This window comes from Myzus persicae, unplaced genomic scaffold, assembly GCF_001856785.1.
Source record: "Myzus persicae strain clone G006 unplaced genomic scaffold, MPER_G0061.0, whole genome shotgun sequence".
Classification (NCBI taxonomy): Eukaryota; Metazoa; Arthropoda; class Insecta; order Hemiptera; family Aphididae; genus Myzus; species Myzus persicae.
In genome coordinates, this window is record NW_019104012.1 from 32,385 (window position 1) to 89,017 (window position 56,633).

The window sequence follows — 56,633 nt, forward strand, 5'->3', positions numbered from 1 at the left end:
GGCATCGCAGAGACCGTAAAAAAAGTTTTGAATCCGCGCCTGTCTTAAAATTGATATTTATTTCAATTCACGCAAATATACTTAAATCTAATCTAGTTGAGTAAACAGTAAACACGCACACGCGTTTTCTAATTCGGTTTGATGCCGTCGGATCGGCTAGCCACGCGTGTAATATTCTTATGGCGAGTTTTATTCTCCAAGTATCGCTAAACCGGTTCGGCTGCTGCGCGCGATGATAATATTTTACGTACTGTTTCGTATATAATATGTATAATTATTTTATATACTCGCAATCTAGGTTTGGCCAAAACACATTTTTTGCTTTTACCCACACTCTTCTTGGGACGGACGAAAAATTCAAACGCGCGAGCTGTGTGAGGTTAAACACGCATTATTATAATATTATGTTCGTATATTATTATAATGCTTGTATTGTAAAAAGCATCTACCCATGCTCTTTGGATAATCTCAATTTCCGAAACATTTGAGTATATACACGAGTATAGTGTAAACAGACTCTGGTTATGAAAATTTTGAGTCCAGAGACTTGGATATAAAAGGTTTCACAAGAAATCGTAAATTATCTTATACAAAAGAAAATCAAAATGTTAAAAAAATATAGGCTCTCAAATTTAGAGACTAAGGACTTAAGTACTCTCCTAAACTAGGCTCTGGTCGTACGTAATTCTATTTTGAAGTTACAGTCATCATTACGACGTTTTACCTCGGGAATTACAGAAAGCAGCTTAGGTCGACGTATGTAATGAATAGAACCATAAAAACAATTAAAATGCCGCAAATACCCGCTTCGTAGTCGTTCTGAAACTATTTTGCATATTAAACGCAAATACATACGTATACAAATAGTCGCATTTATTATTTGAAAATATCTTTAATGATATTTACATAAAATCGTTTTATTTTCCATTTAGATTAGAACTGGACAGAGGTTATTGAGCTAGTTATTGGTTTTGCATTTTTTTCTTTTTGTTATACGAATCGGTTACCCTCACATGACATCGCCAGTCGCAGACTATAGGCACGCAAAGCATTGATGGTTTTGTTGTATAAACGCACTAATGGGAATGACCATCGTTGACCCATTGTATTCCTTTATACTACAAAATCTCATTTTCTTTTTGGTTTTTAGTGTACTATTAGTTAGTAAATATATTTTCCGTCTATTGAGAAAATTATTTTCGAAAACGACCTCGACAATATATTCTCAAGCCACTTTATGTTTTAATCGTACGATGTTTATTTCCTGTGTGCGGTTGTTGGCAACAAATTTATAATATTTCAAAAATTAGTTATGCGTGATTAATGTGGAAGGGCCTGGGAATTGTGCAACGGCAATTACATTACAGTTAGAGTATAAATAACATAATACTATAATATAAAATATGGGTGTACACATACACACACCTGTAAGTGGTCACTTGTATATTATGACGAAAGACGATTTCGGTACAGAGCTTATTAATATATATATTATTATTAACATTCAAGGGCGTATTACCAGTGAAAAAACCGAGTGCACGTAGTCGCTAACACAAACAGTAAAACAGTACGAAATGTGGACCAAATGAAACGGTGTAAATTCAATCGTCCACGCACACGGCGGGTTATATTTATAATATATATGTGTGCATGTATATCTATAACTATCGCCGGCGTATGGGTGCATAATATACAGTTTTTCTAATATTATAATTGAATACTTCATTACGGACGCCTACGCTGCAGTAATAGCACCACTACCAGCAGCAGCAGATAGGACGTATTTATATATTATATAGTATACGCAACATCAGTCCACATTCCGCGCTCGCAGAGCCGATAGGTATATAATAATATAATAATATTATTATTATATAGCAGGTAGCAGCCATAGTTCCCTCCGCGAGAGGTGTGCCTCGCCTCGTGTTATATACGATGGCCCCCCGAGCTACGACCCGCCGCTATACGAGTATATATACGTACTATACGTCTTGTCTTCTCCAGAATAATTAAAAATTCGACCTGCCAGCCATCAAGGACGCGTATTTTAGCGATTAAATCCATAATATATAATATATAAATGTGTGTGTGTGTGTTGCGTATGAAATACCCGTCTATATATAATGTACATCTGTATATGCATAATAATGCTGTGGGCACGAGACTCGGATAAGTTATTAACCCACTGTCAGATTCCCTGCAAAGCATCAATATGACGTGCTCAGTTAGGTTTGATTTTTATTCGCAACGTGCGTGCAATTCGTTAAATCTATTTAATTCGCGAATATCGTTCGACAAATCGCTGCTGGCCGGACAGGCTGCACACGATTTACCTAATAGATTTCCATCGCCCGACATGTCTTCCGGGCCCACGCCGATGATAATATAGTCTATAAATGTATCCCACTCGCTCAATATAACGAGATCGGTTCCCCCTATGCGCAATGTTACATTTTCCGATCAGCCCAAAACCTTCGTGCAGTATAATATAAGAATAATAATAATGTCCATATGACGTATCGGTACCTTAACCATCATATTATAATATATCTACGCAGATGTTATAATATAATATTGTCGACCGATAAATCGCAGCCAGATATATCTTGCCCCAAGGGATGTTTGCACAAGACTTTTGACCGGTATCGGTGAGCGTATCCTACAGCATTAAGTAATGTATATACCTATTTACGTATATATACGCATATTTACACATATGGCCGGATTAAATGCACATTTCTTTATTTTTACGATAGTTATCAGCTATCGTACCGATACCGCTATTAAAATATACAGTGTTTGTGTGTGTGGTGTGGTGTGTGAGTGTGTGAATGTGTGTGGCGACTTCCACTCGTTTATTATTACGTTTTGATTTTACCCGTCGTCGTCGTCGTCGTCGCCGTCGCATATATTTGCATTGCAGGAACCAGTAATCTTTGGAAACCCGTAATTATCGGCTCGCTATGCAATATATAATACGAGGCTCGTCACTAGTATATGTGTAGAAAAAAAAGTGTGCACGTATAAGTTTGTGTGTAGTACGTGTGTGAGCGCGCGCGCAGCAAATCGTCGTGGAAAAAAATAAAATTCTCGCGGCCCACGGGGTAAACATTATATGATGAACGGACCTAATAGATTCGGCTAATACGTTTCAAAAACCGTGAGATTGTATTATTAATATTAATATTATTATTATACATTAATATTATATACCTACTGGATCAGCTGCATCCGTCGGGGGGATCCGCCGTAGCGTTGTTCACGGTTTGGTCTTCGGCGGCGCGTTGTTGAATAATTTCGTGTGTACGGAGATTACCTGGTATTCTCGTAATATTCGGGCCAAGTTCATTGAAAATGCGCACACACACGATTATTCCGTCCACAAATCACGTATACGTTTTATAACCGTACACAAAATATTATAATTTATTTTGTATTTTTTTGTAAACAAAACGCCTTCAGTATATATATTATAATATTATACAGATATATTCGAGTCGTTCGACAATGAGTATAGTCCATTGTCACATATAAACAACTTCCACACACCGCCGTGTTATATTCTTTATTATTGCGGTGGAGGCCTAGAGACAAGTCCGTATAATATTATCACACATGTACACTATACCTCTGTAATATTCTAATAAAGATACGTTCAATATTTTCGTCGACTTAATTTTTTACACAATACCTACTGTTACTACGATTATTTAATACCAGAGCGTGTACTTTGTTTTCATGAATTATTACTTATTATTACCCTTTTTTATACTCCCGCCTGTTATGATTTTTTTTTAAATAATCTATAGTATGTAATTAGAAAAATTATTGAAAGATACACTATTTGAAAAATAATTATATAATATTATTTCTGTTGAGATAAAACGGTTAGCAAACAACATAATAATTATAAAATAAATTTATTACCTACCAGGGAATATCAACTAGTAACAGTAAACACTATTACACATTAAATATTATAGCTCATTGTGTATGCTTACATCTATTGGACAGTATATTTTATGACTAGATGATTTTGTTGGCAAACTACAAGCCTATGGCGTACATGTACATTTCGGTTCTCGGCTTATCTAACTCTATATACATAAAAAAAGTGAACAAATAAATAAATAGGCGGCACCGGTTTGCAAACAACTGATGATTATCTAAGTTCACTTCAGTTTGATAATCAATAGACTACGAAATGAATTGCGAACTAAATCGCAGAGTACCTATCACTTGCATAGTATTAATTATAATGTAAGACATAAGTATCATATTATTTAGGTACAAACATACCTTATATTAAAAATATTCGTTCAAGAAAGTTAAAAACAGACGCAATCGTGTAAATTCTGAACACCAAACAGTTTTAGTATAGGTCCGAATATTCAATATATTTAATACAAGCTGTCTTGTCACGGTTTTCCCCTATTGTTATATGTAACTACATAAAAAAAACCCTTTTACCCCCTAGAGGTCGAATTTTGAAAAATCCTTTCTTAGTGCACCCCTATATTGCTTAAAGAACCTCTGTACAAAATTTCAAGTCTCTAGACCCAACGGTTTGGTCTTGGCGTTGATGAGTGAACAGGGGCGGTCGCCTATATGTATATAGATTATATAAAATTCAGTCTGTGACGCAGCTGTAAGATATATACAACAAATGAAACGCTCGTGATTTTGGTCGAATAAAATTAATTCCAACACTCCTCCTATACCTCGACACAAGTACACAACAGTAAGCGAATACTAGATAAGTCATATGATACTTACTTAGAAAAAAAATTAATTAAACGAAAAATCGTGTACGACGTAATTCAATCCGCGTCTCCGATATTAAAATATAATATTATTATAACGCATTAACACTATCGTTACAGTAGAATATTCAAACACAACCTACAACATAATATTATAATATCCTGGCGTGCGTGTGCGAATATGAGTCATTTGGCGTGAATCGCCGTGTAACGCGTTTTTTCCTCGTATACTTTACCTCTGCTGTCCTGCAGATACAGACGGTCTTATTCCGCAGCAGAAGAGGAAACGTGTCTTGAGCAGTCGAGCGCGGTGTGCAAAAACTGCAGCACAACGACAACAACAATAATATTATGACAATATAATAATTGTACGTCGTATGTAATTTGTGTCCGTGAGTTTTACCTGTAAACACAGCGATTTTTCGTATTTTTTCGGCAAGCCAATAAAAAAGCAAGTGGCCTGGCGCTCGTTTAAAGTGGGCGTTCAATTTTTTTTTTAAATATTATGTTTTAAAATACATAATATATAATATACTTGTAACGTACTAACGTCATTCAACGTGGTATGTTAAGCTTATGGTGTTTAACTTCGTATTTAAATTGAGTGAATACTATTTACACTGTGTACAAAACTACGTAAAAGCACTTTAAATAGAAAACTGTTTTTACGTTCTCAAGATATTCAGATAAAGCTGTTTACATTGTTAACAATATTACTAGTAAACTAAGTTTTACAACTTACATTTGTTCAGGTGTAAAAATATACCCCAATTAACTTGGGCTAAATCTTTGAATCAAAGAATTTAAAAATCGACTATATTTAAGCTGAGTTTTACAATTTAAGATTTGTCCGGTGGACAAAGTGTGGAGGGGGCGAGCCAACTTCACACACGCACATCGTTGGGGCTTGGTCTCGGCCGGTCTTCGTCTTAAACATATTGATATTTTACATACGGGCGCTCTTTTATAATGTGCAATAAATTGTTGTACACACTTTGGCCGATTTATAACTGTAAACGATTATTATGTATAATCAACGTCGCTGTCTTATTATTATAAGCTGTGTTCGCAACTATACACGGATTGTTCTGCATCAAGCCGCGTTGTTGTGTGTCAAGGAATCGTGTGTAGAGAGGGCGAATATTAAAAAAAAATAATAATACCAACCCGGCAGTCGGCACCAACTTGTTTCCTCTACCTCGCAAAAAAAAACTAGATTATTCCGCCGCCGCCCGAGGGCTTTCCGAAGATAGGAATATATCTATATGGTAATATTATTATTATACAGAACCCCCTCGGTAATCGGTCAATTTTACGAGTTGCATAATAATAGATGACGGCGATGACTATGTTTTTATTATTACCTACCATTATTAGTACCTATTATTACTATTATTATTATGCACGTAAAAAGCGGTGAGCAAAACGGACGATTTTCGCACATTCGTCTTGGTCATAGTAGTATGTGTGTGCGCTGTATATTGTATATACGTGTGCACACAAACGCACAATATAATATATTATTACACGAATTATGTTAATATTTTGAAGTGTAATAAAAATGCGTCGAAATACAAGATGCGTTTGCCCGGTCTGGCCGATAGATGGCGCTGGCGCCGAGGACATCGCGCGGTACAACGAGGAAGCGGCTGGAGTGTGCTGGACTGCACGGCCGGCCAGTTCAAGTTCGAGTGCCATCCGTCTCGTGTCGTTCGTATTTCGCGTCATCTGTACGTCGCGATTTTTTGCGGAGTGTATACTTGTGTGTTTTAATTTGCTTTTCACCCCGTGTGCGTGTTGTTATTCGTAATATTATTAAACGATGTAATCGATTATCGGTGTATTTCTGCTGTGCCGCAGTCATTCAACGACAATGTATTTCGAATGGTTTTCGTAACGAATTCGGTATGTTTTAAAATGTCTGTAGATTAATTTTAGATTATTCTATCTATTTCTCTCTGCGCATATTATATTGGATTATATTACTATCCCATATTGTGTGTGTCTTGTTTGGTATGTCTTCGTTTTTGACTAATCGTTTATAAATATCATTAAATCGATAAACTCACACACTAGCATTTGGGTAAACAATAAATTGAGTATAATATAATTATACCATGAAAATAATTGAGTACTAGGAAACACATGTATCTGACATATTTTGTTTTCGACCATTACACCACCTCCTTGACCGTTGTAGATGATTTCCAAATAACATGGCCCCAAGTCATCCATTCCTCGAACATATCTGCCAGGTGGGATCACAATAATTAGCTAATTTTCAAAACATACCGACATTTCGAATTTCAAGTAACCAGCAATTACAGCGACGACTTAAAATATGTTTATCGATCATTATCTCCGATAATCGCCATTCGTCGAATACCAAAATACCAAATCATAATGGTCGTTTTACGATAGGGTCTAATTGAGCATTTAGGCAATCGTCCCTGAATTTGATTTTTATCTTTTTATCAACTCGAACCAATTTATGGCACCAAAGAATTAATTGGTTATAATTTATAAGTTATAACCTATACGCCTCACAAATTGTCGACCAAAGAACATGATTTGTGGCAATGCGATTCTAACATTTGCAACGCCTTGACTCTTATTTTTGTATTTTAAAAAACTAATTTATCAATAAATATAATTATATGTATACTTTTATAAAGGATCTTTTATATTATACTCAATAGTATTCAATATCCATATTATCTGCTTTTTGCAGCTGTATGAAATTCAATGTCAAACCCGAGTATTGCATTTGTTTTTATATAGTCGAATGTGATTTTTTTAGCCTGTTAAGTAGGTGGATCATCTACCAATTTAAATTAATACATTAGGTATAAATTTATGATTGTATAATAATATTCTATATTACGAACAGTATGATATTGAAATACCTAGTCATTTGGTGTAATAAAACTTGCAACATTATTATTATTTGTAAATTAATCATTTATAACTTTTAAGTAGGTAATAATAATATCAATACAGTGATCATATATACTAGCACACCAATTAGGTATAAGCAAGGGCCGAGAGTATAAGTAATTAAGTAACTATTCAAGTCTAAAAGAGGGGTGTTACTTAGGAACAAACACAGTACATTTACCAATGTGTCAGTAAACCATACCGATTCTTTGTCGTCAACAGTCAGCTGGAAAATGGTTAGGGTCTTTTCTTTGTAGCAGGTTCCAAGATTAAAAACACTTGTTTTTTGAAGGACAAACGTACAAGCTGACGAGGGTAGAATACTTCACAAAAACCTTTTTTATGAGTTCATCAATAAAATCCAACTACTCAATATTTTTTTTTTTTTTTTGTAGGAAATTTTGGTAAACATTTGAATTACGGTAGACATAAGACTCAATGTATACATACATGGTACATCTAAACCGCTATGTTATTTGGTAATCTGAAGTTGAAAAGACACTTCAAGGATATCACAAAATAAATTAGTATGTCCGATAATAAGTAATTATATGCTTACATAAGACTAAATTTGAAACCCAATCATACGCCAAATCATTTGAAAATTAAATAATAATGAGTAATGAGTAATTTAATATATTATTTAATTATTTTGAAACGATTTTATGCTCTTTATAAATCCGCTTACACTTGCATTAGGTAGGTACACCAAAAATTAGTCCCAATTCACACAGTCACACGGTCTGCCAGTCATATGTTTCAAATAAAAACTTCCTGTTCGTGTATGTGATAACTGATAATAATATTTATACCTATGTTTGTGTTAAGATGCGTAGCTGCCGGCATAAAAACCGGTATATGACAAAGTATTTTGGCGATTAAACAAAATGTTGTTACATAATTTCCGACTTATAACCACGTTTGGCAATCGGTCGATTCTACTTTCCATCGGAGACCATTCAGAAAAGCCTGGAGCTACATTAAAAATGGCATATTATTTACAATTCCGTTAAATGAATGAAAACTCAATAGTTACATACTAGTATACTACACATTACCTAAAACTTCCATCTCACAATGAACCTTGACCTCGCCCTAGTGTTAGAATTTACAATCAAATGTTAACCATTTACTATTTGTCCAGTGATCATCAGTGCTACGTAAACAATACGCTCGTATTTTTTAATGAGGCAACCGGAAAATGATCAACGAACATGTTACCAAATCTCATGATAAAAACAATTAACACGTGTTTTTATACGGATGCACAGTGAAACATTTACACCTTATATAGGTAGAATTAACCGACCTTGAAATTTCTGTTAGACAATTGATTACACTTTTATGTTGTTATATATTATACAATTTGTAGGTAGGCCTATTAACCACCGATCTCTATAAAAAAAAACAAATACTCTAAATCCTAAAAGAATCCAGTACCTACCTAATTTCTACGAACGTTTTCAAAAAAAATATTAGCGAACCTCAAATAAGATCTCAAAACACCATCAACGATTCAACGTGTATATGGTGTATTGCTTGACTATAAAATGTTATTATTTCTTACGGATATTTTAATGAATAGCCCGCGGTAACATTTACATAACAGGTCGCAAGAAAATTCACTTCCGAAATTATTTTGTTCACTGGACGCCCATCATGACGCAATTTAATTATTTAGATACGCATTGATTTTTTTGGAATTTCAGAAACAAGTTATTAAAAAAAATATTGGATGAAGATGTCCAAACACAAACTAAAAGCCCACGCACGTTTTTTGCCAAATTATACATGGGTACGATGTCGGGTGTGTCATCTGTTCGAAGAAAAATGCTAGTGCACATTCAGTGACGTCAATAATAACGACTGTTGAAGTCTCTACCGAGTACCGACAGGTTTCCATAATCATACTCCGACTCTATATTAGAAAAACGAGCAGTCGAAACTGTAACACAAATAATAAACTTGCGACAACACTTTAAAAGCAACAAGAAATTATTTGAAATAAAGAATTTCGAAAATTGATAAAATGAATAATATTTTGTAAATTTGCCAACAAAGATATTATTTGTGCATACACTTAAATAAAAATTATATTATTTATTCAAATATATGTAATATAATATGTTGGTAAGTAATAATTTTAAAATGCCAAAATACAATGTTGATTCAACGTTATTTTATTATATCATCTATCTATATACTGCCTATTATTAAATCAACGATTATATCAATAATAGTATTATAGAAAAGTTCTATAAATAATTATCACAAAATAATAATGTTCCTAAATAACATTGTTAAAGGAAAGAAAAGTCAACTCATTCAAATGACTGATTCGCAATAATAAAAATTCTTGGGAAATAAAAATGTACCCATATATCGCGAGCTATTAACCTGCCGGGACAAAGAATACATTGGAATTTTCTTTATTGTCAACGACAGCTCACCTGCGACCTGCAACAATTATTCAGTACTACAATTCGTTGATGTAACAAAATTGAACTGAGTACATAAATCGATACGCCTACCCTGAGAACAAGTTTTAGAATAGGTATAGTTAAATTGGTAACAATAATATGTCAAAATCCAATAGCCAATATTATGTCGTAAACTTAAAATCTAAACTGGACGCTGAAGTTTCAACTCTTTTCATCCCAAATTCGGTAAAAAAAAAGATTCATTATTTGCATAATAATTCTACCGAATAAATATTTTATTTAGAAAACACAACTGATATTACGTATTGCGGTTGACCACGCGTTTTTGTTTATGCATTTGTATAATAATATATGAAATGTACCTACTTTGTTTCCTTTTTATCTTGATATTAAAGTAATTTAAACTGAAAATCCGATTTAAACCACACTGCTATATAGTGAAGTGTAATTGATTTCAACTAGACCTCAAGTGGGGACACGCGGACGAACAGACCGTAATAACTATACTGCGGTTGGTATGCCTATATCCCTATATGCCTAATGCAAAAACGTAGTCGGTTACGGTTGCTTATAATTAAACAAACTACAAACAGCCCGATCAGCGTCCGTTTTTCTTACATTATCATATTTCCCGCAGCGCCGTAAGTAACTTGTAGTACCTGCGTGCCTGCTTGCCTATAGGTATTCGTATTTCGTTTGTAAAAATATTTACAGATGGGTTGGTCTGCAGCGAACTATAATAATATTATTATCGTCTTCATTTTGACGTGATGAGCCCTCTTTCATCACTCGCGTCGTCACTTTCCGTCCGTGTAAGAGGAGTTCCGGACGACCGGTGACAACGTCGTCCGGATACCCTCAGTGTACAATACATAATATGTATTAGGTACCTATACTGAAAGCCGGACACGCCCAGACAAATTTTACGCTCCATTAACGGCGGCAAACGACGATGATCGTTGTCGTAATAATAATAATAATAATATGTAATAATATCACGCGGGTGTGTGTGTGTGTGTGTGTTTGTGCGAGAAAACGTCATAATATCAACGACCTCGTTTGCTATGTAATATTATTATAGATGAGAGATGTGAGAACTGAAATCGAAAACCTATTGCGTAATGTAGACTTGCATAGTCTATTACTCTATACAGGAATAATTAACGACGAAAACGGCTTCAGGGTAAAAACGAACGCATCCATTGTTCAGGCGCGACGCGGGGGAGTTTTTTTTTCTCTCCAAAGGGTATTGCGTAAATCCCTATTCGTGCTCACTGCCATCGGTGTGTTTACTGCACATAATATATAATATAGGTATATTGGTATAATGTGTGTGTGTGTGTGTGTGTGATATACGTGGGACATAATATAAAAACGACAAAGAACCGACAACTGGAAATAAATCATAACTCATAATACTTTATAATATATATATATATATATTTATGATGAATAGAATAAATAGTTGTAGTGTATTAAAAAAAATAATGTATACGTCGTACATTAATATACGATTTTCTTGTACAGCATTATTATGATGATAATTTTTATTAACCACATATATTCTTAACAGAATTGTAAATTTTGATCTTATTGTATATCGGCTCGTTTACATAATAAAAAAATATATATTGAAACTGCTGATAACTATTTTTTGCTTATAAAAAGTGCGTCATATAATTATCCATAATACACTTGTTTGTATCATTATGTGTGCAGTATAAACATAATATATCGGTCAAAGAAACACCGCCACGGAACCTGGGTCTGTCGTATACATGATAACATTCGAACATTATATGTATAATAATGTGCGAGATAAAAGTTGTTTGATATTTCGCGCGCGCTCCTACAAAATTACAAAGTAAATAATTTCTTGTGCCCAGGGCGAATTAAATTTTTATTCAAACTCAATTATTATATAACGCGTGTAGGTTCGTACAAATGGATATTAATTTATATTATACATCAATGAGAAATGCGGTTATACAATAAATCGGTCGTATATTTAAACTCAAAGTCCCCTCTGAAACGATTTAGGTCATATATCGATGTATATAATATTATAGCCCGCGTGATTTCCCTTTTGCAACGGCCTGGATCGCGAAGCTTCAATAACATATGCGGTCGGACAATATTTTTTTTATGACGACTGGGTATTACGATTTTTTAACGATCATACGATTTTCCAATATTCTATATTATTATATACTTATCAAAAACATAAACAAATATATACGACTGGGATATAATACACCGATACCTTATATATTTTTATTGTGTATTATGTGACGGTGTTGTGCTGTTGTCATAACGTGACTAGCGATCGCATGGGAAGAACAGACTTCCCGGCGACAGGAAGCTTATAACCCCGCGCAGTATTTATACACGCGAGGAACTGCGAAAACGAAAACTACCACAGCATCCATATATCCACCGCAGACGCGACGACGTTGCACGTTCCTTGTGTGTATTTTATAGGACTACATCCGTTTCGCAAACATGGAAACGACTGGTTCCTTTTATGCTTGTGCAGCAGTCTTACCCCGCACACACACACACACACACACACGACACTACACACTCGCATTATACATAGGTTCATGGTACACAGTACACACAAACATACTGTCCGGCCTGCCGTGTTCATGTCCTTTTTACGAGCAGCGTCGCGTTGTAATTAACAGGAAACGCGGGCGAATCGCAAAAAAAAGAAAAGAAAATAGGAATAGAAATAGAAATATACGTATAACAATATAAACGTGCCAGTTGCGTATACTACCTATAATATATATATATATATATATATATATATATATCTATGGCGTTAACCTTGGAGGGTAAATCACGTACCCAAAATATATCTATATATTCTAGTACTTATGTACAGTACGTCTGTACGTATATACTATATATGATGTATATGTAATTATTCGGGCTTACAGCCAGCAGGTGCCTATATAATAATAACGATAAAAATAATAATAATCGCGCCGATACATGTACCTGTATATTATAATCCTTTCGTGATGCGTGCACGCCCGCCGAATAACAAAAAAATATATATAAACACCATTGCACTGCTCTTCCCGACGCCGTCTGAATATTATTAGATACGCAGACGTTTGAAGTTTTTATTCGTTTAACAGTCGATTTATGGCCATTTACGAATACGTAAAATTACCTACTATTATATTATACGCGCGCTGTGTGATATCCTGTCTGTTTTGCGAACGTAACTCGTTTCAAAACATTTTGAATTCTTTATTTTAGAGACTTGTCTGAAACGTATGTTTCATTTTTACCTGCATCCAAAATATTCCAATCGAGAATAATATTGTTTATGTAGTCTTTGAGTGATATAAGGTCCATTTGCTCTTAATACTGATATTGCTATACAGCCAACAACTACTTTCGTTGATAAAATAATTTTAAAAATGAATATGTTGCTTATTCATTTTTTTTTATAATGCTCCTTTATTAATTTAAGTATTATCTAATTATGTATTTTGGTAATTTAATTATTATTTAATTTCATCAATTTCATGGAAATAAACCATAAATTTAATGTATTTTTCTAATGTTATATTCGATACCACATTAAACCCGGTTGGTTGTCATAATAGCGGTAGGTACCGCGCATTTCAAATCGATTTATTTTAAAACTTGAATTATTAGTAGGCGCGAAGTTTAATAACCGTACAGCTATTATAATTATTACACCATTAGTATATAATATTATGTATGTAACATCAGTCTGTGTGTGTGTGTGTTGTATAATAAATACTGTCGAATCGAAAAACACCGACTGGATTTTAATGCGATAATGTTTAGACACGGCCGGTCAGGTTTGAATCGTTCTATCCGCATATTTTTCACTCGTATCATAGCATACGATTTATTTGTCGTGTCGTGGTTCGCGGTGTATAGCAATGGGAGTTTTGATTAAAAAGACCGCATTCGTTAACTATTCTCGACGAGTAAGCCATGTGCATAAACATTTGAAAATATAATGTTTTACCTGTATTTCGGTAAGACGTAAACGGCTGCTGCAGCACTGAGCGGGGGCCACGGTAGTGTCTCTGCGACAACCGAGACGCCACGTCCACGCGAGGCCTATGATGATGATTATTATAACGAAACCATATTACAATAAAATATAGGTACAGTTACCGGGTTACGGTGTTTGAATTAGTCGTCTATTCATATCATCACATTATATAGGTAGATAACCGTGATGCATACCTATATAATATTCACCAGGCAAGCAGGATCCGTAACACACTCACACAAGCGCGCTAACAATAATAACAGCAACAACGCGCGTTCATTAATTTACATGACGTAGGAATCCGCGCGCGTTTTCGACACACGGGTGACCCCGTTTATTATACGTCGCGGCGCCGCTGATAACCTTGTTTTCGAGCCGTGTCGATTTCGGGAACGCGTGCTCATAACGGTGCGGTCACCCCCTGTGCGCGACAGTGGCGACATGTCGTGTTGTAAAATATCAAAATAATATAATATAGATTATAAGTACGTTTTATTATTATGTCGGAAGGACTCGGAGTCGAGACCCTATAGTTGCTCGTACAAACTTAACGGCCGCTGCTCGAATTAAAACGGTTCAGATGTATAATATGTGTGTACTGAGTACAGATGATGATGATGATTATAATGATAATAATAAACGTATATATATTATCGTGTATATACATACATTCCACGAGTGCATCCCGTTGCGGAACGCCACTGAAATAAGCGTTGCGCGGACGGAAAAATCTCGACACAAACTGGTTCGCGACCCACAGGTGTTTCGCGGCTGGTGCTTGCGTATATAATATATATATAGGCATCGATATATAATACTGTAAACCGTTATATACCTCAACGTATTATATGTATTTACAGTATGCAAATATGCGACCTTTCAACGTCATCCCCCAGTCGGCCAAGGCGGCGGTGGCGGGTGGCATAAGTTATATAAAATTACTTCCAGTAACGAAGAAGTTTTTGATTCATGAGGGGAGAAGAGCTCATTATAATTTTATTTTGTCGCCTCCCCCGTAATCAACGATTCTTTTGTTTTTTCTCTGAAGATATATTGGGTTCCAGTCTACCGGTTTATAAACCTAATATATTTTATACTGTCTATAAGGAAACGCCTCCGTGGTTAATTACACAGCCGGGACGATGCGATAATATCCGATGCAATGATTATACATATGAAGTCTTCTATACTTCATCTCCGAGCAGGATATTATCACCCGATACACGCGACACGCGTTATTAACTACGTATCTATAGCTGCAGACTGCAGTGGCGCGTACTGTTGTTAGGACATCTAGGCCACGGCCCACCCCAAAATGTAATTTTCGAATTAAATCGTTAACAATGACTAATAATACAAATTGGAATAATGGTAGGTACATTATTTTTCTTACTCGGGGCGGGGGATCAATGTTTTTAAGTTTTAATCATAGTTGAAACATGATATACCGAGGTTCTCTTTGAACATCTTTGATTTTCTCATTTTATCAGGTGTGCACCCTCAGCTAACCTCCGTCTTCTTTAGCTGTAATTACCTACTACAGTCTGAAACTCTCCTTTCGGTCAATAATTTAGAGTAGCTAACAACGTTTTTTCCAACGTGCTATATAATTAGATACCTAACACGTGTACATATTTTGATATATTAGTTTGTTTACATATTTTGGTATATATTATGTGAATACGAATACAAATCAATGATAGCGTATGCGGCATACAGGTACCAACATTGCAGTCTTGTATTTAAATTATTGAATAATAAATAATAATACCTACCTTGTTGGTTTTTTCATAACTGATAAAACTTGGATAACCGTCAAAATAATATTTAATTTACGGGTGTGTAGGTAAAGAATATAAATTTTTTTATTTAAATGAGTTGTTTAAATGTTTATTTTAAGTATGTAATCGTTTTATTACATTACATAGCATATGTACGTGCATCACAATTCACACTGCACAATGTACATATATGGACGTAATAAAACTATTAAAACATAAAAGTAAAATTTTAAATTATATTTTACATTAAGTATTACTAAACTATTTATGTGTAAGCACTAAAATGTAACGTTTTTCTCGTAGTAATACCTATTACAATTAAATCAACACATTATTTTTATATTCAATCGTGTTAACAAATTTGAATAATGCATGATTATCAATAATTAATTTAATAAACAACTCTTGTACAAGAATATTATGGTTTTATCTTTTGTGACATAATTATATGTATACACCCACTTTTTGTTCAAATACAAATTATAACTTATAACCTCTATAACCAGGTGCATTGTATACAGTACTATACACAACAAAGAATTTCAACGTTAGCTTACATAAATTTCATATAAATTACTGTGATTGCCGTAATTACATTTAGAATGAATATTATTCTTGGGAAAATTTAATACACTGAAGGTATTAAACTTCACGATTAAAACATTGCAATTCCATATTACCCATGTCGGTTATAAGCATAATAATTAATAATAATACTTTGAAGGTTATTATAGATATGTATCACCAAATTGCATTGTTTTTTAGGCGTTCAGTTCGCAATGTAACTTAATGCACTGCAGTTAGCATATTTTATGAAACGATTTAGGTATATAAATATAAAGATCGTTGTAACAAGTCTGTAGACTATAGTTATACTAATCACTTGAAAACAAAACGGTTTAAATGGGTATACTATTTTTTATTTAATAGTTGTCGGGATGATGAAAGAGGATGTATTAAAATAACAAAGGTGGTATATTTTTTCAAACTCGATTCCTATATTTTCCTCTGAAATCTGTTAATTGCGATAATTACAAGTAGTTTTCCCGGCGTGAGCTAGGGAGAGGGTCTAGGAGGATCACCTTGAGAAATTATTAGAAATTTTACGGTGTTGATTACACAAGAAAATATGTTTTAAAAAAAGCGTTATATATGTTCAGCATACGGGTACGGTTCAAGGGCAATAATATATATAATATTTGTTCATGGTATACTCCATGGATTTTGCAATAAATCGTAAATACGGGAAGATATAGAGTTGGTCGGAGTTCAGACTAGGAAAACAACCCTCGATATAGTTGCGATGCTTAAAAAACGATGAAACACAATCGTCGGCCACTCGGGTGAATGTCCATACTTTAATTATTGTTTTCTAGATGTAAACGGTGGTAGACGGTGTAGCAATAAGACGCGATTCGCAAAACAATTGACGAACTAGACACGATTATTATTGTTTTATGTGTATTATAATGTATCGTCGTATTGAAAGTATGGATATATGTTATATATAATAATATTACATTGAATCAAATAATGCCCATCGCGTTGAAAAAAAAATTTACAAGTGTGTTAATAATATATTATGTAATATGTATACCTACTTATAATGTAATAACATTATAACAGTGATAGGGCCATAAGTGTTTCTAATATTATGTTGGGTTAGTAATAATAATGTAAGCGGTGTGTCGAACGATGCCTATACGCAAAGGCCGGGCCAGGAGGTTAAATGAAAATCTTTCGACAGGATGTACCTACACAAAAACCTAGGGACCATTCGAGTGTCACGTTTCTCGACGCGCCCGCCGTGTCCCAGCAGGAAGCTTGTCGGATGTATCGTGTTACTACAAATATGTACACAGTGTCCATTTGTATATTATTCGTACACAGAGGAGGGGAGGTTAGGTATCTCGCAGATTTCCAAGAACGCTCGTGCGAGAATTCTACAGGTTTTTCGGGTATATATACCTAATATGTATATACATTTTATGCGCGATAATGTCTCACGTAAACGATGAGTGGTTTAATATACAACGTGCATGTAATATGCACTCACTCGCAACTAACCGTTTAAGATCAGATAAATGTTTATATTCTGTAACTACGAGATTCTGTATAGATGTACATATATACAAATTATTCGTAAAACTTACACGTTTTCAAAGAAAAAAGAATCTCAGATGAGTAACCGCGTGCAATACAGTGATACTCTTATTATGGGGTGGGGAAGTAATGCTAGTGCAGTTTCCACCCACTACCCCATAACAGTTCATAAGGAAAAGGTGAATCTTTTTATTCCTTTAAGGTATTAAACATTTTTGTTTTATGCAAATGATATCGATTTTAAATATTGATAACGATAATATAAATGTACACTAATATTATGCAATATTAACATTTTCGATTAATTTTATGTTATTTATCGAACATGAATATAATATGTGATTAAATAACTTTAATTCTGAATATTATAAAAATTGAATGTTCAGTTCTTAAACAGAAAATTGCTATACTTCAATATTAAAATTTTAATTAAACAAACAATTTAAACCAGAAACAGGCGATGAATTCCTATTGGAAAATGAGAACATTTTCAGTTTTTAGAATTATTGTACTCCTTATTTATAAGTAATTATTTTCACTCGTGTACGTCGAATGTCGAAATAAAAGGGTTTTTGATATCTTCAAAATGTTGAGTTTAAACTCTAAGGAATATTCAGTACCTGATTAAAGATGAAAAAAAATTATATGTGCTGTATTATCAGAGATTTTTGACTTTGGCCTAACCCCCCGGGGAGCTAATTATATTTCTGCGGGCGTCCTTGTACCCACATTTTTCTTTCGATACATCACAAAACGTCATAACTTACCATTTTCAGGGCCCACTATATCCTATTGTTAAATACTGTAAATAATTAGTATAATGTTAATACTTATTTTCATAATACAAGTAGGTACATAGTCAATACATACTAGTTGTTCATACACCATACACCATACATCATAATACTTTCTTAGCCGCTTTTGTAATCTTATTATATTTACATATATATTTACCTATATACTACCGAAATACCGATTACGATTTAAGTATATTACATGAATACGGTTCTTCTTCGATAATAGAACGATAGTCGTTAACTTGCCAGTACGGCGTACTGAGTATACGCTCTGCCTACTTACTGGCAGCATATATTTACTGCGATGTAATATTATATCGAGCTTGCCACAAACATTCAAAGTAGACAAACACCATCGGTCTAATCGTATGAATTGCATTTTATCGCATTGTGTTAAAATTACTCTCGTCCGTTTGTGAATTATACCAGTTTATAGGGTACGGTAGATTTATTGCTCGTATACATGTGAGAATGGCGCGCGGGTATACGAACACTGTACATACTACCTATAATATAGTATATAATGTGGCTGCAGCTACAGAGGGCCTATAACAACGGTTCAACATAAGGAGAATTAATTGTAAATTGTGTGATTTATCAACGAAAAAATAATAATAATAGTATTATAATAATGTGCAGACGATCTAACCTTCAGAAGTAATTACGATGCCTAGTTCTTGTTTTGCAATATGCAAATGCCTGTGCAGTTTATTATAATATTTCTCCCCGCGTGTTTCACCGTTTTCTTTTGCCGTTTGACACGTCTCCTTAATATATAATTTCCAATTTCCACCATCAATGGACGATATATAGGTATCGACGCTCTGCGCACAATAGTACGACATGTAATAATAATAACACTACGTATAGTTCACGGTCGATATGAGACGATATATCATATTATATAGTTAGTTTGGTTCTCTATGATCACCTACATTATACATATTGTGTACCTACATATATATTAATATAATATCCAACGAAGGTCATCGTCTCTTAATACATTTACATTTTTGTTCAATACAGGTACAGAGACTGACTCAATACGAAACGTATTTCCAAAGTTTATTGGACGAGACCAGACCGGAACATGGAAGAGGCGCCGAGTACCACGATCTGTGCATGGCAAGCAGCGCCGTCAAACAAGTGAGTTTTTATTATTATTATTATTTCGAGTATTTTTTTTCCTATCATTATTTTCATTCAATCGCCCTCGTCCGTAGGCGTAGTCCTGACTACGTTTTCGTCGAATATCGTATACAATCGATGCCGCCAATGAGTAGGTCTTGCTGATAAACAAACTGCATCGGTTATTGTCCACACCGCACTTATTATAATCCGTATATATCATATACGTACGGGGGAGACCCACTTTCTTCGGTCCGTTCAGCATGACACAAAGAAGCATATCACTTTTTCTCTCGCCTACTATATTGTAAATAATAATAAAAATATATATATATATCTTTTTCGGTCGTGTACATAATTGTCGCTCATTGTGTAGACCTTTGAACCGATAATAATATACGCTTGCGTTTCTTTAATAAAAACGACCCACTTGTACCTATTTCATTTTTTCGATATCCACCACAATGGGAGCTGTCTGAAACGGATCTGCTGTGCACCGCGTATAAAATATAACATATCGTTTATTTTTTTAAATCTCCATTGATGAATAGCGGTGGTGTTCGCTGTAGTATAATAGTACCTACGTTATAAACATATATATTAAGTGTGTGTGTCTACATTGAACGTGCATGTATTCCTACGGTTTCGCCATCGCTCCAATTTAAACAATATAATATAATTAATTATCATTAAAACACCGCTCGCTCGCCAAACGATCATAGTTGTATACGACTTTATATAGGTGTGAATGACACCGATTGCCGCGGCCAAAACCACACCCAAAACCGATACGATAAATCGCACTAGACCGGCTGCATATATAATACACTTATGCACACACTCACACACACACACACACACTAATAATATATTAATATATAGTACGTGTAGTACGACCTACCTATGTAACGGATTTGTACGGGGGCTAAATGTGCCAAGGTAGAGACACACCGGTGCGCGTACCGGTCCAGTGAAATGGTAGAATGACCATATTGGTCTTGTGCCCCCGCGCGTGTTTCACCACTTTGCAATTCATATCTGCGAAGAGGCGTTGAGATTAGACTTCAGCGAGAATATAAGCATAATTTTAACGAATTAGCGATTTTTAGAAAATTACTCTTTTGAACACTTTTTTCCCGATTAAAAAACGATTTGCAATCCTGTTTTATCGTTTGCCTCTATTTTAAGATGACATGCCACGCGGGTAAATATTATACGTTTTTTGTATGATAATATTATAACATTGTTCACTATGTATGTGTACAATATTATAATTATCATTTATCTGCACGAATACCATATAATTGCAGATCACACTATTAAAAGTTGTACGGACCGTTTAACTTGCGGTGACAGCTATGTTTATCGTTAGCATAAAATCTATCTTTCGCCTTATCGTAGATGTAGGTAGGTTTAGGTGTATACGAACTATATTAATATTATGTATTTATTGTAACCGCTTTTATTCGCGTCCCATCCAATTCATATTTATCGACACTACGAAATCGCTAAGAAAACACCTCAAGACCGTGTAATATTTCCAATATTATATTACTTGAGTAGTTGAGTGTATATACAAATCATAAGTCATATACTGAATGTATATATATAATTTATATTACACATATAATGTAACATACGTTCGTGTTATTATAATCTTCGTTTATAATATTTATCTTCTTACGCGAAATATCTATGACAAACGGTGTTAATATCTCTACTTACTATTATTTGCATACAATGAATTGCATGTATAAAAAATGTATATATAATGTATGTTATATCAAGTATATGTATTACAGCGATAAAACTTGAACGCAGAGTTGTCAGGTTGTCGCGACGCTCTCAAATTTCTATTTGTACTTAAAACAAAAATATTTCAAATGCGCAATAATAATATAAATATATAGATGTATAGATACCTATGTTTCTTTAAAGTGACGCGTACGCATTTTGAACGGAAAACTATCATCAACACAGGTTATACTTTTCGGCAATAGATATATTATGCCCGTCGGCTTTTAGTCAACTTAAAAAATCGTCAAGCGGGCACCCGTACTGTATATATATTATTACAGTCTATTAATTGTGTTATTTACACTTTTGGATCGCTTTAACACCATTTATGCATATACATATGAAAGTTTGCTCCTGGCGACGAAATATTATGTGTATAGGATTATGTGTATAGGTATATAGTGCTCTATTTAATGGGACTAACAATCGCGATTGAATTCCATTTTGTTAATTTCACTTCTAATTAAATTCGTGTTAAAAATGTCATTGTTTATACACTATGAATCAAATATGCTGTTTGGAATACAAATTTAATAAATATAATATTGCAAATATTTGTCGTTATTTATGAGTATATTTTTTTTTTACAGACAGTAAAACGTACTCACGAGCAAAGCGATTTGGAACGAATTCAAGATGTTTTCCCAAACGATTTCCTCAGATTATACGACAAAGAAGCCCTCACAATGGTAAGCTTAACAATTTTGCAATACAAACGATCGAAATAAGATATTAGATGTGTATACTTATTATAGAACAATGACACTTTTGTAGTTTTGTCAACAACTTTCTATTTGCTGTTTAATATTTAAACTAATGACGATATCAATTGCATCATTATGTAATGTTTGTATCTGATAAGACGTTTTAACTACCAACTGTCATAGATGTACGCTTTATTTTACTTTATATTATTCTAAGTTATAACTCATATTAATTCGGAATTTTTTTTAGTCTACTTAGATAATTGTAATGTTTTTTTCTCGTTGTTTAGAAGATGAAAGGATTGATTCGGAAGAGAGGAGGAACCGGTACAGCTGCTCTAAGGAGAGCTCTGTCGTCGAAATCGCTACGATCGGAGTCGCCCCCTTCGACTCCCAACAAAATCCAAAACGATAGCCCGAGGAAGTTTATAATGGAAACTCCCGTCCAATTCGTTAATGTAAATAATAACAATTATTATATAATATAAAATACATATTGTATTTTATTATAGTCGTATTTATATAATATTATAGTCTAAACTGCATAACACATAAATGCAATACTAAATAATGTTATCCTATTGTGTATTGGTGTAGGGTGTGCATTGTCAGGAACGTCATTTATTTTTATTCAACGACCTGTTGCTGGTGGCCAAAGCGAAATCCGGTAGTAACTTTAAACTTAAGGACAAGGTCAGGATATCGGAGATTTGGCTCAACGAATCGCCGGCGGTAATCGACGAAGTTGCCGAAATTCCCAAGTCTTCGGACACGTCTTTCGTCATCGGATGGCCGACCACAAACTATGTGGCAGTGTTCAGGTTAGTACCTATTTTCGTATGCATCGTATGCGTTATAACTGGTCTCTTCGTCGGGTGTCCATGATTATTTTACTGCTGTGTTTACTTGGGATGTGGTCCCTCAGCGGGGGACGTACTCGGGTCTTTATCATTAGTGCAAGAGGGTCTTTGAACCGACCACATTGTACGACAACGGTCCAAAATATATGTAATCTGTTCTCTTCTATAAGCGCATCGACAAATAATAATCATAATATGCTCATCACCAGAACTCACTGGGACAAACGGTATTGTATATCGGAAAAGGAGGTTCGCTAACGGTACACATACATAATATAGTAAAGTGTATATACACACGTATAGGTTGCCGACATAAACGCAGCTCTTAATTAGACAAAAAACGGCCTATTGTTATACCCACGGGTATATATTATTGTATGCTCATAGCTATATGATCATTATACGATGAACAATAATTTTTATTAAATTGTGTATAGGTCACGGATGACGTCATAATAAAATATCGAGTAGGTGCCTATACCTACCTATATACAGTATATACATCCATATAGTATTATTCCTACTAGTATATACTGACATACTGTATAGTATAGGTAGTACCTACACGTAAATTATACTTAATACTATGTTCATGCTTGCTATTCAATAATGTTACGGTACATAAATTTCATATACTAGCAATTTAAATTTCGTTTGAAACAATATAATGCGTAACATAATAAGTTGTCACCCATCAAAAATCTGCAAACAAAAATGTATGTTTGTATACTACTTGTATACAAATATTTTATGTTTATATACTAATATGTTAATAACAAATACGCCTTTGTTTTCATGGGCAATCATGGTGATAATTTGTCTAAGCCGCTATGCATTCCCAGAATACCTATATAGTTATTGGTTACGATTCTTCATTCAAATTTTTGATAACATGTATCTCAATTACTAGTTCACTATAGTTTCGCCATTAGTTAACTGTGGACATGGTATAGGCAGAAACATCCCTTCACCTCTTATACTAATATTTCATATTGCCAATGTAGCTAATGAAATTGAATAAGTATCTGGTGGTTTATAAAAATTAACCTATCGCGACTATCCGAGTAATCAAGATTTAGCGCAATTTCGTGTTGTTTCCAAATAAAATTGTAATAATTAAGTCGTAATTAAGATCTGATTACAAAATAAAATCTTATTTTATTCTTAAAAAAAATTCTTTTAAAATATCGTAAACTGTCGAATAGTCAACAACAACAAAATTAACACATAAAATAAAATTATCGCCCATGTCGTTTGCATTTCTTGCGTGTTTAATTATACTAAGGTCGCGTCCTTGACAATTGGTCGCAATATATAATAATAATGACATATAATTGTGTGAAATTTTCACAGGGAACAAGCGTATAGGTCGAGCTTTTGAAGTGTACATCACTCATACATGGTTTTTTTAATTGTTCAAAAAAATAATAACAGGAAACGAATAAAAATAATCGTTGTAATTATTATGTTTAGAAACTTTCATCATGTTTTCATTCATTTGACTGCATGTTGTACCATAATAATATTTACGTTTGATATTTTGCAACCGCTTATACTTATATACATTTCCTATACTACTTCCATATAATATTTTATGTATAATAGCCAATAGGTATAGGTAATATTTGTTTTTATAAACTGGCCGCCAACTCATTGATAAGCGGACAGTGTATAATGTATATTATAGGTACTCTTATCTCACCTGGTATCATACATTTAAAAAATAATAATAATTTTCTCCGATCGTGGGAAATCAATAACTTGTTGTGGTCGTTGTCGTTGATACGGAACTAAAATGACCGTTTGCTCGAACGAGTTAAAAGCGGTAATTTGTCACTAACTCGCCCGAGCTTATCGACGACGATCTACGTCTGCGCAGGAATATTAATAATGGTACCTACACACACGCTAGACCGGTTGTCACAAATATTTGGCGAAATAAAATTAGGCGACCTCATAGCTGTTAGTAAGTATGATACTTTAAGGTTAAATTCGTTATGACTTACCACTTACAAATAACGTATAATAAATAGTAATTCGACAAAATCAATATTACCAGACACGTAAAGCATATTATAAGTTATAACTATTGTAGCAGAGGTCAATAAATAAATGATCTCGACGTTGAATTCTTCATAAATCATCCGCTTGTAATGTATTATATTTTATTAAAATATCCCATAACTCAATCTTAATCTACAGTGAAATAATCAATTTTTCGAATTTTCGATTCTTCTATTTTATATCGATTAGCTTGTTTCTATTAATAATACACTAATGTAAATAGAATACTTATTACTGTATAGTGTGTACCTGTTCAATAATTAATTTAATTTATTACGTACCTAGTACCTACATATATTTAGGTATATTATTTTTTTATTAAAACGTTTTTTTCTATAAATTATCAAAAACATAATTACCTGGTAGTCCCCTCTCTTATATCGTTATCTATTATGTACGTTTTGTATGATATGCACATATTGTTTGCTTAAACAATATAGGTACTATATCAGTAGGTATCTAATTTGAAGTTTGAACGCTCAGTGTTCCGAATACGTTCAAAGAAGTTTAACGTACGTGTTTCAATGCATGATTACAATTTTACGAGAAAATATGATAGTCAAATCACATCATCCAACTAATGCATTATACAGACACGGGATAAAAATTATGTTTAGGTACATAAAAAAGTTTTTCGCTTTATTTAATTTTAATTTGAGATATGATGAAAAACTTCGTTTTAAACTTTTAATACCCGGTGTGGAAAGTGGTTGGAATAGTAATGGTAGTTTTAAATACAAAAATCGCTATGGAGAAAATGATTCGTAAGTACATTTTTGTTCATCAAATAACTAATAATTATTATATTTAAACAAATCGTGTATAGTAGGTCAATTAATATTTTTACATTTTATATTAATACAAAATAAATTACTTATTAGAGTTATGATTTATGTCGAAAGAATGTATAATAGCTTTTAAAAAAAAAGTGGAATAATTTGATAAAAATATGCATACGCATTCATTCGTATTGAATTTAATTAGTATACCTATTTTAAATAATTTGATACGATAATAATTTACAATTAATGTATTTATACTTTAAGTAATTATCGTTGTTTTTAAGGCATGCTGAATTTTAGCAAACTGATTTATTTTATATAAATTATTTATTTATGCGAAGATTTAAATTGATAACATTTTCTATTTTAAACAAAAAAAAATGATGATTAAAACAAATTGCAAGAAATAAGCTCTACGTGAGTAATTTGGAAAATTAAACTATTGTCTGCGTGCGCACATAAAATGGTTAATCTCCACTCGTTCTTATCTAACAGAAATAACGTCTATTAGATATGTATAATATAATATATGGTTTAAAAAAAAATATAATATTAGCAATGAAATTATGTGTCTTAAGCGCCAGGCGCCTATACAATTCCAGAAACGCTCGTCGGTGTTGCTTATCGAATTAGGATAAAAATAATAAATATTTGTCGGATTATGTGCTTTACTTTAATATAATACGAGTACCTCCTCATCAATGGAATCTGTTTATGAAATTGTATAGCCATATAGGTAGCTTATTTATAAGTACAAAATATATATTATATAGATCTTGGATCGTTGTCATGTACAATAAATACCGCTTAGGTATATATACTCTCGTCGCATCTAGTAATATATAACTATGATAATAATTTTGTATTGTTTAATGTATTTTAATTAGTACCCAAGCTACCAGAAACTTGTGGTGGTCGAAATTGGCAGAAGAATCGCAAGAAGAAATTCGTAAAGATCCTCCGACAACCAACGTCCAAGTGTTTTACCAAGATCTCAACACTGGCATAGAATACGTGAGTGTCTACTTCCTATGTCCCGTAGCATAATAAATATTTATAAACCCAAAATAATACACACCCGAGTTTTCATTTGTGCATATTACCTTATTACAGTAAATCAGGGTTCACATTTTACTGTGTTGTGTATGGAGTTGATATGTACAATTTGTATAGATGGCGTGTTATCAATGTTTTTTGTTACCTATAATATGTACGATAGCGTTCATGACTCGGGGCAGTATAGTTGAGTAGTTCACTGCAGATTTACACACCGTCTAAACTGATGTAACCACATCTTGGTAACCAGTGGCGATCAAACGATTTTGTCATAAGGATGGATGAGACTGATTTCTTAACATACAAATTAACTAATAAAAACATAATTTAAATATTTTTCATCGATTTGTTGATTAAAAACGGGCCAAAAAGTTAATAATTTTAGCGAAATCGGGTTTTTTTATTAGTTCATCAAATATATATAATATCGTGGGGTTATATTTACAACCCCACGATGAATAGCCATTAAAGCCAAAAACTATTGAGACAACTCTATCATAAAATAATAATTACCTGAACAATTTTTGTTAATCAACATTTGAACATATTTTTTAATTAAATATTTTATCTTAGCCTAAAGCCCATTTTATAAGTACCTGCCTACAGTATTTACTTTCACTAGTTTTTTTTTTATTGATAAAAAAAAAATAATTTTGTTATAAAAAATTTTGAATAAATGTTCATATTTTATCAAATTTAAAAAAAATTATTATTATTCACATTATTTTCTTTATGAAAAAAAAAACAATAATTTGTCGTTTAATTTTTTTATAAATATTGAAATAAAAGATCGCCTACCGGTTTGACCACTCCTATTTGATATCCTAAATATATATTATATTATATTATATATTTATATGTGTTTATATATTTATAGTGCAAGACGTTTGCCATCGGACCGGACGAGAGCGCCAAAGACTGCGTAAAAATTGCATTGGATCACTTGGAGATGAGAGATGCGGACCCTAGCCAGTATCAGCTGTGGGCCAAGACGCCACGCGAAGATCCGCCTTATCCACTGTTTGGTCACGAAAAACCGTATTCCGTCAAGTTGAGTTGCCTGCGGGACGGACTTAGCGCCGAGGAAGGGTTTGACTTGGACCACTGCAACAACGTGCACGACCCGTTGGCCAGGTGTCATTTCATTTTGAGGTATGTCGTCGGAAATACACTACACAACTGACCGATTATTATGTATTTTTAGTTTTATTATTTAGTTTTGTATTATTGGTACATCTGCCCGACTACCCGTAAAATTATCCATCTCTACCGTTATCTATATTATTTTTTTTACCTACCTATGCCTATTATTATTTTATTATCGTCACTTTAAATTACGTAACATGAGAAATCCCTCGATTTTAAAAATAAACAAATATACACCGGCTACACTTATCATAAATTATTATTTAATGTTACCGACCGTGATAGCAATACAGCATAATGGTCGAGTCGTCGAACAAAGTTCGCTCTTATATGTATTATGTACGCTCGTGCAGAGTGTACCTCATACGCACGTGTGTGAAATGTGTATAGTTATTAAATATTATAACGCAAGTGTAATGTTTTCTGTTTTTTGTCGAACAATATTAGTTTTTTTCGTGTTACTTACGGTTTTTAAACATTTATTTTTTATTATTTCGTTTTAATCTCGGTTTAAGTGACAATATTTTTCTTCGTATTTGATGATAAAACAATGTTAACGATCTGTACCCAACGCAGGTGAACATATTTGTTTTTTTTTCTAATGATCGTGTACTCAGTATGCAATCAAAAATCAATATTGATAAGATGACATTTGTATTTGTTTACTGACGTTTATCGGCGGGGTTAATGTCTGCCTAATAAAAAAAAACTAAATGCACTACCTAATTAATAGCTGCAATAGTCCTGTGTTTTTCTTTCATCGAACCGAAATATATGTAAATAATTAATGTCACAATATCATGATTGTTATGTTTGCTATTTTTCAGGAGTGTAAAATCTCAAGAAAATGAAACGAACAAAAAGACGCCAAAAAAGTCTTCTAGTCGTATGAAAATTGGCCAGGTGTTTAAGAAAACTCCAACCAAAGAGAATGGAGGCAATTTGTTTGGTGTACCACTGAATAGAATTTGCGACGGAGAAAACCTTCCTAAGCCAGTGATGGTTAGTATATTATATTTACAAACTGATAGTGGTGTGTATTTAAAATATTATTTAGGAGTTTGAATTGAGTGTGACTCAAGCGTTCGTAATTGGATTGTCGACGAAACGTTTATAATACACATTTTCTCACACTATTAACTTAAAGTGTATTAATACATAATATTGATTGTTAGGTACTTCGTACCTAAAATGTGTTTGATTTTATCTTAACATAGAACAATTGTGTACCTACAAATCATATTTGGTTGCTACTAACTTTACGTCACATAATATATAAATTATAAGAAAGTTTTATTATTTATAATTTGTACACGTTTCGTCATAAAATTCGACTTTTGACATTTGAATATAATAAGGTACCTAACCAACTAGATATTTTAACCATCAATTCTTAATGGTTTTTTCACTTGGTACAAAATAATAATTAAATAACGATAAACAATAAAACTATTTTTACCAAATGTTGAAATATAATAAACAGAATTTAAACCGGTTGTTATAGCTGTAATATAATTAAATATATTATGGCGATGAATTAGTGGTTTAGTATAAATATGAATATAATACAATTTGTTTAATATAATATTATATAATCGTGTGTATAATAGTTTTGTTGTTAAATATAATAATACCTCATAAAGTACAGGTACTTAAAAATTATCGTGCAACGTTATTATAGCCTATCTATACAATCTAATAACATTTTACTTTTTAATATTTTATAGGGCATGTTACACCAAATTTTCTCCAAAGGACCGTTCACCCAGGGTATATTTAGAAAGTCCGCAAACGCCCGTTTAGTCCGCGAACTCCGCGAGAAAATGGACGTTTGTGAGGACGTTTGTTTGGAGAACGTTCCTGTGCTAGTTACCGCGGCCTTGTTCAAAGACATGCTGCGCTCGTTGCCCGACCCTTTACTGTGCACCAGCCTGTTCCCGAAATGGCGATCAGCTCTGGACTGTTCTAACCTACCCACGAAACTTTTTAGAATCAAAACGTGAGTGTGTTTTATTGATGTAACAAAACTATATAATTATTACGACGCCGGCCGTCTTCTTGTAATTAAACGTATTGAACTATGGAATAATTTATAATGATTTCCATTTTTCTCTTCCCTGCAGGATTATCGATCAGTTGCCCAGACCCAACTATCATCTACTGTGCCACTTCTTGTGCGTACTCTACCACATATCTCGGCGATCCACGCACAACCTCATGTCGGCGGCCAACCTGGGCGTGTGTGTTGGACCGTCCCTGCTGTGGTCCGACTCGCCGGCCATGTGTCCGACCGAAGACTTGCGCACCGTACCCGCACTGGTCGAAATACTCATCACCCACTGCGAACTGCTGTGTGGACCACACGTGCCGAACCTCCTGGGCGACCCACGGGATTCCGGCACCGAAGAATCTGACTGTAAGTGTGCTGCAAACATGCCAATAACTATTAACTACTGATCACGAGATGCACTTCAGGGGCGTGTATTCGACCCATTTCTTAATTTAAATAATTTATGCTCGCTTCATGTGCACATCCTCCCCTATTAGACCTTCTCGGTTTCAATGTAATATCTGTATCATGTTTTTTTCGCCGAGTTTCCAAAAGCCGACAAATAATGTCACCAATACCTACCAAAATATTAGCTAGATTATTTCATATTTTTTTTTTTTATTACTAAATACTATAAATAAATATACATAATACAAATATATAGTGAATTATAATTAGAAGTTAGACATTCGCCTAGAATACTGTGCGTGGTAGACTTCGACACGTCATATTACAACGCAGTGGAAAACTTTTTATTTTAAATATAATTGTATCGTATCTGATTTATAGCCATGAGACGGGACGACAGTTCTATAGACAGCCTGGAAGTGAGCCCGCCCCCCAGGAAGGATCAGATATCGTTGAGCCGGGACTCTGGACTGACGATGTCCGACTCACAGCTGTACACGCCAGACGAGGAGGAGAGTGGATCAACCAGCTCAAGTGGATATGACCCGGCGTTTGACCAGTCGCTCTCTGCCAAGACCGCCGTGTCCGCCACTGCCGTACCATCGATGCCGGGTGAATACGTGCGCGTGTATCCTGGTTGGGAGGAGAGGAAAAACGCCAACTTCCAGCGGCAGGCCTGGTTCCGACAGCGATCCAAGCGTTTAACAGCCGCGGCCAGCAAGGAGGCGGTCCGCCGAAGTGCTTCCGAAGAGTCCGTATTGGATGGAAGCGTGCCGCCGCCCACACCGCCCCGTCGCAGCAAGCCCGTCCAAATGTCCGGCAACAACAACAACAATAACAGCAGCAACATCAACAACAACAACCGGATATCTCTGGCCCCGCAACAGGACCAATACCGGAAAATGACTCCGGCTGACTACTACGATGTAGTGATCAAGTCGGAAGTAGTTGTCGAGTCGCTGCACCCGAACAACTACAACACTGAACTGACCATCAAACCCGTACTACAGCCGGTGACGCCTTACCGCAAGGACGAGTCGCAGACGGCCGCTCCAGTCCGGAGGTCGGCCGAGGTGGTCGACCGTAGGCGATATCTTCAGCAACAGCAGCACCATCAACAGCAACACCAGCAACAGCAACCGCACCACCAGCAACAGTTGACCGCGGCGACTACGGGCACCGCCACCACCACCTCAACCGCCACTACCACCACCACCACCACCACAAACGTCGCTGCCACTACTCCGGCGGAAAACTGTTGCGACGGAGAAAACGAAGAGGACTCGAGCACCCTGTCCGACGAAGACTGTACGCCGCACGTGTCCCGGAGCAACAGCCGCGGAAATGAGGTGGCTGCGGACTCGCTTAAGCTCAGGCAACATCAACCGCTCCAGCCACCGGTTGCGCACGCGGATGGCACTGTCCGGCTCCGCGGCCGGTTGAAGCGCAAAGAGGAGAAGGCCGCCGTAGCCGCTGCCAGGTCCCGGTCCTTGCCACCGCCTCCGCCGTATCGGCCCCCGCCACCAGCCAACCGCCGTGCTCCCATCACCTCGTATTACCTGGGCGAGTGCAGTCAGGCTCAGCAGCAGCGATTCGTCGTCACCAGGACATACGCTGACGAGGAGTCTTACGTCTGATGTACTGATGTACATGTCTCGGCCCTCCCTTTTTGAATTAATATTTGATGATAATATGTACATCTTAGGATGTCTCCTACGTCCCGCCATCCCTCTTTAGAGTTGCAGTATTTGTCAGTCCATGCGTTTTGTATATATTATTATTATTATTATTATTATTATTATTATTAATTATTATTTTTTATTTGTATTATTATAATATATACACTTGACAATATAAAGTATAAAACTACTTAAGTTACCTGTCAACTTGAAAACAAAGATGGGCGCTTGGATGCTATTGCTGTTTTTTTTTTTTTTTTACAATAAAATGTTCCTGATTGATATACATTATTATTATTATATTTTAAGTCCATATACGAGCTTGAGTATTTTTTTACATTGTCTAGTACTGAAAGTACATTAATTTTAATTTCTTTTTTTTATTTACATATACATTATACGTATGATAAGTGAAATATTTTCAAAGTGCTCATTGAAATGATCAAATAATCTTATGTTAAGAATTTCACAAGTACAAATGTCGTATCCACACACAAAATACCAGTGTCGTTAAACTACGATAACATATTATGTTAATACCTTCAAAATGTCAAAATTAAAAATTCTATACTTATTACTATGATTAAGTAGATTATAATAACATTCTGAAGCACTGTGATTTAAGTTATGTACAGTACCGTATTATTATAAAGTTATAATTTATGTTTCGATTTAATAATTTATCTTACCGCATAAGACTAAAAAAAAATGTATCCATGCACACTATACCGAAGTAACAATTAATTTTTTATGAAAACCTATTATACAATGTATTTAAAATTAGTATATAAAATTACTGAATTTGTGCATCGATAAAGACACAAATATTTTATTTTTTACCCTGCGTAATTATATATTATATATATAATTATGACAAATTTTATAAACTATATTTTATGATGTAACATTTAAATGTTAAATCGTTAAGTTTTGTAAGTGTTTATTTATTTTTGTTTGTACATTTTCATTGGTTTTTATTAAACATTATTAATGTTTACTTGAAATGATTGATAATCTATTATTATATTATTATTGTGTAAAAAAAAACACTTTATTTTCCAATGTCCATTTAAAATGAAAATAATAAATTACATGTAATTTTGTTTAATCATTGTTTATTGGTTAAATTTGAAATTTTTTCAGAATAAAATCAAAAATATAATATTGAATATTTGAATTACAATATTACTTATGACATATGTCTCACAAAAATTTATATATTTACATGTTACTAGAGAAAATAAATTTATTAATTATTTTTTATTTATGGGTAATTAAATAATAATTGAAGCTATTATTAACATTTAGCAGTGTTTTATTCATTATTCATATCTATTTGATTTCTGAATGCTACTTGCTTTGCTAAGTATAATCATACATTTCTGAATGAATGAAACCTAAGTAATACCATACACTAAGAAAAAATAGAAAAATAAAACTATTACTTTTGTAAATGTATATTAATATGTTCTATACTCGCCTGTGCACACGGGGCGTGTAACTGCACACCCTGCAAAAATGTGTGCTGACAATTTTTGATTGAAAAATTGTCTATTTATTTAAAACTGTTAACATTCATTATCGAGTGTATAACCTTTTATCTATTCTGTATCATATATTAATATATTATGAATACACAGACTATATTTTCTGAAGCTATACTCTATATCTTTCATAGTTTCATGTACATATTAATATATCTATGATCTCTTTTTAACAATGTTGGCATGATATTGGCAACCTATGGTATGGTATTGGCCATGGGGTACATGCAGTGGCGCAGTCCATATATTAAAATCTAGGTTACCAATAGGCAATAGCACCAATAGTTACCGATTTATAAATGATAACTAAACATCTAAACCATGAGCATTATATAATATTATGTAGTCTATAATATAGTCTAAACACATTTCTTATTTTTATATACCATACAAAATACACCATTGATACACTCATAGACATTTTTAATTGAAAAATTGTATGTTATTATAACATACTGTACAATTTGTATTCATATACTTATTATGTTATGTAATATTATAACTTTTGCCGTTGGTTACACCTTACAATTTATAATATGGGTAAGTAGGTAATAGAAATAATGAGTATTTTTTTTTTTTTGTATTTTAATGGTTACCAATGGTCATTCGGAAGAAAAATCATGCATCAAATCATCGTGTTCAACGAATAAAGAATTTATATGAATAAATATCAGATTCGAATTTGATATGTTTGTAGATTATGTATACTCAAAAACTACTCAACATAATTTTGTGAAAACTTCTAATTGTTCAGTGAGATATAATCAAAGTTTAGAGAGTACTAAGATTGTTCAAGCTATACCTTCAGGTATAACTCAGTAAAAGGTAGTTTGAATCATGTTTGATTTCTACCCAGTACTATATTATATTATCCAACAGGCAAATTGTTCACCTCAAGATGAATTAGTTTACAAATCGAGATAGTAACACATACGCCGATTTGCCAGTGAACTTATGTACTTACACAGTTACACTAAAACCAAGATACACCATACACCTATAAAGAGCTATATTTTATATATTTTCATTTTTACACTGGCTAATTCAATAGTTAAATAGCTAAAAGCGGATGTTAATTTATAAAAAAGTCAATAGACTTAAAAACTACTGAACTGTTTTCTATAAAAATTAGGGATGTAGTCAATAGATTCTTTGAAACTTAGAATATGAAATAGCTTTTTTCAACCCCTACACTCTACAGCCTATAATGTATAGGTAGCTCACACATTATTTTAGTAAGGTAATGTAATTTCTTAAATCATTATTTAAGAAAAAAGAATATATTTTTTTTTTTGATTATTTAAATGATTACGAAACATATTAATATATTATGGATGAGACAGCTATATAGTTATACAATAAAACCAACTGTATTTTTGTCTTACTCTGGGGTGCATCTATAAATTGTTTTCGGGATAAGGGAGTTGATTATTTTTACTAGCATGTATTTCAAATGTATTTATTTCACTAGGTGGAACCTACTATTTTTCTAAATTCGTTACCTAATTTTCTAACTTCTAATTCAAAAGTTTACGGCATTAATAAGTTGAATTTTTGCAAAAAAGTATTCAAAAATTTTTGTTTTTACTATAAAACTATGAAAGAGATGGAAAATCATGTTTCAACCATTGTTTGATTATTGCATAAATTTTAAAGGAGAATGAGCGTATTGCGACCTTCCAAATTTGACCAATTATGTAAATGGCAATCTAGACGAAGACAAACCATAAAATCAAACACTTGTTACTTGGCCATTTCCATGTAAATTTTACTTGTTTTTGTATTTAGAAGTATTTCCGATATTATGTAGTTAAAAATGTATAACGTGTTTGCCGTTAGGTATTCTAAATTCTCGTCGTATGCGGTCTACCGCACACTTGTTATCCATCATGTTTGTTTCTACATGCCATATGCTGTCTATCACTTACTTTTTATAGTTAAAATAGTAGGACTAGGTATAGTTGAATTACAGTATATTAGATTTAATGATACACAATCGTTCAATAATTCACATAACAATATTTAAAACATTTAAAAAGAAAAAAATAATATTTTTGTAAAATAAATGCAAATATAATATGTCTAGGTATATCAGTATAATATGTTCTAAAAATTAAAAATTAAAAAATTCGTCATTTTAATTATTTATATTAGGTACAATATAATTTAAAGTCTCGTAAAAAACATTAGAATGTATTGTTTGTTTGTTTTTTTGACGCCACGAAAACTTTTTTATGAAATTGTAATATTAGTTTAAAATATTTATATAATATTTGCATTTACATTGTAAGCTAGGTTGTAAGTTATGGTTATCCTATTTTGTTTGAGACTTTAGCCAAGTCATCAAGAACTTCATCTGTACTCTGTAGTTAAAACTATTTCAAGATAAATAATTAGTGATGCTAAACTATTTACTCGATTTTCTCCAGTAGTGTTTCTGAGGTATGACTTTTTAAGGTAGAAAATTACCTTTCACTGCTTACTGTAGTTAGAGGAAGCGTAGCTGGTATGAATGTAATGAGCAACTGAGCAAGTGGATATTTTTTAGCAATGTGGGATTGTACACCGTTAAAGCATCCACTCATGGCAGCTGCCCATTAAAACCTTGCCCTCTTAAATATTTCAAATCAATACCAATTTTATCAAGTGTATTTAAAAGTGTGTTTGCTAAGCCCATATCTGTTACATAATTAACAGGAACAAATATTAAGAAATCCTCTCGCATTTTCATTGAAGAAAAGTCAAAATAACGTGCCCAGAGTCACAGAGAGAAAATTGGTAAATTCCCGGTATGCCGGCAGTTTCATCTGCTAATACCGTGAAACATTGAGCAGCGTTAATTTTTGAAATAATTTGTTTTAAAATTAAATTTGAACAAGAACTAAAAATTTGGTTTGAATATCACCACTAATAGAATTTGCGTTTCCATGATCAGTTTTTAAATGTTCATCTAGGTTTATATCACCAGACAACTTTAAATCACAAAAGTCAAATCATAGATCATAAAGACATGAATAGTGCAATAACGTCCTCCTTTTTTAGGCTAAGTAGGGATGGGAGGGTAGTTTGAACCCCCCCCTCCACTGGCTTGCTTCGAAATATACTTGAGAATATCTGGCAATATTTGTTTTTTCTTCTCAAACCTATGAGCAACGCATAGATAAAACGCATTTCATGTAATTTTTGAGAAATCTTAGAATTAAATCAACTATTACTAGAATTATTAAACATAATATATTTGGAACAAAACTTCTTTACCGGAAGAACTTTTTTCCAGTTGTTGTTTCTAAAACCTATGTATTTAAACAAGTTGAACAATGGTACAAAATTAAATTGGAGGAAAACATTAGTTCTTAAGTTATAATAATATATAACCTTATAGAGTTACCCATTTTCGGTGTTTTATGCATGCGCACAACGCTATAATTTACCATGTTCATGGCGAATTTTAAGTTCACTCGGACGACTTAAAACGAAAATATCCCACGATTTGCTATGCAAAACCACCCCAAGTAAATCACCGGGTAAAACTAAAAAATTGCTGTAAGTATAATTTTTAAACCAACAATTTCCACCAATTTTTACTAACACTTTTTTCAAAAGTATTTAAAAACACCCATTTTCAGAAAAAAAGGTCCCCTGTATAGTACTTTTACACCCTCAAAAGTATTATTCGTTACAATTAAATATTAGTGTAATATCTAAATATCTAATGATTCTAATGGGAGATTTTACCCTAAGAGTAATCGGATGTATAAGAAAAAATGACTGGGTGAATGCATAATATTGCGTATTGTCTATTTTGTGTGTGCACCATAGAGGGAAAACTGTCATAAGTCATAACTGGTGATAACTGATAACAATGTTCAATTTGAGGTTATGTTATTCTGTAGAATAATACTGTGATATTTTGTAAGGCATGTTTTTGTTTTGAAATTCTTGCATTTTGGAGTTTTCTTAAATTTTTATATTGTACGTTTAGTAAATTGGTTTATTTATTAAAATATTTAGTTCTATGAAAGATAATATGTCTGCCAAAAAGTTTACGGACACTGAAAAGTGTCTTATATATGGAGATACATATTCAAATATATATAATGAAATAATTGTTTCAGGTACAAATTACTATTGTGTACATTATTTTTTTCAAACATGGCATTAAAGTTGATTTTCATCACCTTAAAATTTGTTTTCAGATGATATAACATCAAATGAAATGAAAAATGTTCTTAAGGGCAACTATGTTGAAGTGTTAGAGAATGATTTGTTTTTGGATCTATACAACGAGTTTGAACATTTAAGCAAGTCAAATTTCAGTTCAAATTGTATAAAACATTTAAGCGATTTCTTACATTTGAATCCACTAAAGTAGGTGTATAGAAATTATACTATTTACATACTATAATTATAGCACAAGTGATTACAAATTATATAAAATACATTTTTAAATATTGATTATAACAAAAGTTCTTGCATTAGTCTGTTACACCTTATATACCTAGCTTATTCTTACTCTTATAATATATTATATTTGCTTTAGAGACTCCAAAATGTATTTAAATCATGGAGTAAAACCTTATTTTAAAGTGTACATCTATCATTGATCTATATATATAAGAATCTAACTTGATTTTGGAGACGAAGGAAACCAGTTTTGAACCATCATTATAATAATAATAACAATTAACTAATTACCAATTATTTTCATATATTCACCGATAACGATGTCAGTTTCTTTTTTTTTTCTTTAATAATCGGATCATTTGTACAGCCAAAAAATAGTCTTAAGTTTTTAAATTAAATTATAAAAAAATAATTTCTTCCGGAGGAAGGTCGGGCAGCTAGTAATTAATAAGAGAATTAGAATTCAGATAATACATTATACAAGTTTCTATAAAAGTCACTAAGGATAATCCCTGGTATTTCCTATTGAACTTAGTAGTTCTGTTTAATACTATTACTAGTAGTTATTGTTTAGCTAAGTCCAATAAGAACCTAGATGTGAATTATATTAAACATTTTAGCAAATATAATTTTTAGTCACTTGCTCACATGAACTCTGTTATGTTGAATTTTAAATGAATTGACCCATCACCAAATTTAAAAGTAAGAATAATAATATCTAGTTGATGACAATTTTTTTTTTGTTTACATTAGTTTATAGTAAGTTATGTTCATAACTTGATTTAAAATTGAAATAAAAAAAACCTATGTCATCGACTAGTTAATATTCTTACTTCTAACTTTGATTATAGGTATTATTCATGTATAAATATATACAATTTTCATGTATAATAAACCGTGGTTTATTAAATGGTATATTTTTGTTTCAGAAACAATACAATTTTTACAATTGGCGTTGCTTGTTATCAGTTGTTCTTACAAGCAAATTGGACTGGACCTTTGATACCAAAATTGTATGTTTTATCAGGAATTGGGTATAAGTTCCTAACTGACTTTTCTTTATAAATACCCACTATCCGTTCTCTAGGGAAATTGTTCTGTAGAAAAAAAATATTTGTATAATAACTTGTATAATTTATATAGGAATTATACGAGTTATTATTATAAATTGCTCCCCATAATTTATCCAGCCAAACACAAACTACAGACCTACAAAAATCTGTCTGTTCAGCTCATCCCTGTAGTCATCCAATACAACCAGTCATACTATTGGAAAGTTTCACTATTTGTATAAGGGTTATTTGGAGGGGGGGGGAAGCCATTAGCATCGCTCTATCATCAGTTTACACGAGTGAACCAAAGAGAATGGGAATAAAAATCCTCTAAAAAATTTTTTCCTTAGCTCTAGGAAACATTTTCCCCAGAAGATTGCTCTTTGCAAATCAAATTACAAACTACCTTAAATAAGCTAAAATTAAAAAAAAAAAGCCAAGAAAGATATACATTTTATCTTACATTATTATAAGCTCAAAAACATTTAGGAACATCTATTCATCATCTTCTATCCTCGCATAAAGTTCTTTTTCTAAAGAAAAACAGTTCTAAAAAATTAGCTATTACTTTCCAAATTCACAGCATATCAGATATTAATAATTTAATCTTTTATAGATATTATTGTATTACGTTCCAATCATTGTCGTCTTATAATATAATTTTTATTATTATAATTTTTTTTCTATAGACTGGTATTTTAATTTTAAGATTTCTCCTGAACATTATAGTATCAGGAACAAATACTTATTTGTTGTTGAAAGAATACATTTTATTAATTCGGAGGCTCACACAAATGAGTCAATTAAAGGTTCATTTCAGAATTAATTCAATATCCCAGATTGGTACTAGTTAGATTACACTTTTTAATATTTGTATTATTTTATTTTATTTTTAGAGATTTAAAGAGTTGGGGTTCAAGTACTGCAGTAGTAGAAAGCTTAGTTAATGATTTAGATTGTGTATCTAGAAAAGTATTGTATCCTGAGCTCTTAGTATTTTCATATGCAGTTTTTAGTAACGATCAGATCAATATTTTTGTAAGAAAATTCAGCAATTAATCGACCATTTACATAATATCTATTAATTATATATTTTTTTTACTTTTTTTATCTGATTTTTTAGACACGATTTTGGTGGCAAATACGAATGCTCTCAACTCTACAATCATTATTAAATGAATTATCAAATGATATAAAAAAAATGTTTGAACTGGCTTTTGAGCAAATGGAAAATTTTGTTTTAGAAACTGACGAAGAAGCTTTATTTAGGATAGAGCAATGCAAAATTTATCTTTCTCACTATGGAAATATTACCAAAGCCACTAATTGTTTGAACACAGCAATGAACTTAATGGGTTTAGAACATTCACTTGTTGGTGAGTTGAAATATTATCATCATTTAATTATATTTAAGGAATCAAATTGTTTTAGGTGCGATGGGAAAGAGAACTAAATTTCAAGTAAAGGAACTTGCCCAGTTAACCCTAAATGTGAACTCACACAAGAGAGAAAATAATTCCAATCTATTGACCTCACATGAATGTTGTGATTTACCTAAAGTAAGAATCTGCTATCTAAAATAAGAATATAATTACAAAATTAATTTAAATTATGTTAAAATATTTAAATTGTATATAGGATTGTGTGCTAGATGATGAAAACCGTTTACCAGATATCAAGTTTACTAATGAAAGTGCTGGTCAATTTCCTAAATTGAACAGTCTTCAACAAGCAGCCATCTTAAATACACTGTAAGTACTAAATTTAATTTCATCTAAAATTTTTAATCGAAGATTATTTTATTTTTCTTAAAGTGTAATGGAACAAAAGTGTAAGCCCAAAGATGAACTACAATTCGAAGAATTACAGCCATATATAAGAGTAATTTTTTTATGATTTATTTCTTAAAACAATAGTAAAATATCATTTAATGATTTAGTGTTTAGTGTCACAACAATCTGTGTGGAGTATTCATGTTTCAACTTTGCTCCAACGATCTCTGCTAGAAAGGGATAGTAGAAAATCAGTGGAACGAGCAATGCAGCAAATTGAGGTAAATGCACTTAAAAAATTGGAGTTAACATTGTGAATTTAATTTGTTTTTTTAGACTTTAGTTAGCAGTTTGGATGTGTCAAATCCGCCTAATGTTGATAGGTTATATTTATTTCATTGTTCTTTTGTTTCACCTTCCTGGCAACTTAAAGCATATTTGGGGAATATAATGCTGTCAATTGGTGCAATCCAAAGTGCATTAGATTGGTTTTTAGCTCTTGATATGTGGGAAGAATGTGTTGCTTGTTACAATACCCAGGGCCATAGACATAAAGTAAAACTAAATATTGGAATTTTCAATTTTGATATTGATCAATATAATTTATACTAGGCTGCAGAAATTCTTAAAAATGAGTTACAATCATCGAACCTCACTTTAGCTAAACATATTTTAATATTATGTCTACTTGGAGATGCTACTGATGATATATCTCTTTACGAGGAAGCTTGGAAAATTTCAGATTATCGAAGTAGTCGTGCTCAAAAACACTGGGCATCTTACTATTACACAAGAAAAGAAGTAAGATGTATTTTTATTTAAAATGTTAAATTTTGAAAAAAAATCATTCAAATCATTTTATGTAATATTTAATATTTATATGTGCATATAGTATAAAGAGAGTATAGATCACTTCAAACATTCTCTCAAGATAAATTCTTTACAAGAAAATTTGTGGTTTAGACTTGGTTTTGCATGTATGGTTGAAGAAAGATGGTCAGAAGCTGCAGAAGCGTATAGAAGGTACTGCGACATCGAGACTGACGTGAGTAATGAAATAGTTAGTTCTGAACTCTCAAACAAACAAAATATTAGTATTTGATTGTTCATTTTTCAATGTTCTAAAATGTTATTACTTTTATTTTTTTTTTTGGAAAATTTAATCTAGCCAATTTGTGAATCTTACTTTTAGAGACTTTCTGATGGTTAAAACATTTGTTTAAGTCAAGTAGATTAATTTTTAAAATTTTTTAAAACATCAATTTATTATTAAGAGTACATTCATTTAAAACATATTAAAATTTTTGAAAACTTGACAAAGTATATTTCTCAAAATATTTATTATCCATATAATAATCATTAATCTTATACATTTAATTACGTAATATTAATTTTTTTTAATTATTTCTCAGTTCTTTCTGTTACTCTGTATACACAAATTTACCACATTGCAATAGCAGAATAATTAAAGCTAAATATTTTTCTATGCTTGTAAGTGGTTATATTATATTTTACTACATTGGGGAAACCAGCAATTACAGTTTTTTTGCTTGGGTTTTTGGTTGTCGTAATACAGAAAATGTTTAAGTAATATTTTGTATAAATAGTAATTAAAAAATTATTGATGGTTGAATAATATATTTTTTCTTTTTAAATTCAGTGTTTTGAAGCTTGGAACAATTTAGCAAAATGTTACATTAAAAATGGTCAGAAATCAAGAGCTTATTATGCACTAAAAGAAGCTGTGAAATGTAATTATGAAAGTTGGATGGTTTGGGATAATTTAATGGTAGTTAGTGTTGATTGCGGTTGTTTTGAAGAGGTATCACTTTTAATTTCTATTACTAAAATAATAATTATAATTGCATACTGTAACAAGAATAATTTTTATTACCAAAGGCAATCAAATGCTATCATAGGTTATTAGATTTAAAAAGTAAGCACGTAGATTTGGAGGTTTTGAGAATTCTAGTGCAAGCTGTACAAAATAATGTTAAAGATGAAAATGATAGACCAGCATCAGAGCATAGGAAATGTTTAATACAACTTTTTGGAAGACTTACATCACAAGTGCGATCGATTATATTAAATTTTTTTTATTACACCGTATTTTTTTTAATTACAATTATATTTAGGTACAAAATGATGGTGAAATTTGGAAATTGTATGCTCATCTTGAAGAAGCTGTACCAAACCCAAATAAAGAAACGGCTGATAAAGTTTTACACCATTTACAATGTGCCCATCGTTTCACCACACAAGGCAACAAGTGGACCCAAGAAAAAAATTCCTGTTTGTTTGTCTCAGGATTATCATTAGAATTAGCTGAAGGTATGTGGTTGAATATATATTTATTTTAAATAAACTATATTCAATATTATCTTTATATTATGTTTTTGATTTTGCAGCATACATCAGCTGTAGTAACCAAACAGAAATTAATGACCAAAAAAAACGGTTTCTTTCATCTGCAAAGATAATGCTAGTGTCAGTGGTTTCACAAATTGAAGTTAGTTTTTTAAATTATTTTTTTTTAAGTATTTTTATTTTGTTTTTTATGTTTTTTATTTTCAGAAAGAAAAATATCTTATGGAAAGTGCAGACATAAGAGAAGAATTTGAAAAAGTTAAAAATATGTTAAACAAAATCAAACTTCAACTTTCAGCAGAGGTGTAGATATTTTTATAATGTTACAAACATTTGATTTCTGTATTTTAAAAATTGCTGAATATGTAATAACACAAATTTGTAATACAAAGTATTCTGAAAAAAATTAACGACTTCTTAAATCATTGTACAAGTAGATTCATACTCAATAAAAGTATTAAAAAGTACACTTAAAAAATGTAAACTAAAAGAATCAATGTTTTTCGGCTATCAGTAAAATATTGAGCCTAATGCAACAAAAAAATACAATACAATTATTGGGTTGATTTGGATATAACATTCTTTTCACTGTTAAGGTTGTATCTTTACGGATTTAATATTACTTAAACTAATAGTAAATGCAGAAAAAAACAATTTTAATCAAATAACAAAATAACAAAATGCACTGATCAACTTCAATTATGTAAACATTTTGATTTTTAACACATATTTTATTTTAGATTAACACTATTCACATAACAATTTGAATTTTGCTCATTTGCGTATCAAGTGTTTGAACCAATCAGAGTCTAGGACATACTCTTTACCACTCCACAAAAAATGTGTTGGCACATAACTGTCCGTATCCTTGTATTTGAACATTTTACTAAATTCAATAGCTGTTCTAGATGATACAAGTCCTATTGATCCATATTGTTCACTGGCTGGATGGTACACTCTACCATTTTCAACATCCATCCAAAGCTTGTCCGGTTGAAATAAAACTGTCAACTTTGGACCAGCATGGTTATGACAAAATAACAGATTGCCATCGTCACCTTTGACTACCTGATTGAACACAATTGGATGATCATCACATCTAACAAAATTTCGTTCTCTTCCACATAATGATATCCATGGAAAGTGTTCTTTATATCGATCAGTTGTGTTTAATTTTAACCGTTTGAAAAAAAAAACCAAAAAATCTATTTCTGAAAAAATATATTTTATTGTAGGTAATATTTCAAAACAAATTTTGAAATTAAAACATTCATTTAAATTATAAATTGAAATACAGTGGACGCCGCTTATAAGACTCACAGATATAAGGTTCAGTCACTTATTAGACTCCAAATTGTCTGAAACGGTCCAGACGTATCCAAATACGTTATAAAAAATTCGGTTATAAGGCTCAACAATTCGTTTATAAGACTCAAATTTTGTAAAAAAAAATAGTAAAAAATAAACATTTTTGGTCAAAATTTAGAAATAAATTAATGTTTTTTTCCTTTATTATGTGTGTATGTACAACAAATTGTATAGTCTTTCACATTTTCCAATATATTTCTGGAATATTAGTTTATAACTAAAAAAAAAAAACAAAATCACAATTTTTTTTCATAAATAATAAATAGGTACATTATACATACATCTTTTATAATTTTTTATTAATGCATAATATAATCATTTTTTACATGTATTGTAATTTAAATTTTTTTAATTTATTCAATAGTAATATGTATTAGAGTATTAAGATTAAAGAAAAATATGTAGTAAAATAAAATTCATAAATATGTAATCAATTTTTTTTCCCACTTTTCCTATTAGATTCATTCAGTTATAAGACTCACATTGTCCCAATGTGAGTATTATAAGCGGCGTCCACTGTATAACAATTTAATTTTTAATTTTTAATTTCTTATATAAAGCATTTATTAACCATAAACAACAAAATGTTTACCTTTATAAGCTGATGTAAAATTTTTCATTTTGCTATCATCCAAAAAAAGCTAAAAATGACATATATTTTAATATTAATTGTTCACTATATTAAATTTAAATTATTCATTTAAAAAAATGTAATTTTTAAATGTTTAATAAGACATTTTAAGATAAATACAATTTTGATAAATATAATTAATGCATTTCATCCTACTGTTATAATATTAAGTGAATAATCAAAAAAAAAAGTTTTTAAATAAAATATTTACTACCATTTAGCACCAAGATAAAGTTATAGTTTAGTTATAAATTCTAAAATATCACAAGAAAAGTTGTAAGTTTCACTGCAAGGTGGGAATATTTTTGCAAAAATATAACCTATTGTTTTTAAAGATTAACAATTTTGTATAAAAACAAATATTTTGTATTAAACATTTTTTTACATTTTTCAGTTTATCTAATAATGCAAAATTGATCTACCAACCATTCCTTGGTGATCTATGTAATAGAAATACTCTCTTATTTTGTTCTCTGGTGATTGTCCTTGTACGTATGGTACCGTAGAGTATGTTTTATTTTCATTTATAATCTGAACTTTATCCTTAAAAATTGTGAAATTCTTCAAAAAGCAGCGAGACTTTATACAGACTGAGAACATCCTTTTTGTTTTAAACATATGGACTTGTTTTTTTTAAGACTGCTGTAGCACCGTGAATAAACAATCTTTATTAACAAAAAACAAAGTATTGTATTATACTATAACATAATCTCCTTTATTCTCCTGTTTAAGGTACCCCTGCAGGTACTTTCCATTTATATATTGGATATTCTATCTATTATAAATTGATACATTTTATATAATAACTGTTCAATAAAAAATCAGTGATGCTGATTCAATTTTTTAAAACCAAAATGTATAAAAACTTGATTAGGATTTTTCATTTGAGCGCACATACAAACTAATACAGTAATACTTAAATTATTATAATTATGCCTTGAATAGTTGAATCTTAGATTTCAAAATGTGTTATTTACCTAAATAGGTTAATTTGTATTCATAACCATATTTGTTAGTCATATATTAGAGAGTTAACGTTTCAACGTTTGTTATGTACTATTCACATAAAAATGAGTATATCTACAAACCTTGTGTCCCCAACTATTAATTGTATAATGACGTTACTGGCTATCAAATACAATAATTATACGTATATGCCATAATTCACAATAAACCATTAGTCATAAGTCATACTATAGCTTAACTACAGCCCATAGGCCAGCACAATTTTTTTTGGAAGACACTAATTAATACAAAAAATGGGTAATTTTCATTTTTCACTATTTTAGTATTTTTAAATTTCACATTCTTATCTATGTTATCAATATTCAATACTATCTACTATCTACAACGGGTAGCCGTGGTAACAATACAGAATATTATGTTCTATGGTAATAACCATATTCTTATCTATAATAATATTTTTGAGATAGGACGTTTTGAGCATGTTTTTTCCTGTTAATATTTTCATGCATTTGTAGTCATATTGATGTTTAAGTTTTCTTTTAACGTTTCCGTTTAAATATTATTGATTAATACTTAAGTTAGTAATAATAATTGCAGATATGAGTTTAGTTGGAGCTACTAGAGCTTTACTGCTTTTGGGTCGGTGTGCTCCGTCAGTCAAGCAGAATGCATCAAAAATTGTTGTTAAGAAATTAGAATTAGACCAGAACCTATTAATGGTGAGTCGTACAGTCATTTTTTTTATTTATTACGCATATAGAATAAAGCATTGATTTTTTTATAGTATTTTCATAAAGATGAAGTGTATTATGCTCATGACCCAGAACAACGGTGTAAAACGGGCGATGTAGTGCTCATCCAAGAATTACCAGAAAAATTAACAACTCACATTACTCATCAAGTGCTCAAAGTTGTGTATCCTTTAGGTGATGTTACAGATCCTATATCTAATAAAAAAGTAGCAGCACTTCGATGTGGAACAGTTTGTTACAGGTTTGTCAAAACAATGGTTGTGTACTTCTTAAATGTTTTATAGATTTGTTTATAGTTAAAATGTCTTTTGTTAAATGTTAATTAATTCTGTTCCAATCATAAAAGTCCTATATGATATCTGAAATTTTCGAATGTAACTATGTTACTCTGTCTTGTAAATGTTTATATTTACATTGTTATATTATTTACAGATCATTAATATTATTTTATAAGTTATTTAAATTATCATGAACTTACAGCTCAGAAATAATATTTCAAAATTTTAAATTAAAAAGTTAAATAGCTATGAAAATATTTTTGGGTACTTCTTACAGCTTTGAACTAATTAGTCTCATTATTCATTACTTGTAGCAAAAATAAGATGACTTAGGTATAAGGGTTTTCACCTAAATAATTGAATAAATACAAACTTATAATGGTTAATAAGACTCTTACATTGAACTTATTCGTTACTATCGTAGAATATAAGATACAAATAAGTATAAAAATATGTTAAGTACATTACCAAATAAAATAATTCAAAAATCATTAACGTTTGATTTTTAAATGTCCTGAAAAATAATGAAATTATGAAATATGTATTTTATATTTTTAAATTTTTATTTTTTAGGGAGGATATCGAAGAAATTGATAATCTTTATGGTCTATCCAAGAAACGATTCAATTATGACAACGCGCCCAAAAGAGGTTGGCAAGAGGACAAAAAAGATTTTTCGCATAAAAAAAGCTACATCAAATACCATGAATCAGGAGAAGAACAGCCATATTCAGTTCCAAGATAAATGTTTAATTTATATATTTAACATTTTTATTTGTATTTAGGAAACATAGTTAATGAATAATATTAAATAATGTATCAATTCTTTAAAGTGTTATATAGATGTCTATTAAAAAAATATGTGTTTAATTTGACTTTATAAAATTATAAAAAATGTCTTCTATGTAATAACTTTTAAAACAACTCTACAGCAGTGTATCAAACATATTGCTTATTAGTTATTTACTCTACTTGAATTAAGAAACATAGTGGGAGGCCGACTTATTCACAGGAGCATATTAATATTACTCAGCAAAATATATTTATAAAGGTATTCTATGAGAATATATCCATTAACCATAAACCGGTTTTTCCGTTTTACCTATACACTAATAAAACCATTAAAAATCATCAACATTTTCAAAAAAATAAACTACATAATTTATAACTTCAACTGTTTCAAAAATTAAAAAAATTAAATCTTTAACTTTTTTACCAAAAAAATGTAATTAAATTAAAAAATAAAGTATAAGTAGTCCTTGGCTCTATGAGCCTAATAAAAAAAAACAGATTTATGTTATATATTTTATTATCTCAGGAGATATCACAATGAGTAAATCCTGTATGAGACACTCAGCTGTATAGATAGTTTCTCAATCAGGTGTTCCTGGCTGCTGCCAACGAAATCTGGTCGACTGTGTTTCTTGACTTAAACGGTGTATAGTTATTAGTATAATATAATATTGGTATGCCTGTTTTAATATTTGTAATGTACATGATAATATAGAATAGTATCGTACATTATACAAAATTTGACCAGAAAACACTTTAATTATAAAATCAAAATGCTGAATTTATAAATTTAATTTTGTGCCTCTCTTTTTATTCATATGAATGTTTAAGATAGAAAAAACTATAATTTTATTTAATCATATAAATTGGTCAGTGGCAGCTCAAAATTGTAGAGGCTTTGTAGCATACTGTATATTTTAAAAATGTCTACCACCAGCCCTCCATTTAACCAAAATAATCAGCAGGAACCATTAATTATAATATTGGTCATGATATTTGTGTTGAAATTTTACCATTATACACCTACTCGGACTCGGACAGACATGAAGTAATTGCTTCAAATAATCATGTATCCCGCCACCACTGAAATCGGTTAAGTTACTGTTTTTTATATTTCCTATTCCCGGAATTCCACCAGGAAAATTTTTATTAATTATATTATCTTGGACAGATGGTTGTACTGCTGTGTTTCAGATTTCTATTTTTGTATCTTGCCTGAAAACAACATTTGTTCAACGATTTGCTTTCTACAATGTACACAAGCGGAGTTCTTGGTATGATATAATTAAATAAAAATAAACACTGAGTAATACTTTTTAAACTAAGATTACCTATATATGGCATGGCCGAGAGAAATTTAAATTGGATTAAAAAAGTATAGTGCATTTTACATTTGATAATTATTTTTCTTCACTTAAGTTTTATTTTTGTATTGTTTCACTTACCTAACCTACTATACATAAAAATAATCAATTCAAAATCCTGTATTATTGTCGCTACAGACCGTCACATAGCCATTCAATAATTCTCGAAATGTATTTATTAATAATCAACAGAAACTGATTGATATTATAGAAAAGGATTTTATGTCTTTTTTTTAAGTCCGTTGCTAAAAATAATATTTTTAATACAATTTAACAAATACTGGCTTGATGAAAGACATAACGTGTAATATATTTAAATATTGAATCGTGCAATATTATTCTGTTCATAAATGCCGAAGTTTTTAATATATGTAGTGTAAAGTATTATGAATAATACTTCTACCCGATCAAAACATAATTCCACTGACGGCGCTTTGTATAGGCAAAAGTGATGCATAGCCGCATAGGTTCGTAGATATGTATTCTATCTCAATGTAATTATTGTAATTATGATAATTAATGTAATAAAATATATTTTTAATAACAATATACTAAAAACAATAAGAGATTCTAAAAGAAATGTTTCTATACAAGATTCCACAACTGCCTAAGTATTCACAACTCATTCGAAACTCTCATTAAAAATTTGGCCTCTGCTACTATAGGTACCTGGTAATCGCAAGACGCCTAAATCACAAGTGTTGTCGTGATTTGTTACATAAAAAAAAGTATAAATATTATGACAATAAGGTACTTGTATAGGAAGCGTCATCAATGGGTGGCTGCTTTTATTAAAATCATGTCAACCTGACATATTTGTTACTTTTAGCACATAATATTCTTATTGTTTCAAATAGGTACTACATAAATTACTGAAATTTTATAATACAAACAATAGTCTATAGTTATTTATTTCCGTGAACTACAGTGGTTAATAAGTGAGTATAATTGTGTATAATTGTCAAATGCAGCAAGAATTCTTCTCTAATTAATAAATGGGCTGGTTGATAACTTTTTTAACTACATGTGCTCTCAAAATACGTATGTGCAATACTGGAGCGTTAAGAATCAGTGGATGAAACCTGTAGATTATGTAAATCATAACAATAACATTTTATTTTAACAGTTGTAACTACCTAGTTTATAAAGTATTATAAACAATTTGGAAACATCGCATCCAATTTCAAGTGCAATCGTACGCATTTGAATGGTTAAAATCATGTTTTTTGTTATTCCGGCACTGCACACAATTATATGTTCAAAAAGGTAAAAAGCGTGTAATCGTACTCCATCGGTCCACCGCCTTATTTACAGGATATTATACTGAAATAATATATTACAGTATTATTATATTTTGATGGTAGAAATGTAGTTAGAAAATTCTTAACAAACCCAAAATTGCATAATAAAGATATTTTAGGAACTCGCTTTTAATTTTCGTATTACCTAGAACAGTAGCTCCTACTCTCCTTAAACCACGGTTTCTGGTTTATTGTAAATATTTATCTATTTATCCTAGCCCTGTACAACAATTTTAAACATAATACAATTTAAATAATTAATACAAATAACACATATAAGTTTATGTAAGATAATAATTTTGCAATAATAATGTAAGTATAGTGGTAGTATATATATAATAGAAATAGTGACACCTAATTTTAATTTTGTCAGTTTTGGTAAATGATGCATTCTATTGCATAATACATTTTATTGATATATTTTAAGTAAACATAAATACATTTAATTTTAATAATTAAACCGGTCAAAATCCGCAATATGTATCAACATTTTTTCAAACATATTATCTTCTTCTTTGTAACACTGCCTCTACATAAACTCAACAAGGTAACTGTTTAACATTGATCTACTTGACCCCATCTCTTCTTTTTCTTGAATTTAGCCTTCCCCTACATACTTTCTACTTTTTGTGTGTGTGCTCCAGTCGATGGATTTACGAAAGCAAGGGAATGGTTGGCTGTAAGTTCAGGCACGTTGCTAAGGGGAGCAGGGTGTGCCTGGCCCACCCTAATATGTGTCCGGCCGTATGTCGGCCCACCCAAGGTATTCAGAAATCAGAGGGGCCCATTATTATACGGTGGCTTTTAATTTTAATCAAATATTTAATATTTTCTAAATACTACACAAATAAAACCAAATATATCGGGTTTTAATTAGAATCTAATATAAGGTACGTAACTAAATTCAACCCATGTCCATTTCTGGAATAAAATATGTATATTGTATTACATTTAAATTCCATTGCTACCAAGAATCGTTGATAATTTATTTTTTTATGTCATAATATTGTCAACGATTGATTAGGATTGCTATTTAAAGCCCAATACTGCCACCCATAGACCTATAAACTAGTTTATAGGTCTATGCTGCCACCATACTAGTATACTAGCATTTCATGTTATTCTTATCTTATATTCTTATCTAGACAGTGACTGTTGTATACTTTTATGTCTATTTACAACAGTAAATATATACAAAGTTTATATGGTCAAAGGGTAGAACACTATCTATATATAAGTAAAGTACAAGCTTACAATATTGTAAACAGCAAAATATAAAACAATGTGGTAAACGTAAAAAAATCGAAAGGGCAGTGATGGCATATACTTATGGGTATCACGATTCACGATTAAAGAAAAATAAACTTAAATCATGGTAGGTATTCATTATTCATATGAAGTCGATGTTTCTCTGAGGGTTCGTTAATTATAAATTAACTGCGAGCTATTTCAAGTAAAGGATTTGGACGAAACTTAGTGGCCGTAGTAAAGAATTTACTTAGTACCTACCAATTACCATATTAAACGAAGTGATCCATTTAACCAGGTTAGGTTAGGTTATTATTCTATAATTTAAGGGAAGAAACTCGCGTTACTTCAGAAAACGCTTATGATTTTAATTTAATATTATAAACAAATTACGTAGTATAAAAATTATTGTATAAGATCTGTCATACTCTGTGTCATACGTCCATACCTACTCCATAATAGTCTATGACGTCTTGTGCGCACATTTTGGTGCCACTGATAAACTGCTCGTTATCATCATTGATAATAATGGTATAAGGTATGTGATTATTTATCCACGGCTATGATTAAAATATGTTCTTATCATCTATCCTGTTGCCTGTGACGCCCGCGGCCCGTCCAATGCGGCAAATGGCAATGCCCGAGCGGCCGAGCCCGAGCGTGAGGCAGTTCATGATGAGGCAGTTGTAATTTATAAGCATCAAACACGTGGATTGTGATTCGACTATTCGAGTCTTAAGATGTGTGCTATAAGGAAAGTGGATGTAATACTGAACGATTTACCAACTGTCTCGTGTCTGAGTGCCTGGCCATGGTGGTTGCAGGTCCATTCTCAGAATTTATATTTTGTAGGCTACAGTTAAATATTCAAGTGTTAACAGTGAATAATATACAAGTATTAAATAGTGTAATAAGGAACATCAAAAAAATAATACAGTATTTTAATTCGTAACGATATATATTGGAGTCTAAGAATTATTATTTATGACAGCATACTGAATTTTGATGTTTAGTGGTATTGAAATGCTACCAACTAACTATATTACCATGTGGTTTTGGTACTTACTGTTTGGTACGTATATTTTATTTTCACCAATTATTTTTAGGTATAAGTTACCAATATTAGTATACAGTATACAATCAATGTAAATGATGTCACTTAAAATATTTTTGTGAAATAAGAAGGTGCCGCCTTTGTAACTAACCTATAAAGTACCTTTGTAGGTGAATCACCAAACATTAATATTACTTCTTATTTTTTGTAAGCGAACCATAATATCCATGTTATAGGTTTAATCAGATATAGGTATTGATTAGTAACGAAAACCCTGTTAATTATTATTAATGAATTATGATCATGTTCAGACCTGGGGAAGCTAATCATAATATGTATATCTTTCGCTAGTGTGTTTGAGGACTGATAGATCAATGCACCTAAAATTTAATTATTTTCCTGATTTTTGACATTAATTTTGTTATTCATTCATATAATGCTTAGGTATTATAATGACGTAAAGGTGACATACAGTCATACAAATTGGTGTAGCTAATTTAATCAGTAGATAAGCAAGAACTTCATCATTTATTATTTCAAAACTTCTCCATGAAGTGTGATTAATGTTAATAATTAGTAGTAATTTAACAAGGACTTATTCATGTATTTGCATATTTTTATGATTGATTTCATGACAAAATATGGAGGGTATGTCAGCATCCCCATTTTTCCTGTGTGTTAGGTTCTCTGAAGTTCATGTTTTAATATACAGTAAAAAAATTTTAAAATTACATTCAAAAGACCAAGGAAAATAGGTCATAATAACCGATAGTCATAACTACCGATACAGTTTAACATAATATATAACTTATCTATGAATTTTTTTGGGTCCTTTACTTTTGGTCATAAAACTTAGTAGTAACCATATGTTATTACAACCGGTGTTATTATAAACAATTTCTACTGTATGTGACTTATATGTGACGGAGAACGTAACACAGAGTAAAAAGAGGGGATATGTGTATCACAATATTGCTGACATACCTATATACTTAGTCATGGTTGATCTATTGTATGTTAAATCTGTAAGTATTAAATACAATTTACAACATTGATGAAATTACCAAAATTTGAAGTACATATTTAATGAATATTAAATTAACAAATTTGGGATTTTTAGTGCACATTTTTGTTTTAATTACAAAAGGGTCTTTGGTTTTACTCATACTTTGATAGTTAGTTGGAATTCACGTAGCTACAGGATGGATGTCTATGTGTTATACACTTATAAACTACCAAATAAAAACATTAAATGCTTAATTAAAGCCATTTGAGCATGTTGGTGTATGTAGGTACCTAATACAAAAAATGTATAATATAGTAATATTATGGCTACCAATCATATTTTGTGTTGCACCTATTAACTAAAAATGTAACTTAGCCAATAACTTTGTTAATATTTAATTTAAAGAAAAATCGCAGAAGTTTGTTTTAATTAGAATTGTTCTTAATTGTCCCTATTTTATTTTAGTTGTTTTATTTATTAATTAATTGTTGAAAAACAAATATTATTAAAAATCTATTTCTAAAATATTATTAAATTCACTCATAAACTATAATAAAATTATAATCTTAGTTATCAATAAATAAATACCAGTATAAAAAAATATTTGACACTATGAGGTGATTTTATTAATTTAAAATAATTCATTCTTCAACTTTTTCTTAATAAACATCTATTGCTAAAACTTCAAAGTCACTAAAGTCAACATAATTAGAATATTATTAAAATCACCAATGATTATATTCTAAGTTAGCAATGAATAAGTAATGAATAAATTTATAGTATTCGTCACTACCGATGAGGTGATTCAATAAATAATAAGAAGTACATTTATCGACTTAATGGAGATAAACTTATATTATTAAAGGATTGAATATGGTCAATAAAATATTATTAAAATCACTGATGATTATAATCCAAGTTAGCAATGAATAAGTAATGAATAAATTAATAGTATTCGTCACTACCGATGAGGTGATTTCATAAATAATAGGTAGTACATTCAATATTCTTCAACTTGATATAGAAAAACTGATATTATTAAAGGATTAAATATAATCAATCAGATATTATTAAAATCACTAATGATTAAAATCTTAGTTATCAATGAACATGTAATGAATATATGAATTAATATTCGTCACTACCAATGAAGTGATTTTATATATTTTAAATGTTTCAGTATTCAACTTAATGTTATAAAAACAGGTATTAGGTATTATAGGTATAAACTTGAGTCCAGTAGTATACTAATTCTAACTGTTGACTGAGGCTTAGTCCAATACTTAGATGACCATTTTTGTAGATATAAGTCCAAAAATCATTATCCTCCTTACAATTATATACAATTATGAAATACTAACCTGAAAAAAATATAATAGTTTAATTTGCCCATCTTTAGCTATGTGTTGTTTGACATCCTTTTCATCCTTTTTTTACAACATAAAACTCTCCTTTCCTTATCCTTCTCCTTAGGTACTTAAAAATGTATATCACTTCCACATTTTAAACATTCAGCTTTTTCATTATTTGCAAACATGTTGCGTGTATTGATGCCTGAGTATAAAATATGAATTGTGTCACACAATAAGTGGTGCACTGAGTGTCTGAGTGTACTTTTACAAAATGTCAAAGCATTGCTTACGAAAGTCATAAATCATAATGCCATAAAGCTAAAGTGTTGACCTAAACCGTAACTATTGAAGTTAATCTTAAGTCCGTTGTCCATGACTAGCCAGCCGCAGGCAGGCCGCATACTGTATGACAGCCAATATTATTAAAATAAGTAATAATAATAATCTAAGTAAGTAATGAATACATTTAATAATATTCGTCACTATCGATGAGGTGACTTAATGAATAATAAGTAGTACATTCATCAACTTAATGTAAAAAAACTGATATTATTAAAGAATTAAATATTATTAATATAACTAATGATTATAAACCAAGTTAGCAATGGATAAATAATGAATACATTTAATAGTTTTCGTCACTATCAATGATGTGATTCAATAAATAATAAGTAGTACATTTATCAACTTTATGTAGGAAATCCATTAATTTAAGATAAATTTATATTGTATATTATGCAATCCACTTTTATTGTTTATACTGTGTATGTTCTTCGTATTTTGAATCTTGTAACAATTTTGTTTAAATGTTTACACTATGTCTTGTAGGCAACCG

At 31.4% G+C, this 56,633-nt stretch overlaps 4 protein-coding genes across 6 annotated transcripts; 3 read left to right on the top strand and 1 right to left on the bottom strand.

The window, feature by feature from the left end:
• The first annotated feature begins 6,536 nt into the window (after positions 1 to 6,536).
• LOC111037568 (rho GTPase-activating protein 20-like) lies at positions 6,537 to 33,256 on the top strand. 2 transcript variants are annotated; one of them, XM_022320220.1, is made up of 11 exons: positions 6,537 to 6,668; positions 19,900 to 20,019; positions 22,389 to 22,487; positions 22,793 to 22,960; positions 23,100 to 23,323; positions 27,096 to 27,222; positions 28,142 to 28,416; positions 29,238 to 29,412; positions 30,138 to 30,409; positions 30,534 to 30,826; positions 31,250 to 33,256. In XM_022320220.1, the coding sequence occupies exons 1-11, from the start codon at positions 6,648 to 6,650 to the stop codon at positions 32,503 to 32,505; spliced, it is 3,030 nt and encodes a 1,009-aa protein (XP_022175912.1). In that variant the 5' UTR covers positions 6,537 to 6,647; the 3' UTR covers positions 32,506 to 33,256. The 2 variants fall into 2 exon arrangements, with proteins under 2 accessions (XP_022175912.1, XP_022175913.1); XM_022320221.1 differs by lacking the exons at positions 6,537 to 6,668; positions 19,900 to 20,019; positions 22,389 to 22,487; positions 22,793 to 22,960; positions 23,100 to 23,323 and adding an exon at positions 25,806 to 26,190.
• A 4,738-nt stretch (positions 33,257 to 37,994) lies between these two features.
• On the top strand, positions 37,995 to 44,346 carry LOC111037571 (tetratricopeptide repeat protein 27). Of its 2 annotated transcripts, none has more exons than XM_022320225.1 (17): positions 37,995 to 38,206; positions 38,288 to 38,459; positions 39,425 to 39,508; positions 40,444 to 40,585; positions 40,671 to 40,923; positions 40,979 to 41,106; positions 41,186 to 41,298; positions 41,362 to 41,428; positions 41,487 to 41,600; positions 41,656 to 41,874; positions 41,932 to 42,120; positions 42,212 to 42,364; positions 42,980 to 43,141; positions 43,219 to 43,389; positions 43,455 to 43,650; positions 43,728 to 43,828; positions 43,894 to 44,346. In XM_022320225.1, exons 1-17 carry the CDS (start codon positions 38,107 to 38,109, stop codon positions 43,993 to 43,995), a joined length of 2,466 nt encoding a protein of 821 aa, XP_022175917.1. In that variant the 5' UTR covers positions 37,995 to 38,106; the 3' UTR covers positions 43,996 to 44,346. The 2 variants fall into 2 exon arrangements, with proteins under 2 accessions (XP_022175917.1, XP_022175916.1); XM_022320224.1 differs by having other exon boundaries at positions 38,005 to 38,206; positions 39,425 to 39,529.
• A 50-nt stretch (positions 44,347 to 44,396) lies between these two features.
• LOC111037572 (UPF0598 protein CG30010) lies at positions 44,397 to 47,001 on the bottom strand. The gene is made up of 4 exons (XM_022320226.1): positions 46,774 to 47,001; positions 46,112 to 46,350; positions 45,647 to 45,695; positions 44,397 to 44,897 (listed from the first exon to the last, which is right to left on the bottom strand). The coding sequence occupies exons 2-4, from the start codon at positions 46,301 to 46,303 to the stop codon at positions 44,461 to 44,463; spliced, it is 678 nt and encodes a 225-aa protein (XP_022175918.1). The 5' UTR covers positions 46,304 to 46,350; positions 46,774 to 47,001; the 3' UTR covers positions 44,397 to 44,460.
• A 112-nt stretch (positions 47,002 to 47,113) lies between these two features.
• Positions 47,114 to 48,590, top strand: LOC111037574 (28S ribosomal protein S17, mitochondrial). Its single transcript, XM_022320227.1, has 3 exons — positions 47,114 to 47,370; positions 47,436 to 47,644; positions 48,255 to 48,590. Exons 1-3 carry the CDS (start codon positions 47,251 to 47,253, stop codon positions 48,424 to 48,426), a joined length of 501 nt encoding a protein of 166 aa, XP_022175919.1. The 5' UTR covers positions 47,114 to 47,250; the 3' UTR covers positions 48,427 to 48,590.
• Positions 48,591 to 56,633: the final 8,043 nt, after the last annotated feature.

What these genes read in the sequence shown, in the direction of transcription:
- LOC111037574 (XM_022320227.1), top strand. Translation starts at nt 47,251, where the DNA reads ATGAGTTTAGTTGGAGCTACTAGAGCTTTACTGCTTTTGGGTCGGTGT. An exon ending in TAGACCAGAACCTATTAATG is followed by an intron (nt 47,371 to 47,435) that starts GTGAGTCGTACA and finishes ATTTTTTTATAG; the next exon opens with TATTTTCATAAAGATGAAGT. An exon ending in TGTGGAACAGTTTGTTACAG is followed by an intron (nt 47,645 to 48,254) that starts GTTTGTCAAAAC and finishes TTTATTTTTTAG; the next exon opens with GGAGGATATCGAAGAAATTG.
- LOC111037571 (XM_022320224.1), top strand. Translation starts at nt 38,107, where the DNA reads ATGAAAGATAATATGTCTGCCAAAAAGTTTACGGACACTGAAAAGTGT. An exon ending in TAATGAAATAATTGTTTCAG is followed by an intron (nt 38,207 to 38,287) that starts GTACAAATTACT and finishes ATTTGTTTTCAG; the next exon opens with ATGATATAACATCAAATGAA. An exon ending in ACTATTACACAAGAAAAGAA is followed by an intron (nt 42,121 to 42,211) that starts GTAAGATGTATT and finishes ATGTGCATATAG; the next exon opens with TATAAAGAGAGTATAGATCA.
- LOC111037572 (XM_022320226.1), bottom strand. Translation starts at nt 46,303, where the DNA reads ATGTTTAAAACAAAAAGGATGTTCTCAGTCTGTATAAAGTCTCGCTGC. An exon ending in ACATAGATCACCAAGGAATG is followed by an intron (nt 45,696 to 46,111) that starts GTTGGTAGATCA and finishes TGTCATTTTTAG; the next exon opens with CTTTTTTTGGATGATAGCAA. An exon ending in TTTTACATCAGCTTATAAAG is followed by an intron (nt 44,898 to 45,646) that starts GTAAACATTTTG and finishes ATATTTTTTCAG; the next exon opens with AAATAGATTTTTTGGTTTTT.
- LOC111037568 (XM_022320220.1), top strand. Translation starts at nt 6,648, where the DNA reads ATGGTTTTCGTAACGAATTCG. An exon ending in ACAAAGAAGCCCTCACAATG is followed by an intron (nt 22,488 to 22,792) that starts GTAAGCTTAACA and finishes CTCGTTGTTTAG; the next exon opens with AAGATGAAAGGATTGATTCG. An exon ending in AAACTTTTTAGAATCAAAAC is followed by an intron (nt 30,410 to 30,533) that starts GTGAGTGTGTTT and finishes TCTTCCCTGCAG; the next exon opens with GATTATCGATCAGTTGCCCA.